The sequence below is a fragment of the Neolamprologus brichardi genome, chromosome 12 (genome assembly GCF_056152115.1).
Source record: "Neolamprologus brichardi isolate AB-2024 chromosome 12, ASM5615211v1, whole genome shotgun sequence".
In the NCBI taxonomy this organism is placed as follows: Eukaryota; Metazoa; Chordata; class Actinopteri; order Cichliformes; family Cichlidae; genus Neolamprologus; species Neolamprologus brichardi.
This window is the reverse complement of record NC_142115.1, coordinates 10,966,491-11,038,579: the sequence shown is the minus strand read 5'-3', so window position 1 is coordinate 11,038,579 and position 72,089 is coordinate 10,966,491. Positions and strand designations below refer to the sequence as shown.

Below are 72,089 nucleotides of genomic sequence, written 5' to 3'. Positions count from 1 at the left end.
AGCTTTTCTAATATGGACCTCATATTCTTGTTAACACTCCATGGCACAAATACTGTTCCCTTTAGGCTCTGTGTATGTGTGTGTGTATCAATATTTCTCCCATTTTAAAGTACTACTCCTCCATAATTGTATTTCTGTTAAATCAAAGTACTTTTACTACATCTTAGTACTTCTGCTCAATCATAGTATTTTTGCCAAATCATGGTTTTTGTGCCAAATCATAACATTTGTGTTATGTTATAGTATTACTACTAAGTGGAGGAATTTCTGTCATGTTACAGTATATGTGCTGATTACAGTATTTCTACTAAATCATATTATTTCTACTATATTATATTTTTCTTTCTAAATATAGCATTTCTGCTATATAATTGTATTTCTGCTATGTTATGATATTTGTGCTAAACCAGAGTATTTGTGCTGAAACATAGTATTTCTGCCAAATGATAGTATTTCTGCTTAATTATAGTATTTGTGCTTTTTATAGTATTTCTGCTTTTTATACGATTTGTGCTTAATATAGTATTTGTGCTTAATATAGTATTTCTGCTAAATTATAGTATTTCTGCTTTTTATAGTATTTCTGCTAAATTATAGTATTTCTGCTTTTTATAGTATTTCTGCTTTTTATAGTATTTCTGCCTTTTATAGGATTTGTGCTTAATATAGTATTTGTGCTTAATATAGTATTTCTGCTTTTTATAGTATTTCTGCTTTTTATAGTATTTGTGCTAAAACATAGTATTAATTTAAAATTACAATACTCATAGTTCATCATAGTGTCTCTGGTAAAACACAGTATTTCTGCTATGTTGTACTATTTTTCTAAATCATAGTGTTTCTGTAATGTTTAAGTATTTTCGGCTAAATATATTCTTTCTGTTATCTTATACTATTTCTCCTAAATTCTTGTATTTTTGAGAAGTTATCATGTTTCTGGTAAGTTACAGTATTTCTGCCAAGTTCTGCTTTGCTATTGTATTTCTGCCAAGTATTATGTTTCCTCTAAGATATTGCAGTTCTGCCAAGTTATTACATTTTAGCAAAGTTCCTTTTACAATTTCTGCAACTTTTCAGCTTTTTCAGCTAGTTTTTGCAGACAGCTTCAGCTTTAAAGCATCCACACTGCATTTTCGCAGGAAATGCAAATTTTTCTAGTTGTGTGGATGCTTTAAGGCATCCACACTATTGTTTTCCTGTTTCTCTTTATTCTTTATTATTATTATTATTATTCTTGGGACTTCCGTACATTTTTCGCCGTTGAACTACTTCCACAATTTTTGTGCTATTTTCACCATTCAAATTTTAAACTATTCTGCTACTTTTGCTCTTTTATGCTATATCTTTTGGTATTTTTTGCTATTATACTTTTTAAAATATTAAGCTTTTTTCCTTTAATTTGTCCCATTGAAATGAATGGGAAACTTCCGCAATTCTGCTAAAATTTGCTTGTTTTTGAAACTTAACTACTTCCTCATATTTTCACTTAGAACAACCATTCAAACTTTAAAATGTTCTCCAATTATTGGGCTATTCAGGTATAAATCAGCTTTTTCAAATCTTTTACCGTTTTATTTTTATCCCTCTTAAAGTTTTGAGTTGCAAAATTGTGATTTTTCAGAAAATACATGCGTTGTTATGGTTGCTATGCACTTGGTTCTAAGTGAGACACTGAAGGTTTCGCAGTCTTCTCTTCATGTCCGAACAACTTCTTGCTACTTGCTCAATTTTCACTCAACTTCCACAAATTATACATCAAAACGTAGGTATTTTTGCTGGCTTTCAGAAAATGTCACTATCATTGTTGTGGTATTGATAGAATTTTGGCAAATCTCCTCAGACCAACACAAAGTCTAAAAACTCTCCATAGAAAGTCAATGGAGAATTTGTTCAAAATCACCGCTGGATTTCTCTAATGAGAGGCATTTTCGAATCGTCATATCTCCCCAACGAAGCAAAGTTAAAACATGAGGCTTGTCCCAGTATATCTTCAGACACTCCTGACGCTCACAATTCAAGAATTATTTTCTCACCTATTACCGTTCTGAGATGAGTTAGACTTGTTTGAGGGTAGGAAATTCGTCCTTCGCTCAGATTTCTTCAGATTTCAAACTATGGAAATGAACCACTTTTTTCTCTCGTCATATCTTTTTTTTGGATTTCCACAGAGACCTGAAAATTTCCATGACTGTTCACCAAAGCCTGCTGTCTCTTACGGTGAAAGAATGATATCGATACTCCAAATAGATTTAGAGTTAGAAAGCGTTGTTTGAGCGCAGGTCAAGGCAGTTTTCGCTTGCCTCTACTCAGTTATGGTGCATTACAAGTCAAATATCTTTAATAATTCATATTTTAATGATAAATTGTCAACACTTCAAGATTCCCCCATCTCTTCTGAACAAAACGGTGTAAGAATGACCGTTCTAGCCCCTACGGTTAGGAAATTATGGCCATTTGTTTGGAGGGTAGTCCTCACTATGAGAAATAGACTGCAAAAATCCTGTTTCTCTGCTGTGTGTGTAAAAACGGCTGCACCTGTTTTGGCGGGAAAATGTACACAGCATCTCTGATTGGTGGATTCAAATTCAGCAGCTCCCAGGCTGCTTGACTGACCTGCAAAGTTGCTTCTCTCTCCCTCTGTGTGTGTGTGTGTGTGTGTATTTCTGCTTTTTATAGGATTTGTGCTTAATATAGTATTTAATATAGTATTTTTTGCTTAATTATAGTATTTCTGCTTTTTATAGTACTTCTGCTTTTTATAGTATTTGTGCTTAATATAGTATTTCTGCTTTTCATAGTATTTCTGCTAAATTATAGTATTTCTGCTCTTTATATTATTTCTGCAAAATTACAGTATTTCTGCTAAATTATAGTACTTCTGCTTTTTATACTATTTCTGCTTTTTATAGTATTTCTGCTAAATTATAGTATATCTGCTTAATATAGTATTTCTGCTTTTTATACTATTTCTGTTTAATATAGTATTTGTGCTTAATATAGCATTTCTGCTAAATTATAGTATTTCTGCTTTTTATAGTATTTCTGCTACATTATAGTATTTCTGTTTTTTATAGTATTTGTGCTTCATATAGTATTTCTACTAAATCATAGTATTTCTGCTAAATTATAGTATTTCTGCTTTTTATAGAATTTCTGCTTAATATAGTATTTGTGCTTAATATAGTATTTCTGCTTTTTATAGTATTTCTGCTTAATATAGTATTTCTGCTAAATTGTAGTATTTCTGATTTTTATAGTATTTCTGCTTAATATAGTATTTCTGCTAAATTATAGTGTTTCTGCTACTTCATAGTATTTCTGCTTTTTATAGGATTTGTGCTTAATATAGTATTTCTGCTTTTTATAGTATTTCTGCTTAATACAGTATTTCTGCTTAATATAGTATTTCTGCTTAATATAGTATTTCTGCTAAATTATAGTATTTCTGCTACATTATAGTATTTCTGCTAAATCATATTATTTCTATTATATTATATTTTTCTTTCTAAATATAGCATTTCTGCTATATAATTTTATCTCTGCTATGTTCTAATATTTGTGCTAAACCAGAGTATTTGTGCTAAAACACAGTATTTCTGCCAAATGATAGTATTTCTGCCAAATGATAGTATTTGTGCTAAAACATAGTATTAATTTAAAATTACAATATTCATAGTTCATCACAGTGTCTCTGGTAAATCACAGTATTTCTGCTATGTTGTACTATTTTTCTAAATCATAGTCTTTCTGTAATGTTTAAGTATTTTTGACTAAATATATTCTTTCTGTTTTCTTATACTATTTCTCCTAAATTCTTGTATATTTGAGAAGTTATCATGTTTCTGGTAAGTTACAATATTTCTGACACGTTCTGCTATGCTATTGTATTTCTGCCAAGTATTATGTTTCCTCTAAGATACTGCAGTTCTGTTAAGTTATTACTTTTTAGCAAAGTTCCTTTGCTTCTGCAAAGTTTTTACAATTTCTGCAACTTTTCAGCTTTTTCAGCTAGTTTTTGCAGACAGCTTCAGCTTTAAAGCATCCACACTGCATTTTCGCAGGAAATGCAAATTTTTCTAGTTGTGTGGATGCTTTAAGGCATCCACACTATTGTTTTCCTGTTTCTCTTTATTCTTTATTATTATTATTATTATTATTCTTGGGACTTCCGTACACTTTTCGCCGTTGAACTACTTCCACAATTTTTGTGCTATTTTCACCGTTCAAATTTTAAACTATTCTGCTATTTTTGCTCTTTTAGGCTATATCTTTTGGTATTTTTTGCTATTATACTTTTTAAAATATTAAGCTTTTTTCCTTTAATTTGTCCCATTGAAATGAATGGGAAACTTCCGCAATTCTGCTAAAACTTGCTTGTTTTTGAAACTTAACTACTTCCTCATATTTTCACGTAGAACAACCATTCAAAATTTAAAATGTTCTCAAATTATTGGGCTATTCAGGTATAAATCAGCTTTTTCAAATCTTTTACCGTTTTATTTTTATCCCTCTTAAAGTTTTGAGTTGCAAAATTGTGATTTTTCACAAAATACATGCGTTGTTATGGTTGCTATGCACTTGGTTCTAAGTGAGGCACTGTAAGTTTTGCAGTCTTCTCTTCATGTCCGAACAACTTCTTGCTACTTGCTCAATTTTCACTCAACTTCCACAAATTATACATCAAAACGTAGGTATTTTTGCTGGCTTTCAGAAAATGTCACTATCATTGTTGTGGGATTTATAGAATTTTGGCAAATCTCCTCAGACCAACACAAAGTCTGAAAACTCTCCATAGAAAGTCAATGGAGAGTTTGTTCAAAATCACCGCTTGATTTCTGTAATGAGAGGCATATTCGAATCGTCATATCTCCTTAACGAAGCGACGTTAAGACATGAGGCTTGTCCCGATATATCTTCAGACACTCCTGACGCTCACAAATCAAGGATTTTTTTCTCACCTATTACCATTTGGCCATGAATTACGTTTGTTTGAGGGTAGGAAATCCGTCCTTCTCTCAGATTTCTTCAGATTTCAAACTCTGGAAATGAACCACTTTTTTCTCTCGTCATATCTTTTTGATGGATTTGTATAGAGACCTGGAAATTTCCATGACTGTTCACCAAAGCCTGCTGTCTCTTACGGTGAAAGAATTTCATCGATACTCCATATAGATTTAGAGTTACAAAGCGTTGTTTGAGGGCAAGTCAAGGCAGTTTTTGGTTCGCCTCTACTCAGTTATGGTGCATTACAAGTCAAATATCTTTAATAATTCATATTTTAATGATAAATTGTCAACACTGGAAGATTCCCCCATCTCTTGTGAACAAAACGGTGTAAGAATGACCGTTCTAGCCCCTACGGTTAGGAAATTATGGCCATTTGTTTGGAGGGTAGTCCTCACTATGAGAAATAGACTGCAAAAATCCTGTCTCTCTGCTGTGTGTGTAAAAACGGCTGCACCTGTTTTGGCGGGAAAATGTACACAGCCTCTCTGATTGGTGGATTCAAATTTAGCAGCTCCCAGGCTGCTTGACTGACCTACAAAGTTGCTTCTCTCTCCCTCTGTGTGTGTGTGTGTGTGTGTGTGTGTGTGTGTGTGTATTTCTGCTTTTCATAGTATTTCTGATTTGTATAGTATTTGTGCTTAATATAGTATTTCTGCTAAATCATAGTATTTCTGCTTTTTATGTTATTTCTGCTAAATTATAGTATTTCTGCTAAATTATAGTATTTCTGCAAAATTATAGTATTTCTGCTTTTTATAGGATTTGTGCTTAATATAGTATTTCTGCTAAATTATAGTATTTCTGCTTTTTATAGTATTTCTGCTTTTTATAGTATTTCTGCTAAATTATAGTATTTCTGCTTTTTATAGTATTTCTGCTTTTTATAGTTTTTCTGCTTAATATAGTATTTCTGATAAATCATAGTATTTCTGCTTTTTATAGGATTTGTGCTTAATATAGTATTTCTGCTAAATTATAGTATTTCTGCTTTTTATAGTATTTCTGCTTTTTATAGTATTTCTGCTTTTTATAGTACTTGTGCTTAATATAGTATTTCTGCTAAATTATAGTATTTCTGCTTTTTACAGTATTTCTGATTTTTATAGTTTTTCTGCTTAATATAGTATTTCTGATAAATCATAGTATTTCTGATTTTTATAGTATTTCTGCTAAATAATAGTATTTCTGCTTAATATAGTATTTCTGCTTAATTATAGTATTTTTGCTTTTTATACTATTTCTGCTAAATTATAGTATTTCTGCTAAATTATAGTATTTCTGCTTTTTATAGTATTTGTGCTAAATTACAGTATTTGTGCTTAATATAGTATTTCTGCTAAATTATAGTATTTCTGCTTTTTATAGTATTTCTGCTTTTTATAGTATTTCTGCTTAATATAGTATTTCTGCTAACTCATAGAATTTCTGCTTTTTATACTATTTCTGCTAAATTATAGTATTTCCACTTTTTATAGTATTTCTGCTAAATTATAGTATTTCTGCTTAATATAGTATTTGTGCTAAAACATAGTATTTCTACTAAATGTAGTATTTATGCTTAATCATACTATTTCTATATATTACTGCCAGGTCCCCAGGCAGCCAATCCTCTGTGAGGACTGACTCATTCAAATTTACAAATCAGGGCCTTCATGGCTTCCCAGCCAGCCAATCATATCTGAGGTCTTCCGTTTCTTCTCTCGTCATATCTCAGCGACGGTTGTACAAAGAGCAATGAAAATCGCAGTCAAAGTACACCAAAGTCCGCTGATTCACCCAGTACAAGAATTATGCTTCTAGTCCACCTAATTTTTGAGTTACACGACGTTTTGTAACTCCAAAAAACTGCGTTTTTCGCCTCTCACCGCGATCTAATTCTGACTGCTCATCACCCTGTTTTCCAGGCGCCCTTTCTCTTTCCCAGTGGCGCAGTTGGTAGTGACATGGGTCTTCAAGCCAAAGATCGTTGGTTTGATTCCACCTTGGTCAACATGTTTTTTTCCCTACAAATTAATACACTATCACAGACCAGTAATTCATATTCACCATTTATTACAATTCTGCAAACTTTTATCATTTTACCAGCTTTTCTAATATTGACCTCAGATTCTTGTTAACACTCCATGGCACAAATACTGTTCCCTTTAGGCTCTGTGTATGTGTGTGTGTGTATCAATATTTCTCCCATTTTAAAGTATTACTCCACCATAATTGTATTTCTGTTAAATCAAAGTACTTTTACTACATCTTAGTACTTCTGCTCAATCATAGTATTTCTGCTAAATCATAGTATTTTTGGCAAATCATGGTTCTTGTGCCAAATCATAACATTTGTGTTATGTTATAGTATTACTACTAAGTGGAGGAATTTCTGTCATGTTACAGTATATGTGCTGATTACAGTATTTCTGTTAAATCATATTATTTCTACTATATTATATTTTTCTTTCTAAATATAGCATTTCTGCTATATAATTGTATTTCTGCTATGTTATAATATTTGTGCTAAACCAGAGTATTTGTGCTAAAACATAGTATTTCTGCCAAATGATAGTATTTCTGCCAAATGATAGTATTTGTGCTAAAACATAGTATTAATTTAAAATTACAATATTCATAGTTCATCACCGTGTCTCTGGTAATTCACAGTATTTCTGCTATTTTGTACTATTTTTCTAAATCATAGTGTTTCCGTAATGTTTAAGTATTTTTGGCTAAATATATTCTTTCTGTTATCTTATACTATTTCTCCTAAATTCTTGTATTTTTGAGAAGTTATCATGTTTCTGGTAAGTTACAATATTTCTGCCAAGTTCTGCTTTGCTATTGTATTTCTGCCAAGTATTATGTTTCCTCTTAAATATTGCAGTTCTGCTAAGTTATTGCATTTTAGCAAAGTTCTTTTGCTTCTGCAAAGTTTTTACAATTTCTACTACTTTTCAGCTTTTTCAGCTAGTTTTTGCAGACAGCTTCAGCTTTAAAGCATCCACACTGCATTTTCGCAGGAAATGCAAATTTTTCTAGTTATTGTGTGGATGCTTTAAGGCATCCACACTATTGTTTTCCTGTTTCTCTTTATTCTTTATTATTATTCTTCAAGTTGCTCCCGTTTTTCGCCGTTTAACTACTTCCACAATTTTTGTGCTATTTTCACCATTCAAATTTTAAACTATTCTGCTATTTCTGCTAATTTCTGCTATATCTTTTGGTATTTTTCACTATTATACTTTTTAAAATATTAAGCTTTTTTCCTTTAATTTGTCCCATTGAAATGAATGGGAAACTTCCGCAATTCTGCTAAAACTTGCTCGTTTTTGAAACTTAACTACTTCCTCATACTTTCACATAGAAACTCCATTTAAACTTTAAAATGTTCACAAATTATTGGGCTATTCATGTATGATTCAGCTTTTTAATATCTGTTACCGTTTTCATCTTATCCCTCTTTAAGTTTTGAGTTTCATCTTTGTGATTTTTCACAAAATACATGGGTTGTTATGGTTGCTATGCAGTTGGTTCTAAGTGAGGCACTGTAAGTTTCGCAGTCTTCTCTTCATGTCCGAACAACTTCTTGCTACTTGCTCAATTTTCACTCAACCTCCACAAATTATACATCAAAACGTAGGTATTTTTGCTGGCTTTCAGAAAATGTCACTATCATTGTTGTGGGATTTATAGAATTTTGGCAAATCTCCTCAGACCAACACAAAGTCGGAAAACTCTCCATAGAAAGTCAATGGAGAGTTTGTTCAAAATCACCGCTTGATTTCTGTAATGAGAGGCATATTCGAATCGTCATATCTCCTTAACGAAGCAAAGTTAAGACATGAGGCTTGTCCCGATATATCTTCAGACACTCCTGATGCTCACAATTCAAGAATTTTTTTCTCACCTATTACCATTTGGCCATGAATTACGTTTGTTTGAGGGTAGGAAATTCGTCCTTTGCTCAGATTTCTTCAGATTTCAAACTCTGGAAATGAGCCACTTTTTTCTCTCGTCATATCTTTTTGATAGATTTCCACAAAGACCTGAAAATTTCTATGGTTGTTCACCAAAGCCTGCTGTCTCTTACGGTGAAAGAATGATATCAATACTCCAAATAGATTTAGAGTTAGAAAGCGTTGTTTGAGGGCAGGTCAAGGCAGTTTTTGCTTCGCCTCTACTCAGTTATGGTGCATTACAAGTCAAATATCTTTAATAATTCACATTTTAATGATAAATTGTGAACACTTTAAGATTCCCCCATCTCTTCTGAACAAAACGGTGTAAGAATGACCGTTCTAGCCCCTACGGTTAGGAAATTATGGTCATTTGTTTGAGTTTAGTCCTCACTATGAGAAATAGACTGCAAAAATCCTGTCTCTCTGCTGCCTGTGTAAAAACGGCTGCACCTGTTTTGGCGGGAAAAAGTACACAGCCTCTCTGATTTGTGGATTCAAATTTAGCACCTCCCAGGCTGCTTGACTGACCTAAAAACTTGCTTCTCTCTCTTTCTGTGTTGTGTTATAGTATTTCTAAATTATAGTATTTCTGCTTTTTATAGTATTTGTGCTTAATATAGTATTTCTGCTTTTTATAAGATTTGTGCTTAATATAGTATTTCTGCTTTTTATAGTATTTCTGCTTAATATAGTATTTCTGCTTAATATAGTATTTCTGCTAAATTATAGTATTTCTGCTTTTTAAGGTATTTCTGCTTTTTATAGTATTTCTGCTTAATATAGTATTTCTGCTAAATTATAGTGTTTCTGCTACTTTATAGTATTTGTGCTTTTTATAGTATTTGTGCTTAATATAGTATTTCTGCTTTTTATAGTATTTCTGCTTAATACAGTATTTCTGCTTAATATAGTATTTCTGCTTAATATAGTATTTCTGCTAAATTATAATATTTCTGCTACATTATAGTATTTCTGCTTTTTATAGTATTTGTGCTAAAACATAGTATTTCTACTAAATGTAGTATTTATGCTTAATCATACTATTTCTATATATTACTGCCAGGTCCCCAGGCAGCCAATCCTTTGTGACGACTGAGACATTCAAATTTACAAATCAGAGCCTGTTTTCCAGGCGTTCACTCTCTTTCCCAGTGGCGCAGTTGGTAATGACACGGTTCTGGAACCCAAAGGTCGTGGGTTCAATCCTACCTTGGTCGACATGTTTTTTTCCCTACAAATTAATACACTATCACAGACCAGTAATTCCTATTCATCATTTATTACAATTCTGCAAACTTTTATCATTTTACCAGCTTTTCTAATATGGACCTCAGATTCTTGTTAACACTCCATGGCACAAATACTGTTCCCTTTAGGCTCTGTGTATGTGTGTGTGTATCAATATTTCTCCCATTTTAAAGTATTACTCTTCCATAATTGTATTTCTGTTAAATCAAAGTACTTTTACTACATCTTAGTACTTCTGCTCAATCATAGTATTTCTGCTAAATCATAGTATTTTTTTCCAAATCATGGTTTTTGTGCCAAATCATAACATTTGTGTTATGTTATAGTATTACTACTAAGTGGAGGAATTTCTGTCATGTTACAGTATATGTGCTGATTACAGTATTTCTGCTAAATCATAGTATTTCTACTATATTATATTTTTCTTTCTAAATATAGCATTTCTGCTATATAATTGTATTTCTGCTATGTTATAATATTTGTGCTAAACCAGAGTATTTGTGCTGAAACATAGTATTTCTGCCAAATGATAGTATTTCTGTCAAATTATAGTATTTGTTCTAAAACATAGTATTAATTTAAAATTGCAATAGTCATAGTTCATCACAGTGTCTCTGGTAAATCACAGTATTTCTGCTATGTTGTACTATTTTTCTAAATCATAGTGTTTCTGTAATGTTTAAGTATTTTAGGCTAAATATATTCTTTCTGTTATCTTATACTATTTCTCCTAAATTCTTGTATATTTGAGAAGTTATCATGTTTCTGGTAAGTTACAATATTTCTGCCAAGTTCTGCTATGCTATTGTATTTCTGCCAAGTATTATGTTTCCTCTAAGATATTGCAGTTCTGCTAAGTTATTACTTTTTAGCAAAGTTCCTTTGCTTCTGCAAAGTTTTTACAATTTCTGCAACTTTTCACCTTTTTCAGCTAGTTTTAGCAGACAGCTTCAGCTTTAAAGCAACTCAGAATTCATATGATTACAACCAATATGTATTAGAATAAAAGAAACAAATGTGCAATGAACATGTCAGGAGTCGCTGTTAAAAAGTCTCATGGCAGTGGGGTTAAGGGACCTCCTGAACCTGTTTGGTCCTGCAGTGGAGTGAGATGAGCCTCTGCAGCCACTGTCCTGTGAGGATGCTTAGGCGATCACCAACACCAGCTCCTTAGTGTTGGTGTTCAGAAGAAGACTGTTCTTATTACTGCAGTCAGTTAAATAAATCTATCATAATACAGTACATTTTAACATAATGACCTTATGTTTATTTATGTCTTTTAACCATTATTTCAAATTCAAAGAATCCTGTTTGAAACATTTATTAAACTTATAGAATTAAATTTCTGCTAGTTGTTTTTTGTTGCAAAAAAATCTAGTATAATAATATTTAAATTTACATATATTTTTCATGTTTTCAATGCCAATTTTGTGTAATTGCGGAGTTTCCCACTACCTGTGAATGCCTCTTTTTTTACGTCTCTGGCTGACTCCTGAATCTCCGCCCACTCTCTGGTCGATCCCTGCCGGTAAGCTGCTTCTCTGTCTCTCTTCTCTGAAGTGAAATGTCTATAAGCTGTTTGAGTGATTTAGCCAGTTGTTGTTAGTGACTTATAAAGCCAGTCGAAGTATAAGTCATGTTAAAGTAACACAATGACTGCTTTTTTAGTGAAACGTTGTAATTTTAGTATTTAAAAGGAGTGTTTGGTATGCTAGCCCTAACAACCTAAGCGCTAACGCCTAGCCTTGCTGCTATAGGCCCAGTGTGAAATTAATATGGTTCATTTGATTGTTTGATACAGTTATTGTGTTGTATTTGGTTCATTCGGTGTGTTAGTGTTTCTGAGTCTCTTAGGGAAGCTGAAGTTAGTTCTCCTCTTCACAAATCAGTCAGTTAAAACGGCCTCATTCTTTAGGTTGTGAGGTAATGAGCCGCCATTTTAGAACCACTGATTAGCTGTTGAAGCAGCAGGGTCGGCAACTTCAAAGGAGCCATTTTACCGCCATTAGCTGTGTCCCAAAACGTCGGCTGCATCCTTCGGAGGACTCAGCCTTCGCGGTCTACGTGGGCCGGGTCCTTCAAAGACTGAGAAGGCCGGAAGTGCGAGGCTGTGAAATGGGACGTCTAGCCTTCAGATTTGCGTCACCGCTGTCTCGCTGGAGTTTAATATCTCGGCCGTCTGCTCCTTGCTATTTAAAATATGACAGGACACTGGCGTAAATTCTCGACCGTTTAACGTTTATTCAGCTGTGTGAAAATCCAGGAGGAACTCACCCGATGGATTAATAAAGTTTTATTTAATATAATAATCTAATAACTTTGATCTCAGCCAAACCGATTTACTCCGTTTTGGGACACAGCTTGCCGGGAGAAAAAGAGTCACGTGCCTGTACCGTGTGTGTTTGTGTTGTGGGTTAATTAACAGAAGGGAGAGAGAGAGAGTGAGGATAAAACACATAATATAAGAATAATAACATCTCTTAACAAGAAGTTTTTTTAAATTAATTAATTTTAGTTTTTTAGTTAATTTTTAAGAACTGTTTAACAAACACTTGTTTGTGCAGGTTGTTTTTTAAATATATCCTACACCTGCAGCTCTGTTTAACTTCTCACTTTGTGAAAAATGAATGAAATATAAAAAAGTCCACCTTCAAATAAATAAAATGCAGCAGTGCACCATTAATATTATAAATATGATATGTAAATATTTAAAACAACAGCATATTAAAATATTAAATGATACTAAATGATACTGTGTGCAGGTGATAATATTTTTAGGAAGCATAATTTGAATGCAGACCAACTCAAATGTTGAAGCCTACAAATATATCATCCAAGCTTTCATTTATGATTGTTCATGCTCTGAAATTGTGATGTCAGAATTTAAATAAAGTGTGCAGTGCTAGGTGTAGCAAATCATTGCTTATTAAATCTATTGTGTTATCTAATAGCACCAAACTAATAGAGCTATCACATAACTGAGAAACTTGTGTGGCTTATTACAAATGGATGAAACCACATTTTACCTTAATGAAGACAGTAATCTTTAATAAGGTGTAGAAAAAAGAGGTGAGTTGTTTGTTGCTGTGGTAAACAAAGAAGTGTACTGAATCTTTTGGACTACACAGAGTGATGCAGTATTGACTGTGATGCTGATTTGAGTTGTCTCATTCTGTGTTTTTGTGCTTTGTCTTTTGTTACAGAGTGAAAGAGATCTTTGGTTTTGCCTTTGCTGGTAAGTAAACAGTGATTGTAACTGAAGCAGTATGAACCTGGCATTGCGTAGCACATTTGACGACTTGCACACGGTAGTGACTTTTGTGATATGTTTCCATTTACTGATTGGCAAAAACACAGGATTTGTGACCTGTAGTAGCAAAGCCCCCACACAGAACCTCTGACTGTCCCTGAAGTTTAATAGCCCATTTATGTATGATTTAAATTTTTTATGGCTTATTGAATCCAAACATAGTTAAATGTCAGATGTCTTTATGCAGTTGTTCATTTTCTCCTTATGTTTGTGGATTTAAGTAGCAGACAAAACAATGAAAGTGTTTTAGGGGAGTCAGTATAAGTGGTTGCTCAAACACTTAAGAGCTGCACAGGTATTGATCTATATTGTCTCTCAAATTCTGCTGATGTATTACATTAAAGTCAGAACATTGTAGAAGTATTTTTGCCTGACTCGGTATAAGTAATAGCTTTAACAGTTAAGCAATAATAAAAACGAAGAGAACCAGAGGTGTGAGTGGACATTGTTAGGTACATTACAGCCATTGTGTCGAATTAGTTTATTACTTATTTAGTGAATATAATGTGTTTTAAAATTAAATAGAAATGTTGCCAAAAATGGACATTGCAACATACATAAATATTCCTAGCAACTGGTACAATGAAAGGACTTTTTAGTGTAATATTTTAAGACATTTAATTTTAATCACAAAACATTCTGCACCTCTTTTATTGTAACATGTCAGTATTTACATGTATTTTAGGATTTGCATATTCATATCAGACTAACAAAACATGATGAGGTTTTCTGTTGCTTCTGATTTCAAGAATTACTTTATATTTAATGTTTTTAACCTGAAAGGACATTAAACGTTTTGGTTTTTCACACTTTATTAGCTCTGACCTGTTGTAGAAAATGTTGGAGCCACAAGGCTTCTGTGTAGGAAATATTTGGTGTATCCTGCACTTGTGCCAACAAATATTGGTGCCTGTTCTTTGCATTTCTGTAGTAATAATGCTTTTATTACACATGCTATAGCCATGTGAGACCCTGCAGTTCAATTATCTCCTCTTTAGACTACAGTAAACTTAAAAAAGCTTAAAGTAATTGAGGATTTTACTAGTTAATTTGTGTCACAGTAAATTGGATTGTGTGTGAAGAGGCTCAACAGTCTGACTCATCAAACAGTGATCTGATGAATTGTTTCCTTTCTCTAGACTGCTGATCTGATCGTCTCAAGTCTGGTAAGTAAAGGGTTTTCTGAGGTGCAGTGCTGGGAAATGTTTCTCATTATAGGAGATTCAGTGTAATGCAGTGAGTCAGCACAGCTATTGGTGATCATCAAAAGTCATCAAATCCTAGAAAAATCTGTGTAAACATTTCCAGACCTACAGAGGGCGGTAGGTTATTGTAGCAGCGCATATTATTTCACATTAGAGCAGCTCATGAACAGCAGTTTAGGTACAATTAAGTCTTCAAGTAGGGCCTTGTGGATTTCAAAAGCTTCTTTCCCTTCATTAAATTAAGTCACTTTCTGAAAACTGCTCTTTGAATTAGTCTTTTAATTAAAGATTTTGTTGATGACTGGAAAAAATCAAAAGCACAGATACAGCACTCATATCTGTATTTTATGATTAAATGATCTACAAAGAAATTATCATCATACTACATTTTTAATTAGGCCTTTAAATCCTCCATTATAAGTACGTCCTAGATTTAGTGGAGTGCTTATGGCTGTGTATTAAACATGCCCTACATGTGACTGAAATATGTAGAAACTGCTTTGTAGGAACCATCCATCTCCAAATTTCTCATTTTGCCAAAAGTCATACTGAATAAAGTATTGTTTACTTTTATGTTAATGGATCTCAAATCCCTGTTTCTGTGTGCCCAGATATTATGATGTACTGTTGTCCCAGGTAAGTACACACAGAAACAGTGATTTGAGAAATTTGGGGATTAAGGAACCTGTGATGTGGCATAAATTTTAAGTAGGTGGCCTGAAAGTGTCTGCTCTAACCTCAGTGTGTTGGTTTTGTTGGACCATATAATATTTACAGTAAGTTATTGTAGCAGCACATCTTGGTGTAAGTTTATAGATTCTGTTTGTTTTTATTGTGTTAATAGAATTTTAATTCAGGCCACCTCAAATGTTAAAACCTACAAACATACAAGCTATCATTTGTGATTGTTACCTACTTTTAAATTGTGACATCACCATTTGATAAAGTGTGCAGTGCTAGGTGTTGCAAATCATTGGTCTACTCTCTTAAGTAATCGAACCTAAATTTTGGAGCATTACATGAATCAGAAACTTGTGTGGCTTATTGCAAATGAATAAAACTACATATTACCTTTATGAAGATGATAATCTTTAAAGAAAAACAGAGGAGAGTTGTTGTTTGTATTCCAGCTGTGGTAAACAAAGAAGTTTCCAGAATGTTTTTGACTACAGAGAGTGATGCAGTATTGACTCTAATGCTGATTGGAGTTGTCTGATCCTGTATTTTTGTTCTTTGTCTTTTGTTACACAGAGTGAACAGATCTTTGGTTTTGCCTTTGCTGGTAAGTAGACAGTAATGGTAATGTTTAGTAATTCACTTGTGTCATCTTGCCATTCACTCATGGGCAAAAACAAATAGTCAGGATTTAGAATCTGTAGCAGCAAAGCCCCCACACAGGACCACTGACTGCCCCTGAAAATGTCAATGAAGTTTAATAGCCCATTTTTCTCTGCTTTTAATTTTTGATGGCTTATCAAGTCCAAACATAGTTAAATGTCAGAGATATCTTTATGCAGTTGTTTGATTTCTCCTTATGTTTGTGGATTTAAGTATCAAACAAAACTATGAAAGTGCTTTAGGTAAGTATAGGTGGTACCTTAAACACTTAAGAGCACCACAGCTATCGATTTTTATTGTCTCTTTCATTCCACTTATGAATTAGCATGAAGTCGAAACACTAGAAGTATTTTGCCTGAGTGACTGTAAGTGATAGCTTAAACGCTTAAGCAATAATAAAATGCAAGAGAAGTACAGTTGTGAGTAGGTATATTAAAGCCAATGTTTTAAAATTAAATATAAATGTTGCCAAAAAGGGATATACTGCAAAACATAAATATTGTTAGCAACAAGTACAATGGAATGACTTTTTAGCGTAATATTTTAAGAAATTTTCATTAGAAAAATGGTGTGCCACTGTTGTTGTTGTGGTTTTCTGTTGCTTCTGATTTAAATAATTAATTTGTATTCAACATTTTTAATCTGAAATGAGATTAAAAGTTGTCGTTCTTCACATGTTATTAGAACTGACTTGTGATAGAAAATGTTAGAGCCACAAAGCTTCTGTGTACGAAAATATTTGGTATATCCTGCATTTGTGCCAACAAATATTGGTGCCTATTCTTTGCAATTCTGTAGTATGAATGTTTTTATTAAACATGTTAATTAACATGTTAACATGTTATTAAACATGCCATCTGAGACTCTGCAATTAAATTCAGCTCATAAAGCCTTAAATAAATTGAGAATTTTACTAGTTAATTTGTGTCACAGTAAGTTGGATTGTGTGTGAAGAGGCTCAACAGTCTGAATCATCAAACAGTGATCTGATGAATTGTTTCCTTTCTCTAGACTGCTGATCTGATCGTCTCAAGTCTGGTAAGTAAAGGTTTGTCTGAGGTGCAATGCGGGGAAATGTTTCTCATTATAGGAGATTCAGTGTAGTGCAGTGAGTCAGCACAGCTCTTGGCAATCATCAAATCCTAGAAAAGTCTATGTAAACATTTCCAGACTTACAGATCTCTCTTATCATCATGCTACATTTTTAATTAGGCCCTAATATTGGCCATGCTAAGTTTATTGTTTGTTTGTTTATTGTAGATTTAGTGGAGTGTGTATTAAACATGCCCCATATTTGACTGAAAAATGTAGAAACTGCTGTATAGGAGTCATCTGTCTCCAAATTTTTCATTTTGCCAAAAGTCATACTGAGTAAATTATTTGTTACTTTTATGTTAATGGCTCCCCAGACATTATGATATACTGTTGTACCAGGTAAGTACACACAGAAACGGGAATTTGAGACCTTTGGGCATTTAGGAACATGTGAGTTGAGTGCATGTGAAGTGTTTAAAGCAGGTGGTCTGAAACTGTCTGCTCTAACTTCATTGTGTGGGTTTAGCTTGACCATATAATGTTTATAGTAAGTTACTGTAGCACCACATCTTGGTTTACAGACTGTTTGTTTTTATTGTGTTAATAGAATGCAAAAATGTCCTTAGAAATGTTCCACCACCATATGTTAAACATTTTCATTCAGTTGAATCTAATAATGTACTGTACAACTCTTCAGTGTGTAATGATATATATGTTCTGTATTTTTCGGACTGTAAGGCGCACTAAATTCTAAGGCACATTAAGCCAAACAAAACAGATAAGTCAAACTTTTTTCAACTCATTTACAATAACTCTCAACAGCAGCACATCTCAGCACATCTTGGTTTAAGTTTATAGACACTGTTTTTATTGTGTTGATAGAATGTAAAAGTTTCTTTAGAATAGTTCCACCACCATTTTTGAGCATTTTCAATCAGTTCAGTCCAATAATGTACTGTGGAACTCTTCAATATGTAAAGCCCTGTGTGTACTGTATTTTTCGGATTATAAGGCATATGCAGCTAACCAAATATTCAGATAACTCAAACTATTCAACTCATTCACAGTAACTCTCAACATTTTTCAGTGGTAACACATAACAATACACTTTTTATATGTGTACAATACACAATACACTTTTTATATGTATAAAGTACTTACAATAAAAGATTGTACACTTACAATCTTTTTCTGTTCAGTCCTCTTCCACAAATCTATCAAATTCTTCATTGATTGATCGGCTTTAAATCTGCTTCGTACGCATGTCTGTAAACAGATGCCAGGTCCTCATACACACACCATAATATTATGTTTAAGCACAATACGAATTACTCGGCGAGGCTCCTGACTACTGTAGCTGTAATGCTCCAACAATCCATCAAGCGCTGCAGCTTTGTAGCTTTCCAAAGTCATACTAAAACATTTTGACAGAGGTTTGAGAGCCGTGCTGCACATAAAATTGGGTTGAGGTCAGTAAGCACAGCCAGAATTAATACATAAGGTAAACTGTTGATTTTTGAGAAAACTAAAGGATTTTAAGTGTGACTTATAGTCCGAAAAATACTGGAAAGCCATGTTTATTGGAAATATGCCTAATTCCAGTCCCTTTTTGTCTTACAGGTGACCTGCTGCAGAAAACCCTCTCCCTCTATCGTTGACAAGCAATTCAGTCTGTCCTATCACTCTCCCTCTCCCTGCTCCATCTTTGTTGACAAGCCATTCTATCTTCTATCATTCTCCGCCATGAGCTCTATCTAATTTTGACAAGCTTGAACCTGAGTTGACAAATAATCGAAGTTTGACAAGAAATCTAAGGTTGACAAGAAATCGAAGTTTGACAAGAAATCGAAGTTTGACAAGAAACCAAGTTTTTGGAAATTGAAGTTACCACAACTTCGTCGATCTGTTTTCAGAAATCTGAGAGATCTCTGCTCTCACTGCTCCTTCTTTCCTGTCGTTAAACTCTCTCATATCCACTCATTTTGCTGGAAATTACAAGTAAAAAGTTGAATATACAGTACAGTAGAACTCACTGTAGAAACTACTTACAGAGCCCTACATTTGTCATTTTAATTTTGCATTACACTTTGTAATAAACAGGGATAGTTTGGCTTACAAGTGCAATTACTTGGATAAATTATATAAAATATACACCTTTGTTGAGATTTATTTGTAGTAAGATAATCTGGTTATTTTGTAATACATACATTCAGACTGCTGTATTCAGATAAATATTAAATTTGATTCATATACATTTTTCAAGTCTGTTTCATTGGCTATAACATTTGACTACAAGTTTATACTATTGTTATTTAAGGACAAACCCATATTTGTCACTCAGTGTAAGTATTCAGTTACAATTGTCATCTAGAGGCTGACCTGAGAACCCAGACTTCCTGTTTCCTGACTGCTGCAGAACATCCAGCTGAAGAATCGTCATTGCCTGTCATCTGATCACTGCACCATCACAGCTCCTTATATTTGCTTTAAATTTTAAATATCTGAAAGATTTACACAAAGTCTACTTAAAAGCTAAGAGTTTTATTATAGCCTGTTGATTGATTGTTGAGATTTATTCTGCATATTACATTACAGAAGTATAGACCTATTTGTTATCCATTCTGGTTTAAAAAAATATAAGAAGTAATAATATACAGTTTTTGAAAAAGCTACAATAAAACAGACCAAAGTGTTTTCAGAAAACTTTAAATAACTTTTATATTGAGTTTGTATTTAGGTCAGCCTTTTACATCAATTCTGATAAATCTCTGATTTAATAGAAACTTGAGGTGTCATTAGTTTTTCAGTGTTTACAGGTTGAGTTTTGTTTACATTTGTGTATAAATACATATAAGGTCCAGTTTGTACTTCAATAAAATGCCAAGGAAAGGTCAAAGGTCGCAGTCCCAGAAGCTTAGACGTCAGAAGGAGAAAGAACAGGTGAATGTTTCTCAGAGCGGTGAGGAGGTAAATGTGTCTGTTACAAGTATTCCCAGTCCAGAAGTGCAGAGCAGCGTTCAGACAGCCACAGTGTCTTATGCAGATGTGGTAAAGAGAGGTGTTTGCTCATCATCTGTGCCAAATGCTAAAGTACAGCAGGTAATCCAGACTGAACCCCAGGTAACTCTGCAAACGCAGCATGATGGAGAAGCTCCAGGACCGTCTCATGTACTTGTTACAAACAGTGAAAGTCGTGCACGAGTGAGTAGCATCTGTGCATCCCGAAGCCAGGCCTCTGCTAAGTATGGAAAGTACCGGAATCAGCAATGCATGGCTAACAGTTTGGTTTTCCTGTCATTCTTACACGAGGATGAATTCATTACCAGAGCAGATCTTAACCGTGTGTTGGACAAAGGCCATGCCGTGTATTCAGATGCCAGAAAGAGGTTTGTGAACAGCGTGTTTCTAGCCTGTGATGAGCTTCCCACAGTGGTCACCAGCCGCAGACACGAGTATCAAGTGGACATGTCTCAGTTTGCTCGTTATGGCACATTTGATGGTACAGATCATCTTCCGAGCCTTGAACAGGGACTACAGTGTTTGGCTTCAGAGTTTCGCTACGCTTTGCTAGTCATGGGAGGAACAGTCATCGCAGTTTGCAGGCTGACTTCAGGTGAATATGCATACTTTGACCCTCACCCACGTAAGTCTACAGGAATGCCATTGTCACTAAGTGTAAGTGGTGGAACTGCAGTAATGTTAAAATTCACACGTCTTAACGACATGATTGACAGGATCAAATGTTTGTACCGAATGTTTAGCATCGCACCAACCTGCACTTATGAGCTACAGCCCATCGAATTTCACAGTGAAAACGCTGCTTACCAAAGAGATGCTAATCAAACCACCGAATACAGACAATGCGCTACAAGTGCTCCAGCACCAGATTTAAATGAACCTGTTCCTGAATTAAACTCCCAGACATCCACTGAGCAGACACAGAAAACTGTGACTGACACTTTAACCACAGAAGTGACATCATCCAGAGTGGATTATTCAAATGAGACAGCTGCTCCTGAAAGCAACCATCATCCTTCTGATTTTTTACAAAAAGAAACATCTGCATCTTCTGTAAGAGAACCTCAGGTAACATCAGATTCTGTTCCTCAGAAGGATCCAACCGCTGCCTCCTGTTCAACCAAGACAACACAGGAACTTTCACATAAACTGCTGAAATATAGTAAACAGGAAAGGCAAAAAATGAGGAGAAGATCACTGGCCCAACAAAAACTACCAAAAAGAAAGGAAAATCAGAAAAAGAAAGAAAGGCAGATGTCTAATGATCCTGATCACAGACAAAAGAAGAGTGTGTACAAAAGTAATCTATATAAGCTAAATCCTACATATAGAGAGAAACAGAGGGAACATTTGAGAAAGATCTATAAGGAAAGAGATGATTTTAAGGAAAAACAGAAGGAGCAAATGAGAAGGATCTATAGAGAAAGTGCTAAAATTAGAGAGAGAAAAAGAGAACGTGTCATAAGGATGTATAAAGACAATCCTGTATTCAAAGATAAGCAGAAGGAACGAATAACAAGAACATACAGAGAATCTCCCGTGTTCCGAGAGAAGCAGAAGGAACGAATAACAAGAACATACAGAACTTGTGCTGAATTCAGAGAGAAACATAAAGCTTACATGAGGTCATATGTTTCTAACCTATATAAAGAAAGTGTAGAATTTAGACAGAAAAAAAAATGTTACATCACTAAACGTTATGGAGAAGAGAGACAATTTCAGCAGCAACACAAGGACAATATGAGAGAACGAATGAGAGTAAAATATTGGAACAGTTTTTCTTTTAGACAGATGCATAACATTAGATGTGCAATGAAAATAAAAAGAAAATATTGTCAGATGCATCGACCAGCTGAAAGTTTACAGTGTCATCCAGATAACACTTTAATGAATGAGGCCATATCTCGTTTCAGATCAAACATTAAGTCAGCACCATCTCATGTTTGTACTGTTTGTCTAAAAGCTTCTTTTCCTAATCAGGTGAAAATCTGCAAAAGAGAAAATTACTCAAAACACCAAACTGTAGCTCAACAGTGTCTAACTGGTAAATTTGTTCATGTGTGTGATGAAGCATGTAATGATCAGTGCAGCTTTCCTGTTGAGAGAAAAAAGGAGTATATCTGTCACACGTGTCACAGTTCCCTCAAAAGTGGACGCATGCCCAGGCTTGCTGCTGTCAATGGTTTAGAACTGCAGGATATTCCAGCTGAACTGTGTGATCTCAACATTCTGGAGAGACATCTGATTGCCAAATGCATACCTTTTGCTAAGATTATTCCACTTCCAAAGGGCAGACAAAGACTCATACGTGGTAATGTGGTGTGTGTACCATCTGAAGTCCAACAAACAGTTGACTGTTTACCGAGGCTCAGAAGCCAATCACAGGTAATGAGGATCAAGCTGAAAAGACGACTGTGCTACAAAGGCCATCAGCTGTTCCAGACTGTCACCTGGTCTAAACTCATTGAAGCTCTGCGTAAACTCAAACAGATTCACCCACAGTACACAGATGTTGTTATCAGAGATGATGCATTGCTTTGTGATCCAACGTTACCTGATGATGACAGCAGTGATGAAGCCAGCATGGCAAGCGATGATTATGATGAAGCAGATCTAATGGAAATTGACAACTATGAAAAAGATGCCCTTTTGTCCGAAAGTGAGTCTGAAAGTGACCAAGATATTAATATGCAATCCTGTGATGAACAACCAGAGGAACAAAATCCAGAGGAACCAGAAAGTGATTTGAACAATGGAGGTTTTGCTCTAGAAAGTTGTCTGCAGCCTGTAGACATTTCAGAAGAGATTCTCTGTTTCAGTGATAACACATATTGTGTGGCTCCTGCAGAAAGAAACAATCCTGTTAGCTTCTTCAGAACTCCTCATTTGGAAGCCATGGCATTTCCTGTGCAGTTTCCTACTGGTCAGAGTACACTGGATGAAAAGAGACTTCTTAAACTCACACCAAGTGCTTACTTCAAGTCAAGGCTTTTCAACATTGATGCAAGATTTGCCAAAGATACAAATTACCTGTTTTTCTCACAGTTTGTCACTGAAATACACTTGGCTAATTCCAGCATGACAATACAGCTAAGGAAAGGTAAAACTATGACCAAAGATGGACGCAAAATCACATCAGGAATGTTACAAAGTAAGACAGAAGTAGAGAAGCTGGTAAGAAATAAAGATGCAATCAGATTTATGCAGCCACTAAGAGGAACTCCAGCTTACTGGCAGAAAACTACCAAAGATTTATTCAGTATGCTTCGTCAAATAGGAACACCTCAGTTCTTTGTCACTTTCTCTGCTGCTGAGATGAGATGGCCTGAAGTGATTCAAGCAATAAAGAGACAGCAAGGTGAAGAGGTTGATTTTGAAGCCCTGGACTGGTCAGAAAAGTGTGAAATTCTAAGATCAAATCCAGTAACCACCATGCGAATGTTTGATAAGCGTGTTGAGGCTTTGTTCAGAGATTTGCTTTTTTCTCCTGCACAGCCCCTTGGTGAAATCATTGATTACTTTTACAGAGTTGAGTTCCAGCACAGAGGTAGTCCGCATATACACATGTTGCTGTGGATTCGAGAAAAGGTAGAAGTAGATGTGGATAACGACCAAACTGTCTGTGACTTTGTGGACAGATACATCTCAGCTCAACTCCCTGATCCAGAAAAACAACCTGAACTGCACAAAAAAGTCACTGAACTACAAAAGCACAGCAAAAACCACACAAAAACATGCTTTAAGAGTGTGAACTCTGGTTGTAGATTTGGGTTTCCAAAACCACCATCCACAAGAACAATGATTGTGAGACAGGATGAGGATTCAGACACTGAAGCTGCAAAAGCCAAACTCAGACCTTTGATGAACCTGCTGAAGGAACCTGAAGCTGCTTCTCTCACCATAGAGCAGATTCTGTCACGATGCAACTTGACAATGAATGAGTATGAACAATGCCTCCAAGACATAAACAAGAAAACGGCGCTGATTCTGAAACGTGACCCAAAGGACTGTTGGATCAACAATTACAACCCTCACCTGCTTGAAGCCTGGAACTCTAATTTAGATGTCTCATTCATTTTGAATGCCTATTCATGTGTAGAATACCTCTGTAAATATATAACGAAGAAAGAATCTGGCCTCTCTGAATACCTGAAGACAGTTATTGATAACTCTGGAAACAACACGGTCAATGAATGTGATGAAATGAGAGCTGTGATGCAGGCTTACTCAAAAAAGAGAGAAATCAGTGCACAGGAGTGTGTGACTCGAGTCTGTGGCCTAAAAATGAAAAAATGTTCCCGCAGTGTTGTATTTGTACCAACAGATGATAACCCAGTAAAAATGAGTCGCCCCATGAGCTACCTGGAAACCACAACACATGACAGTTGTAATATTTGGATGACAAGTTTGAGTGATAAATACAAATGCAGACCTGAGACACCAGAATATGAGGAAATGTCACTGGCTGATTTTGCTGCCCTTTGCCGGTTGGTGAGTGGTCCAAATGAAGGAAAAGATGTGCTTCCTCTTCTAAACCAGCTTGGATTTGTACAAAGGCGAAAGAATGATAAACCAGCTATAATCAGATATTACCACTGCTCACAAGAAAAAGATCCTGAGCAATATTGTGGTCGACTGTTGAGGCTTTACCTTCCACACAGATCAGAGCAGGAACTGAAACCACAATGTTTCCAAACCTATCAGTCCTTCTACAACTCAGGTTGTGTACGACTTCCATGTTCAGACCACAGTGAGTCTGTGAAAAGGATTGTGAAAAGAAATAAAGACAAGTATGAGAAGAACTCTGAGGATATTGAGAGTGCACTGGAAGAGTTTGAACAAAATAGGGACGTTGTGATCGATGAATGGTGTAATCTGGCTCCTGAATCTGAAGTTGTGAGGTTGCAATGTGATGAGAATCTTCCTGAGAGACATTCTGATGATGAGAACGAACAGGAGAATGTTCCTGACTACAGTCGTCAGTCTGATGCTGTAACAGAGATCAGAGCCGTCAGAGAACAACCTGCAGTAGATCCAGCTGTGGTACGCGTCATGTATCAGAATCTGAACCAGAAGCAGGCCTGCGTGTTCTATGCTATAAGAGACTGGTGTATTCAGCGAGTTTGTGGTTTGAACCCAGATCCATTTTTCTTCTATATCAACGGTGGTGCAGGAACTGGAAAGTCACATCTGATTAAATGTATTCACTCTGAAGCATCAAAGATCCTGAGCAGACTGCCTGCTAATGGAGAAGAAGCTGACATATCAAATCCAACTGTTTTACTGACTTCATTTACTGGGACAGCAGCTTTTTCTATCAATGGCTCTACATTACATTCTCTACTGAAACTACCCAGGAGTCTGAAACCACCCATTCAAGGACTTGGTAACCAACTGGATGAAGTCAGATCTGAGCTGATGAATGCTGAAATTATTGTTATTGATGAGATTTCAATGGTTTCAAAACCCCTTTTTGCTTATGTAGATGCAAGACTGAAACAAATCAAAGGCACTCAGAGACCTTTTGGTGGAATGTCAGTTTTAGCTGTTGGAGATTTTTACCAGCTGCCACCAGTGCGACAGTCTAAACCTCTCTGTGTTTACGATCCAGAACAGATTGACCTATGGCAGGAACATTTTCAGATGATCACTCTAACCGAGATCATGCGTCAGAAAGATGATGTGGCCTTTGCAGAGATGTTGAACAGGATTAGAGTGAAAGAAAAGACAGATGAGCTTTCTCAGTGCGACAGAGATTTGTTGTCACAGGCTGTGACTGCACCAGAAGAATGTCCAACTGAGGTCTTACACATTTATGCCACCAACAAGAATGTGGAATCCCATAACACAGATACCCTGAAGAAGCTTCATTCAAACATCATAATCATCACTGCAGACGATTTCCAGAAGGATAAACGTACAGGCAGAATGGCACGAAGAGACAAACCATTTACAGGTGGGCGAAATGATTTACCCGACACCCTGAACGTTGCTGAAGGAGCTCGAGTGATGCTGACCAGAAACTTGGACACACTAAACGGTTTGGTCAACGGTGCTTTTGGTATACTGGTAAAGGTGGTGAGATCTGAAAATGATGGACACATAATTAAACTGGGCCTCAGAATGGACAACCGGCAGTCTGTAAGAAGCAACCACAGTGCTAATGCAGCATCTGATGATCTGGTTTACATTGAGAGAGCAGAGGAGAGTCTGAAGTTTAAAGGAGCGGTACGCAGACAGTTTCCTGTAAAGCTAGCATTCGCCTGCACAATTCACAAAACTCAGGGTCTTACAACACAGACAGCTGTAGTTTCAATGAAGAACATTTTTGAACCAGGTATGGCTTATGTTGCTCTCAGCAGGGTGACGTCTCTCAGTGGATTGTATTTACAGGACTTGGATGAGAAAAAGATTTACGCCAATCCCGAGGTAACTGCAGTGCTCCAAACCATGAGACAAGCCAGCGTTGAGGAAATGATGCCTCTTCTTCAGGTCAGAGAAACAGCCAGCAGACCTGACACTCTTACACTGATCCATCACAATACGGAGGGTTTGCCATCTCACATCAGTGACATCAAGAGTCATCATGAAATGTGTTTAGCAGATGTTTTGTGTCTCACTGAATCTCACCTCCAAGGCTCCTTTGTTGCAGATAGTCTTCATTTGGACGGCTACACCATGTTCAAACGCAACAGACATGTGTCCTACACAAACTTTCCTCACATGGCCAGCAGAAGTGGTGGTGGAGTTGTTGTGTATTTGAGGAATCATTTTCAGGTTCAGGTAAAACAGTATCTGCATAATGTCACTGATCTTGAGTTTTTAGTGTTGAAGGTTCAGGCTCCATTCCCTGCGCTCATTGCGGTTGTGTACAGACCCCCTGACTACAGTTTGACACCATTCATGCAAAACCTGGTAAGTCTTTTAGATTCACTTGAAATAATGGACTGTCACCCAATAATTGTGTGTGGAGATTTTAATGAAAACCAGTTGCAGAGTGGAAGAAAACAGATTCTGGAGCAGTTTCAATCTAGAGGGTATTCACAGCTGATCACTTCTGCCACTACAGACAAGAACACCCTGCTTGACCTGATTTTCATTTCTCAGCCACAGAAAAGCCTCCATTCAGGTGTTCTGAGATCATATTACAGTTACCACAACCCTGTGTTTTGTGTCCTGTCCTCGAGCCAATCATGAAGTTGTGTGGTGAGTTTTGAAACAATTACAGATCATGTCTGTTACAGAGTTTACTGATTGTAGAGCATGAAAAAGATTTTTCATTGAAAAATCATATTTCTTCATATTGTCTTCCCAACTCTGTCTGTAAGAAGACCCTTTCTTATTGCAATGTTATTAATCATTTCACCAAATCATGGCTGTACTTCATGCAGAGCCGGGAGATCTGCTTTCTGTTATCATGCACCTCAGATCTGAAATATGCTGCAAAAAGTATTAAACGGACATAATTTATTTTTTATTCTCATGTCTTAAATGACTAAATCTATTAATGCATTTTTTCATGGATGTTAATTGTCATCTCCTTTTTTAATACTTTTTTTACTTTGACGTTTGTATCTCAACAAACAAGATCTTCCCCTCCAAGGGCTTTCAAATATGAAATAGTAAATAAATAAATCCCAGATAAATGCAAGTATTTATTATGGATCACAAGAATAAATACAGACAATTATATTTTCTTGATTATAGTAAATTTTGTAGAATCAAATGTTTTTGGGATGAATAAGGTTTTGCTTATCATGTTTTACAGGTAAAAAAATGTAAAGGTTTTAAACTATCTTTAGGCTACCAGAGATGTCTATGATGATACATTATGTAGAGAAAAACATTTTTACAGCTTACAGAATATGTATAAAAACTGATTTAGAAGTACATGGAAAGTTTCTGCATCCATTTTCTGACTTGGCCTTTATCCGGGTGGGTTTGGGTTTGGGTGGATAAAGGCCAAGTCAGAATTCTCTGAGCAGCTGGAAAAAGCTGCTAATAAACAAAGACATCAGAAAGCGGGGGCTTTAGGTGTAGCCCCCGCTTTCTGACGCACTAATTAGATTTAGTAACTGACACCCCATACCAGCATTACATAGACACTTGGGGGCTGAGATGGGTGGGTGGGGAGGGTGGGTGGTGTTAAAAGCACTTTATGTTTTGTAGATGTATTTTTTTCAGACAGGGCGCACACAGTCCTGTTTCCTTTGTGGGAAAACCTTTAAACTTCACCATCCTCAGCTGAAACAACATCTTAACACCATCTTCATGAACTGCTGAGCCAAACCTGATCCATCAGTGCTGGACTGCACAGATAACTACATGCCACACAGAGACTGCTGTTTTATGAACTGCCATATCAGTGTGTCTTCAATGGAGAAGATGACACACCCATCACCTGACCTCCTGCCTGATCTGGCGACCATCATCATGCTGCCACACTACACACCTCTGAGACCATCAATGATGACTCATACTGAGGAAACTGTATTTCCTGTCAGAGATGCTCAGTGATCCTCAGAGCAGAGAGAGGTATGATTCTTTATCTTTGATAAAAAAATGTCAGTGTTTTTAATTCAATTAATTAATTTAAATCCTGTTTATTGCACAAATAATTTCACACTCAAATGATTATACTTGTTGAAACTTTTTGAGTTTTAATTCACATTATGGATTACAAATCTATGCTTTTTCTACTCTGTCTCTCTGTGCAGGTACTGCTGTCTTCTGAGTTCTTCAGTGTCCCAACTGAGACATTCAAACCTCACTGCAGAACTAATGTCTTTCCTCACCATCATGTGAGTGTGAGATTGCTCTGGATTCTGGTTATGTGGCCTGCAGCACCTATAAGGTATTTCAACATTGTTCATTTTATAACTTATTTGTAGTTTTTAAGCCTTAACACAAATAAAATGTTCCTTTTTCTGTATTTTTTAGAACAAGCTCGTACAGTGTGCCTGCATTCCAGCTTCTTAGACTCTGCGCAAGTGGACAGAGTATCAGTGTTTGGCCACTCTTACAGACACCGACTTCTGTCAACTCACTGCTACTGATCAGGCACCTCACTCCAGGAAGACAGAGGGCTGCAAGCCTGTCATCGTTTCCAGTGTGGCTTTGTATTCTTGGGGTAGCATCAGATTTTTCCCACAAATATTCAAAGGTAACACTTATTTTAAGCTTAGTTATTAAATAAAAAGTCTTCCCTGTTGTTAATTTTATTGTTTTAAAAAAAAAAATTGTTTTCTTTTAGATTTATATGCAGTGATCGGATGTGATGGAGCTTTGTTAACTGTGTGGAAAACATCTGTTTGTGATGATATTTACAATGAGGCTTTAAGGTGACAGTTTCCATGTAATTTCAATCCTTATACTAAGCAAAAACATGTTTGCAATTAACATTTTTTTTCCGTTTATTCTTTTGGATTTATGGTTAACATTCCTCTGTGACAGCAAATATTAAACTGGTCCAAGTAACCAGCATATCATTGGTCAAAGGCAAAAAGGACCACATGTCACGCTAGCAATGAATTTTTGACTGTGTTTGTGTCACCAGATTTAACAAACAATATCAGACATATGAAACTGAACTCCGGATTAATGTGCAGATGTTTTTTGTGTGTTTTTTTTTATTGTTGAATAATTATTTTGTAGGACAAACCCAATCTATTTACCCAAACAATGTAACTTGTTTGGGTAAATAGTGGATTAATATATCTAAGTCTATAAGTATAGCAAGCTGAATTCATACAAACACACAGCTCTAAATCTTGAATTGTAGGATGTACAAAAATGATCATGTGATTATTATGGACATTTAAATAACTATATCTATTGAACCATTACACGTATTCTTTATAGAGATTACACAATCTCAAAATGTGAAAAAAGAAAGTGTTTAAGAGAATAAATAATGTGTGTTTGTATGAATCCTGCCTTAGTATGGGGTGTCAGTAACTACATTAGTATAGAGTAGGTCTAACAGTGGTTTTCACCATCTGCTCTAATATATATAGATAATGGGTCAGGCATATAAAGTCATTTTGAAAAGTTCATAAAGGTCATTTATATGTGTTCCTCTTTATCATTTTATATCAGGTCACACAGCTGACTTGAGTTTTGATCAGGGTAGAACCATAACATTCATGCTAATGGTTCTACTGTTTACAGTTACTTTATGATGGATTTCACCCTGGTCACAGCACTATGTGAAAAGCTGTTAGAGGTAAAGTTAACCCAATTAATACCTCATCATAAGTCACTCTCTAACGCAAAGCAGTGATTATTTTTCAGTGTAATTTATTCCACAACAATGTTCTTTATTTGATTCCTGTTTCTTTAAATATGCACATCGATTGTTCAGCTGTGTGACTCTCCACACCTCAAATATATCACAATGTGGACCTCATTTCGGTACAGATTTATCATCAAATCAGGAAACTGTAAACTAATTGAAAAAATGAAGCTTATGAAAATTTTAATGTGGCATTGGAACATGTTGTTTATCCTTGCCAAATGGTATTTACACAAAACTCCAGCAAATCAGAGGATGTATTTTTGTCCTTCACTTGCTGTTTATATATGTGTATATATTTGCAGTTAATAGCCTATCATGTGTCTGCGCATCTTAGGGCCATAAACATAAACATGGCAAACAAGGATATGTTCACTATTCCGACAGATGCTTCAATTGTTTGTATAGATGTTAGATTCATTTGATTTGCATTTTCTATTAATATTATTCCGTTTGTCCCAAATGGGATTTTTATTTCTGTATGCCATTATTGTAATCATTGGAAACAACCGAGTAAATATTTTGTATCATATGTTTCTAAAAATATTTGAATGTTCTACTTTTCTACTACTGGTTTTCTACTTTCTAAACTTTCTGCCACTCTTTGGCATTTCAATAACATTATTTTTGGGTGTTTTTATCTCTGACCGCAGCATCTTGTGCATCTTGTATTACCTAAATGTTGTTTGTGTGGGTTTTGTTTTTGTTTTGTTTTTGTTTTGTGCCATTTTTAGATTTCACCAGCTGCGTAAACTCTGCAATTTTACCTTGGTTTTGTTCCACATCAGTTTATCTGCTGGGTGATTTTCTTCCTTTTCTAATGTTTCTGGTAATTTTTCACAGTTAAACAAGTAACTTTGAGGTTTCAGTTGTTATCTGTTGACAGTTTTGTCTAATTATTACATTTCTGCAAAATTATAGCAGTTCTGATAAGTTGTAATATTTCTGCCAAGTTTTTAATTTTCTACTAAATTATATTATTTCTGCTAGGTTACACTACTTTTGTTTGTTATGCTATGTTATGTTAAGTTATATTATTCTAAATTATTACATTTCTGCTAAGTTTTTAATTTTCTACTAAATTATATTATTTCTGCTAGGTTACACTACTTTTGTTTGTTATGCTATGTTATGTTAAGTGATGTTATTCTAAATTATTACATTTCTGCTAAGTTGTGGCTTCTGGTAAACTACAACATTTCTGCTGAATTGTTATGTTTATTAGTTATTGCATTTCTGCTAAGTTATTACATTTTTGTTAACTTGATGTTGTCCTGCAAAGTTATTAAAATTTCAAACACTTTTTAAACACTGACTTTGATTTCTTCAGCTTCTTCAGCTATTTTCAACTTTTTTCAGCAGACAGCTTCAGCTATACAGCATCCACACTGCATTTTCGCAGGAAATGCAAATTTTTCTAGTTATTATTATTATTCTTGGGACTTCCGTACATTTTTCGCCGTTGAACTACTTCCACAATTTTTGTGCTATTTTCACCGTTCAAATTTTAAACTATTCTGCTACTTTTGCTCTTTTATGCTATATCTTTTGGTATTTTTTGCTATTATACTTTTTAAAATATTAAGCTTTTTTCCTTTAATTTGTCCCATTGAAATGAATGGGAAACTTCCGCAATTCTGCTAAAATTTGCTTGTTTTTGAAACTTAACTACTTCCTCATATTTTCACTTAGAACAACCATTCAAACTTTAAAATGTTCTCCAATTATTGGGCTATTCAGGTATAAATCAGCTTTTTCAAATCTTTTACCGTTTTATTTTTATCCCTCTTAAAGTTTTGAGTTGCAAAATTGTGATTTTTCAGAAAATACATGCGTTGTTATGGTTGCTATGCACTTGGTTCTAAGTGAGACACTGAAGGTTTCGCAGTCTTCTCTTCATGTCCGAACAACTTCTTGCTACTTGCTCAATTTTCACTCAACTTCCACAAATTATACATCAAAACGTAGGTATTTTTGCTGGCTTTCAGAAAATGTCACTATCATTGTTGTGGGATTTATAGAATTTTGGCAAATCTCCTCAGACCAACACAAAGTCGAAAAACTCTCCATAGAAAGTCAATGGAGAATTTGTTCAAAATCACCGCTGGATTTCTCTAATGAGAGGCATTTTCGAATCGTCATATCTCCCCAACGAAGCAAAGTTAAAACATGAGGCTTGTCCCAGTATATCTTCAGACACTCCTGACGCTCACAATTCAAGAATTATTTTCTCACCTATTACCGTTCTGAGATGAGTTAGACTTGTTTGAGGGTAGGAAATTCGTCCTTCGCTCAGATTTCTTCAGATTTCAAACTATGGAAATGAACCACTTTTTTCTCTCGTCATATCTTTTTTTTGGATTTCCACAGAGACCTGAAAATTTCCATGACTGTTCACCAAAGCCTGCTGTCTCTTACGGTGAAAGAATGATATCGATACTCCAAATAGATTTAGAGTTAGAAAGCGTTGTTTGAGCGCAGGTCAAGGCAGTTTTCGCTTGCCTCTACTCAGTTATGGTGCATTACAAGTCAAATATCTTTAATAATTCATATTTTAATGATAAATTGTCAACACTTGAAGATTCCCCCATCTCTTCTGAACAAAACGGTGTAAGAATGACCGTTCTAGCCCCTACGGTTAGGAAATTATGGCCATTTGTTTGGAGGGTAGTCCTCACTATGAGAAATAGACTGCAAAAATCCTGTTTCTCTGCTGTGTGTGTAAAAACGGCTGCACCTGTTTTGGCGGGAAAATGTACACAGCATCTCTGATTGGTGGATTCAAATTCAGCAGCTCCCAGGCTGCTTGACTGACCTGCAAAGTTGCTTCTCTCTCCCTCTGTGTGTGTGTGTGTGTGTGTATTTCTGCTTTTTATAGGATTTGTGCTTAATATAGTATTTAATATAGTATTTTTTGCTTAATTATAGTATTTCTGCTTTTTATAGTACTTCTGCTTTTTATAGTATTTGTGCTTAATATAGTATTTCTGCTTTTCATAGTATTTCTGCTAAATTATAGTATTTCTGCTCTTTATATTATTTCTGCAAAATTACAGTATTTCTGCTAAATTATAGTACTTCTGCTTTTTATACTATTTCTGCTTTTTATAGTATTTCTGCTAAATTATAGTATATCTGCTTAATATAGTATTTCTGCTTTTTATACTATTTCTGTTTAATATAGTATTTGTGCTTAATATAGCATTTCTGCTAAATTATAGTATTTCTGCTTTTTATAGTATTTCTGCTACATTATAGTATTTCTGTTTTTTATAGTATTTGTGCTTCATATAGTATTTCTACTAAATCATAGTATTTCTGCTAAATTATAGTATTTCTGCTTTTTATAGTATTTCTGCTTTTTATAGGATTTGTGCTTAATATAGTATTTCTGCTAAATTATAGTATTTCTGCTAAATTATAGTGTTTCTGCTACTTCATAGTATTTCTGCTTTTTATAGGATTTGTGCTTAATATAGTATTTCTGCTTTTTATAGTATTTCTGCTTAATACAGTATTTCTGCTTAATATAGTATTTCTGCTTAATATAGTATTTCTGCTAAATTATAGTATTTCTGCTACATTATAGTATTTCTGCTAAATCATATTATTTCTATTATATTATATTTTTCTTTCTAAATATAGCATTTCTGCTATATAATTGTATTTCTGCTATGTTCTAATATTTGTGCTAAACCAGAGTATTTGTGCTAAAACACAGTATTTCTGCCAAATGATAGTATTTCTGCCAAATGATAGTATTTCTGCCAAATGATAGTATTTGTGCTAAAACATAGTATTAATTTAAAATTACAATATTCATAGTTCATCACAGTGTCTCTGGTAAATCACAGTATTTCTGCTATGTTGTACTATTTTTCTAAATCATAGTCTTTCTGTAATGTTTAAGTATTTTTGACTAAATATATTCTTTCTGTTTTCTTATACTATTTCTCCTAAATTCTTGTATATTTGAGAAGTTATCATGTTTCTGGTAAGTTACAATATTTCTGACACGTTCTGCTATGCTATTGTATTTCTGCCAAGTATTATGTTTCCTCTAAGATACTGCAGTTCTGTTAAGTTATTACTTTTTAGCAAAGTTCCTTTGCTTCTGCAAAGTTTTTACAATTTCTGCAACTTTTCAGCTTTTTCAGCTAGTTTTTGCAGACAGCTTCAGCTTTAAAGCATCCACACTGCATTTTCGCAGGAAATGCAAATTTTTCTAGTTATTATTATTATTATTCTTGGGACTTCCGTACGTTTTTCGCCGTTGAACTACTTCCACAATTTTTGTGCTATTTTCACCGTTCAAATTTTAAACTATTCTGCTATTTTTGCTCTTTTATGCTATATCTTTTGGTATTTTTTGCTATTATACTTTTTAAAATATTAAGCTTTTTTCCTTTAATTTGTCCCATTGAAATGAATGGGAAACTTCCGCAATTCTGCTAAAATTTGCTTGTTTTTGAAACTTAACTACTTCCTCATATTTTCACTTAGAACAACCATTCAAACTTTAAAATGTTCTCAAATTATTGGGCTATTCAGGTATAAATCAGCTTTTTCAAATCTTTTACCGTTTTATTTTTATCCCTCTTAAAGTTTTGAGTTGCAAAATTGTGATTTTTCACAAAATACATGCGTTGTTATGGTTGCTATGCACTTGGTTCTAAGTGAGGCACTGTAAGTTTCGCAGTCTTCTCTTCATGTCCGAACAACTTCTTGCTACTTGCTCAATTTTCACTCAACTTCCACAAATTATACATCAAAACGTAGGTATTTTTGCTGGCTTTCAGAAAATGTTACTATCATTGTTGTGGGATTTATAGAATTTTGGCAAATCTCCTCAGACCAACACAAAGTCGGAAAACTCTCCATAGAAAGTCAATGGAGAGTTTGTTCAAAATCACCGCTTGATTTCTGTAATGAGAGGCATATTCGAATCGTCATATCTCCTTAACGAAGCGTTGTTAAGACATGAGGCTTGTCCCAGTATATCTTCAGACACTCCTGACGCTCACAAATCAAGAATTTTTTTCTCACCTATTACCATTTGGGCATGAATTACGTTTGTTTGAGGGTAGGAAATTCGTCCTTCGCTCAGATTTCTTCAGATTTCAAACTCTGGAAATGAACCACTTTTTTCTCTCGTCATATCTTTTTGATAGATTTCCACAGAGACCTGAAAATTTCCATGCCTGTTCACCAAAGCCTGCTGTCTCTTACGGTGAAAGAATGATATCGATACTCCAAATAGATTTAGAGTTAGAAAGTGTTGTTTGAGGGCAAGTCAAGGCAGTTTTCGCTTAGCCTCTACTCAGTTATGGTGCATTACAAGTCAAATATCTTTAATAATTCATATTTTAATGATAAATTGTCAACACTTGAAGATTCCCCCATCTCTTCTGAACAAAACGGTGTAAGAATGACCGTTCTAGCCCCTACGGTTAGGAAACTATGGCCATTTGTTTGAGTTTAGTCCTCACTATGAGAAATAGACTGCAAAAATCCTGTCTCTCTGCTGCATGTGTAAAAACGGCTGCACCTGTTTTGGCGGGAAAAAGTACACAGCCTCTCTGATTGGTGGATTCAAATTTAGCAGCTCCCAGGCTGCTTGAATGGCCTAAAAACTTGCTTCTCTCTCTTTCTGTGTTGTGTTATAGTATTTCTAAATTATAGTATTTCTGCTTTTTGTAGTTTTTCTGCTTTTTATAGGATTTGTGCTTAATATAATATTTCTGCTAAATTATAGTATTTCTGCTTTTTATATTATTTCTGCTAAGTTATAGTATTTCTGCTTTTTATAGTATTTCTGCTTTTTATAGTATTTCTGCTTAATATAGTATTTCTGCTTTTTATAGTATTTGTGCTTAATATAGTATTTCTGCTTTTTATAGTATTTCTGCTTTTTATAGGATTTCTGCTTTTTATAGGATTTCTGCTTAATATAGTATTTCTGCTAAATTATAGTATTTCTGCTTTTTATAGTATTTCTGCTAAATTATAGTATTTCTGCTTTTTATAGGATTTGTGCTTAATATAGTATTTCTGCTTTTTATAGGATTTGTGCTTAATATTGTATTTCTGCTTTTTATAGTATTTCTGCTTTTTATAGTATTTGTGCTTAATATAGTATTTCTGCTAAATTATAGTATTTCTGCTTTTTATAGTATTTGTGCTATAACATAGTATTTCTACTAAATGTAGTATTTATGCTTAATCATACTATTTCTATATATTACTGCCAGGTCCCCAGGCAGCCAATCCTCTGTGAGGACAGACATTCAAATTTACAAATCAGAGCCTAAACGGCTTCTCAGCCAGCCAATCATATCTGAGGGCTCAGGCATTCAAATTTGCATATTGGGGCCTTCACGGCTTGTAAGCCAGCCAATCATATCTGAGGTCTGCCGTTTCTTCTCTCGTCATATCTCAGCAACGGATGTACAAAGAGCAATGAAAATCGCAGTCAAAGTACACCAAAGTCCGCTGATTGACCCAGTAAAAGAATTATGCTTCTAGTCCACCTAGTTTTTGAGTTACACGACGTTTTGTAACTCCAAAAAACGGCGTTTTTTTGCCTTTCACCGCGATCTAGTTCTGACTGCTCATGACCCTGTTTTCCAGTCACCTGCTCTCTGCCCCAGTGGTGCAGTTGGTAGTGACACGGGTCTACAAGCCAAAGGTTGTGGGTTCAATCCTACCTTGGTCAACATGTTTTTTTTCCCTACAAATTAATACACTATCACAGACAAGTAATTCATATTCATCATTTATTACAATTCTGCAAACTTTTATCATTTTACCAGCTTTTCTAATATGGACCTCACATTCTTGTTAACACTCCATGGCACAAATACTGTTCCCTTTAGGCTCTGTGTATGTGTGTGTATCAATATTTCTCCCATTTTAAAGTATTACTCCTCCATAATTGTATTTCTGTTAAATCAAAGTACTTTTACTACATCTTAGTACTTCTGCTCAATCATAGTATTTCTGCTAAATCATAGTATTTTTGCCAAATCATGGTTTTTGTGCCAAATCATAACATTTGTGTTATGTTATAGTATTACTACTAAGTGGAGGAATTTCTGTCATGTTACAGTATATGTGCTGATTACAGTATTTCTGCTAAATCATAGTAGTTCTACTATATTATATTTTTCTTTCTAAATATAGCATTTCTGCTATATAATTGTATTTCTGCTATGTTATAATATTTGTGCTAAACCAGAGTATTTGTGCTGAAACATAGTATTTCTGCCAAATGATAGTATTTCTGTCAAATTATAGTATTTGTGCTAAAACATAGTATTAATTTAAAATTACAATATTCATAGTTAATCACAGTGTCTCTGGTAAATCACAGTATTCCTGCTATGTTGTACTATTTTTGTAAAACATAGTGTTTCTGTAATGTTAAAGTATTTTGGGGTAAATATATTCTTTCTGTTATCTTATACTATTTCTCCTAAATTCTTGTATATTTGAGAAGTTATCATGTTTCTGGTAAGTTACAATATTTCTGCCAAGTTCTGCTATGCTATTGTATTTCTGCCAAGTATTATGTTTCCTCTAAGATATTGCAGTTCTGCTAAGTTATTACTTTTTAGCAAAGTTCCTTTGCTTCTGCAAAGTTTTTACAATTTCTGCAACTTTTCAGCTTTTTCAGCTAGTTTTTGCAGACAGCTTCAGCTTTAAAGCATCCACACTGCATTTTCGCAGGAAATGCAAATTTTTCTAGTTGTGTGGATGCTTTAAGGCATCCACACTATTGTTTTCCTGTTTCTCTTTATTCTTTATTATTATTATTCTTAGGACTTCCGTACGTTTTTCGCCGTTTAACTACTTCCACAATTTTTGTGCTATTTTCACCATTCAAATTTTAAACTATTCTGCTATTTCTGCTAATGTGTGCTATATCTTTTGGTATTTTTCACTATTATACTTTTTAAAATATTAAGCTTTTTTCCTTTAATTTGTCCCATTGAAATGAATGGGAAACTTCTGCAATTCTGCTAAAATTTGCTTGTTTTTGAAACTTAACTACTTCCTCATATTTTCACTTAGAACAACCATTCAAACTTTAAAATGTTCTCAAATTATTGGGCTATTCAGCTATAAATCAGCTTTTTCAAATCTTTTACCGTTTTATTTTTATCCCTCTTAAAGTTTTGAGTTGCAAAATTGTGATTTTTCACAAAATACATGCGTTGTTATGGTTGCTATGCACTTGGCTTTCAGCGTTCCACTGTAGGTTTCGCAGTCTTCTCTTCATGTCCGAACAACTTCTTGCTACTTGCTCAATTTTCACTCAACTTCCACAAATTATACATCAAAACGTAGGTATTTTTGCTGGCTTTCAGAAAATGTCACCATCATTTTTGTGAGATTTATAGAATTTTGGCAAATCTCCTCAGACCAACACAAAGTCGGAAAACTCTCCATAGAAAGTCAATGGAGAGTTTGTTCAAAATCACCGCTTGATTTCTGTAATGAGAGGCATTTTCGAATCGTCATATCTCCTTAACGAAGCAAAGTTAAAACATGAGGCTTGTCCCAGTATATCTTCAGACACTCCTGACGCTCACAATTCAAGAATTTTTTTCTCACCTATTACCATTTGGCCATGAATTACGTTTGTTTGAGGGTAGGAAATTCGTCCTTTGCTCAGATTTCTTCAGCTTTCAAACTCTGGAAATGAGGCAATTTTTTCTCTCGTCATATCTTTTTTTTGGATTTCCACAGAGACCTGAAGATTTCCATGACTGTTCACCAAAGCCTGCTGTCTCTTACGGTGAAAGAATGATATCGATACTCCAAATAGATTTAGAGTTAGAAAGCGTTGTTTGAGGGCAAGTCAAGGCAGTTTTCGCTTCGCCTCTACTCAGTTATGGTGCATTAGAAGTCAAATATCTTTAATAATTCATATTTTAATGATAAATTGTCAACACTTGAAGATTCCCCCATCTCTTCTGAACAAAACGGTGTAAGAATGACCGTTCTAGCCCCTACGGTTAGGAAATTATGGTCATTTGTTTGAGTTTAGTCCTCACTATGAGAAATAGACTGCAAAAATCCTGCCTCTCTGCTACGTGTGTAAAAATGGCTGCACCTGTTTTGGCGGGAAAAAGTAGACAGCCTCTCTGATTGGTGGATTCAAATTTAGCAGCTCCCAGGCTGCTTGACTGACCTACAAACTTGCTTCTCTCTCTTTCTGTGTGTGTGTTTGTGTGTGTGTGTGTGTGTGTGTGTGACAGAGAGAGAGAGAGAGAGAGAGAAAGAGAGAGAGAGAGAGAAAGCCTTTTAATATAGTATTTGTGCTTAATATAGTATTTCTGCTAAATTATAGTATTTCTGCTTTTTATAGTATTTCTGCTTTTTATAGTATTTCTGCTAAATTATAGTATTTGTGCTTAATATAGTATTTGGGCTTAATATAGTATTTCTGCTAAATTATAGTATTTCTGCTTTTTATAGGATTTGTGCTTAATATAGTATTTCTGCTAAATTATAGTATTTCTTCTAAATTATAGTATTTCTGCTTTTTATAGGATTTCTGCTTTTTATAGTATTTCTGCTTTTTATAGTATTTCTGCTTTTAATAGTGTTTGTGCTTTTTATAGTATTTGTGCTTAATATAGTATTTGTGCTTAATATAGTATTTCTGCTAAATTATAGTATTTCTGCTTTTTATAGTATTTGTGCTAAATGATAGTATTTCTGCTTTTTATAGTATTTCTGCTAAATTATAGTATTTCTGCATTTTATAGTATTTCTGCATTTTATAGGATTTGTGCTTAATATAGTATTTCTGCTTAATATAGTATTTCTGCTAAATTATAGTATTTCTGCTTTTTATAGTATTTCTGCATTTTATAGGATTTGTGCTTAATATAGTATTTCTGCTAAATTATAGTATTTCTGCTTAATATAGTATTTCTGCTAAATTATAGTATTTCTGCTTTTTATAGTATTTCTGCATTTTATAGGATTTGTGCTTAATATAGTATTTCTGCTTAATATAGTATTTCTGCTAAATTATAGTATTTCTGCTAAATTATAGTATTTCTGCTTTTTATAGTATTTGTGCTTTTTATAGTATTTCTGCTTAATATAGTATTTGTGCTTAATATAGTATTTCTGCTAAATTATAGTATTTCTGCTTTTTATAGGATTTGTGCTTAATATATGTCAGGGTTCTGGGTCTGAGCAACCCAGGATCCCTGAGCAGTTATGGACTAGTTATATCTTATGTATTTTTGGTGTTACTTCCCCTTTTGCTCTATGCTTGTACATATGTGGAGACGCTTGTTAAATTCCCCTGGTTGGTGGACTCCCTCAATCCAGTTGTCCTGGACTTCCTGCTTTCCACCCTCCACCTCCACTCTCCTCCTCAGGGTGCTCACCGGCCCGGACCGCTGGTGGATTCACAGCCTGAGATGCCGGCCCCGACGTCTACACGGAAACGACGTTCGCGCCGCCGGCTTTCCTCACCGCAGCCTAATCCACGAACTTCTCAAGAGTCGGCTGTGGTGAGTAGTACGGACAATTTTCCATTTCCCTCACCATCTGTGTTTGTGTCTGCAGTGGACGAGCCGACAGCGCAGGTAACATCACCTCGGTCAGAGGTCTCCACACCACTCGCTGCTTCAACATCTGCAGCTGTGGCACCGCCGTCATCTCATCCGCCTGCAGTCACCCTTCTGCCATCTTCTTCACCGGCTGCTACGTCGCCACCCGGACCTGCCCTGCCCGAGCAGGAGCTCGGCGAGCCGGAGGAGCTCGCACTGCCCGAGCAGGAGCTCGGCGAGCCGGAGGAGCTCGCCCTGCCCGAGCAGGAGCTCGGCGAGCCGGAGGAGTTTGGCGAGCAGGAGCTCGGCGAGCAGGTGGAGCCAGCGCCGCTGCCGGAGGAGCTCGGCGAGCCGGTGGAGCCAGCGCCGCTGCTCGGCGAGCAGGAGAAGCCAGCGCCGCTGCTCGGCGAGCAGGAGAAGCCAGCGCCGCTGCTCGGCGAGCAGGTGCAGCCCGCGCCGGAGCTCGGCGAGCGGGAGGAGCCGCAGTCGGGGGAGCTCAGCGAGCAGGAGAGCGACGAGCAGGAGACCCCGCGCTGCCACCGAAGGAGCTCGGAGGTCCGGAGAGACCCGCTCAGCCAGAACTGGAGGTCAGTGTGCCGGAGGGACCTCCACGCCATCCATGTCCAGCGCATCCACGTCAGCGACCAGCGCTTCATAGGCCATGTGCCACTCCTCGCTGTTGCTCACCGGAGCAGCGCCGCCGCCACTGGACCCGGGGCGGGCCGCCTGGGGAGCAGCGCCGCCGCCACTGGATCCGGGGCAGGCCACCGGAACCGCTTTGCCGCTACTGCCGGACCTCTGGCAGGCCGCCGGATGTACGGCGCCGCCACCTCTGGACGCGTGGCAAGCCACCGGAGCTGCAGTTTCGCCGCCACTTTATCAGTGGCAGGCCCTCGGGACTGTTTTGCCGCTGCTGCCGGACACATGGCCGCCCGCCGGAGCTGCAACGCTGCCCCCACAGGACTCGAGGTCGGCCGCCTGAAGCGTCCTACTGCCATCACGGGACCCGAGGTAGGCCGCCTGAGACTGTTTTGTGGCGTTTTTCTTTTTTTTTCGCCGCTGCGGGATGCGTGGTCTGACTTTGGGACTGTGACCTGGGAGGGTTTGTTGTTTGTTGTTTTTGCTTGTTTTGGTTCTGGCCCTCCGTCTTGGACCCCCCGCCAACCGCCCTGGGTTGGTTGTGGTTTTGTTTTTGTTTTGGGGTCGTCGGGTGCCGACCCTTAGAGAGGGGGTACTGTCAGGGTTCTGGGTCTGAGCTTGGTTAGTGTGTGTGTATGCCCGCGATTGTATGTGTCCTGACGGCTGCTTCTATTGTGTCCCCAGGAGAGGGGTGGAGTGCCAGACAGCAGCCAGCACGGGGAGTGCTGAGACACGGGAGCGGAGAGCACAAACACTGGGAGAAGACACGACACGGGAGTCTGGGGAAAGCACGGGAATTTATTGTTGTTATTTCCACACACTGTAAATAAACGCACTGTTTATACACAGAGCACCGCGCCTGGGTCCTCCTTCCCCACACCCCCCACGGTTTGCCATGCCATACCGTGACAATATAGTATTTGTGCTTAATATAGTATTTGTGCTTAATATAGTATTTCTGCTAAATTATAGTATTTCTACTATATTATATTTTTCTTTCTAAATATAGCATTTCTGCTATATAATTGTATTTCTGCTATGTTATAATATTTGTGCTAAACCAGAGTATTTGTGCTGAAACATAGTATTTCTGTCAAATTATAGTATTTCTGCTTTTTATTGTATTTCTGCTTTTTATAGGATTTGTGCTTAATAAAGTATTTGTGCTTAATATAGTATTTGTGCGCAGTAGCGGTTTTTGATACGGGCGACACGGGCTGTTGCCCGGGGCGGCATAACGGGCATCGGCAAAAAAAAATAAAAAATTGCTCGTACTCATGCTACCCCACATCAGCCAGCGCATATTGGGAATGTCATAGGCACCGATCGGTTTTCTATCGCTCATTTGCTGGGAGTAAGGACGCCCTCCGTTTGTGAGGTGCGCCTGCTGCTTGCGGCACAGGGAGGAGAGGGCGGGGCAGCGGGGGATTCTCTGGCTGGCTGGAGCGGCATCTAATAACCAACTCGCAAAATAATAATAATAAAAACAAAACAACAAACACGAAAATACCAGACATTATGATACAGACTTATAATTTGCGCCAATGTTTTTTCGAAATTCTATACGCGAAAAGTGAGCGCGAGAGCCCTCGGTATGCCTGCTCGCTGCTGAAGTCAAAGTAAACTTTATTGTCATCTCCGCCACATACAGTCCAGTATATAGAGAGACGAGATGACCAGTTACAGCAGTGCAAGTAAACAAACAATAAATATAAGAAGAGTAAGAAAATCAATAACATCAATAACAATTGAAAATTTATAATTTACAGTTTGATTATTTAAAGTCTTACACACAACCCATCGAAAGGGGAGGGGGGCCTGCTGCTTCCAAATAGAACACATTTCATTCATAATGTTGTAAATCCAAGCCCATTATGTATTCATGATTTGAATCCTGGGTTGTGTGAAATCCCAGAAATAAACCCTAGACAAAGTGAATCTGTGAACTAAGGTGTAGGTCTATTAGGTTATGTTGTGGCGATCCTCGAGTTGGGGGATTTGTGTTCATACTGGAGTGCAAAATTAAAACCAATGTAAGATGGACAAGAAAAGTTCAAAGCCATCAGGTCCTCAGTTTAGAAAAAATAGAAAAGAAGAGGAGGAGAAACAAGCAAAAGATGCAGGTAAGCAGATGTGTCATTGGATAATGGCAGGTCATCCTGAAACAATCAGGATCAGAATCAGAATACTTTATTAATAATGAATAATAATAATAATAATGGATTGGATTTATATAGCGCTTATCAAGGCACCCAAAGCGCTTTACAATGGCACTATTCATTCACTCTCGCATTAACACACTGGTGGAGGCAAGCTACGGTTGTAGCCACAGCTGCCCTGGGGTTATGTATGGTATGGTTCCGACAACAGTTTTATGTTAATGTATAATCCTTAATATGTTTTATATGTGTGTGTGTGTGTGTGGGGGGGGGTGGGGGGGGGGGGTGGAAGGAGGGCGCCAGAGGGAGTGTTCGCCCGGGGCGCCAAACAGGCTAGGACCGCCACTGTTTGTGCGTTTTATAGTATTTCTGCCTTTTATATTATTTGTGCTTAATATAGTATTTGTGCGTTTTATAGTATTTCTGCTTTTTATAGTATTCTGTCTGGTGAACTCTATCACCAGCTCTTTGGTGTTGGTGTTCAGGAGAAGAGCCTTCTAATAATATTTATTCAACTTATAGAATTAAAGTTCTGCTAGTTTTTTTCTGTAGCAAATAAATATTGTATAAAATATTTAACATTTTTAATGTTTACAATGCCCATTGTGTGTAATACTGTAATTTCCTACTACCCGTGAACGCCTCATCTTTTACCTGACTGGCTGACATCCGCCTCTCTGCACACTTTGTTGAGTCCGCTCTCGGTAAGTGCTGCTGTTCTGCTTCTCCTCTCCTCTCCTAAATGTCTATACTCTGTTTGCGCGATTTAACGAGTTCTTGTTGGTGATTTATAAAGCCAGCCGAGGTATAACTCATATTAAAGTAACACAATGGTTGCTTTTTAGTGGAGAATTGTCATTTTTGTATGTAAAAGCAGTGTTTGATGAGCTAACGCTAACAACCCAATGCTAACCCCTAGCGCTCTTATGAGCCCAGTGTGAAATGAAGATAATTCATTTGACTGTAAACCACGGTTATTGTGTTGTTTTATTAATTACATTTGGTGTGTTCCTGTTTTTCAGTCTGTTAAATAAGGTGCAGTTAGCTCTCTTCACAAATCAGTTGGTTAAAACAGCCTCATTCTTTAGGCTGTAACGTTTTTAACGAACCCTATAGATTCAGTTTCGGCTGTCGGCAAGATCAAAGGAGCCATTTTACCGCCTTTGACCGAACACGGGAGAAAAAGAGTCACCTTTGTCCAGGTCTTGTGGGTTAATTAAGAGAAAGGAGGGAGGGAGAAACTGACGATTAAACATAGGCTATGTCCCCACATACAGGGGTATTTTTGAAAACTGAGATTTTCCGTTTTCGTTTTAAAAAACAATCCCGTCCACACGTAAATGCAGAAATGAAGGAAAACGCTGCTGGCAACATGCCAAAGCAACAGATGGCGATATATTCCTAACCTGTAGAAATGTTGGCCAATCAGAAGTCTAGAAGCCTCGGTGGGAAATGGCAAACAAAGATGGGGCATAAAAGCAGAACCGAGTCATATGTGTGGGGGGACAGTAACTGTGTGTATATGTAAGCATTTAAACACTGCAGCGAGTACAATTAACAGTATTGTAGAAATGCATTTCACCGAAATAATAACGTGGCGCACAGTGTGACGTCAAAAAAAGGCGCTGCTGCGTTTTCTCCGTTTTCCTGTCCACACATAAATGCAAAAATGGAGTTTTCAAAAATATTCTGGCAAGCGTTTTTAGAAATCTCTGTTTTCAGTCACCGAAAACGCCGTTTAAGTGTGGACGAAAGGTGCAAACGCATAGAAAAATCTCCGTTTTCAAAAGTACCCGTGTACATGTGGACATAGCCCAAGAATAATAGGAACACCTAAACAGGAGACTTTAATTTGTAAGAACTGTTTAACAAAGGCTTGTTTGTGCCAACCTAAATCTGCAGCACAGTTTAAATTCTCACTTTGTGGAAAATTAATGAAATAAACATCAGCCCACCTTCACATAAATAAAATATGGCAGTATATTATTATTAGTATGGTACATAGATATTTATTTTAAAACTACAGCATATTTAATGATACTATGTGCAGTTGATAATATTTTAGGAAGTTGAATTTGAATGCAGACCACCTTAAACATTAAAGCCTTAAAAATATATCGTGCAGTTTTTCATGTATGAGTGTTATTGCAATCTTAAATGAGATGTAGACCAAAGAAAACAGAGGAGAGTTGTTGTTTGTATTCCAGCTGTAGTAAACAAAGAAGTTTAGTGAATCTTTTTGACAACAGAGAGTGATGCAGTATTGATGCTAATTTGAGTTTTCTGATCCTGTATTTTTGCTCGTTGTCTTTTGTTACACAGAGTGAAATAGAAGCTTGGTTTTGCCTGTGCTGGTAAGTAAACAGTGATTGTAACTGAAGCAATATGAAATTGGGATTGTGTAACATGTTTAGAAATTTACATACAATAGTTTGGCTTTTTGTGATATCTTGCCATTTGCTCAGTGACAAAAACACATTTAGGATTTATAAGCAGTAAAGCCCCCCCACTAGACCTCTGAGTGTCCCTAAAAATGTCCCTGAAGTTTAATAGGCCATTTATGTCTAATTTTAATTTTAAAGGCTTATCAAAGCATTTCTGTAGTAATTAATGTTTTTATTACACATGTTAAGGCCATTTGAGACTCTGCAATTAAATTTTGCCCTCTTTAGACTAAAATGAGTTCATTTTGTCTGAGGTACAGTGCTGGGAAAAGTCTTTCTTCCTTGCAGATTTATTTTGTTCATGCTTTTTTGTCACATGTTTCAAATCATCTAACAGGGATGATATGAATAAATACAAAAAAGCATTTTTAAAGTGATGATTTCACGTATGAAGCAGAGAAAACCAAACCAGAGCTATCTGTTCTAATGTGAGAACATGCTGGTCTCTAATACCCAGCTGTGGAAGCCCTGATACGAAGAACTACCATCAAGCATTTATAGTATCAAGTATCATTTGTGATTGTTGCATGCTTTGAAACTATGATGTTATCATTTGATCAAGTGTGCAGTGCGAGCAAATCATTGCTTGTGGTATCTGCTGTGTTATGTAATAGCACCAAAGTATTAGAGCTTTACGTTAATGAGGAATTTTTGTGGCTTACTGCAGATGGATAAAACGACACATCACTTTAGTAAAGACAGAAATCTTTAATAAGGTGCAGAAAGAGAAGATGGGGTGTTTATAGTAAAGCTGTTGTAAACAAAGAATTTAACAGATTCTTTTTCACTACAGATTGTGATGCAGTATTGACTCTGATGCTGATTTCAGTTGCCTGATTCTGTATTTTTGTTCTTTTGTTACACAGAGTGAAACAGAACTTCGGTTTTGCCTTTGCTGGTAAGTAAGCAGCAATTGTAACTGCAGTAATATGACATTGTCACTGTGTAACATGTTTAGCAGCTTACCTAACGTAGTTTGGTTTTTGTGACATTACCATTTACTGATGGGAAAAAACAAATGGTCAGAATTTATACCTTGTAGCAGCAAAGGCCCCACACATGACCTCTGACTGTCCCTGAAGTTTAACAGGCCATTTATGTCTGATTTTTATGTTTGAACACAAACAACTGTTTTTATACAGTTGTTATACAGTATATTTATACAGAACACGAACAACTGTTTTTATACAGTTGTTCGTGTTCTCCGTTTGTTTGTGGATTTACGTAGCAGACACAACTATGAACGCATTTTAGGTGAGTTAGTGTAAGTGGTAGCTTAAACACTTAAGAGCACCACAGTTGTTGATTTATATCTTCACTCATATTCTGCTTATGTATTACATTAAAGTCAGACCACTATAGAAGTATTTTTGCCTGAGTGAATAGAAGTGGTAGGTTAAACATTTAAGCAATAATAAAAAAAACTAAGAGAACCAGAGTTGTGAGTAGGCAATGTTGTGTATGTTAAAGCCTGTGTGTAATTTATATACACTAAGTTTAAATTAGTTTCTTAATAATTTGCTTGATACAATGTGTTTGAAAATTATATATAAAAGGGAAATATTGCAAAATACAAAAAGATTCCTGCCAACAGGTACAATGGAAGGACTTTTTATTATAATTTTTAAGAAATTTTAATTGCAAAAATGGTGTGCCACTGTTGTTACTATGACATGTCAAAATTTACATGTATTTTAGGATTTCAATATTCAGATCAGAACTAAAACCTGATGAGGTTTTCCGTTGATTATAATTTTTTTTGTTTGTTTGTTTGTTTTTAAATGGTATTCAACATTTTTCATCTGAAATGAGGTTAACAGTTGTGGTTTTTTTCACACTTTATTAAGCACTGACTTGTGATAGAAAATGATGGAGCTAAAAAGCCATAATCTGTACCAACAAATATTGCTGCCTCTTCTTTGCACTTCTGTAGTATGCATGCCTTTATTACACATGTTATTGCCATGTGAGACTCTGTAACTAAAGTTTGTCCTCTTTAGACTACAGTGAGTTCATAAAGGCTTGAAGAAATTGAGGATTTCACTAGTTATTTCACGTCACAGTAAATTGGATTGTGTGTGAAGAGGTTCAACAGTGTAAGTCATTAAACAGTGATCTGATGTGTTGTTTCCTTTCTCTAGGATACTGATCTGATCGTCTCAAGTCTGGTAAGTAAAGGTTTTGTCTGCGGTACAGTGCTGAGAAAGGTCTTTCTTCCTTGCAGATTTATTTTGTTTATGCTTTTTTCACATGTTTCAAATCATCTAACAAGGATGACCTGGATAAATACAAAAAGCAGTTTTAAAGTGATGATTTCATTTTTGAACCAGAACAACCTGGTCTAATGTAAAAACATGTTGGTCTCTAATACCCAGCTGTGGATGCCCTGATAGCAACAATTACCATCAAGCATTTACAGTAACTGGTAATGACTGGTTTACATCACTGGGGGATTTTGGTCCACTATAATTTCAGAATTGTCTTAATTAGATCCAAACAGGACAGGCAAAAAAAGAAAAGGAAAAAGTCGTAATTAAGGCCCAATATAGGGTTTTCAAGTCATACCAAGTATCTTAATTTCATTAAAGTCCAGACTGATTAGTTTACACCAAGAGTTTTGTTTCATTCATTCAATTGGACTTGCTTGTGTGCTTCAGATCAATTTCCTGCTGCAAATCCTAAGTGTGATTAAACTTAAGCTCAGGACCTGATGAGTTGATGGTCCTGAAGGTCCTGAAGTAGTAAAGGAACTCTGGGACATCACAGTAACAGCACCATGTTTGACTTTAATGCTGGTGTTTTTCTCTCACTATAGATGATTCAGTTTAGTGCAGTTAGTCAGCACAGCTCTTGGTTATCATCGAGATATTATTAGGCAACTTGTTTTTGCCTGTTCAGCTACAACATCTGTGAGGGTTTTTGTTTCTGGGGTCTCCAAATCCTTAGAAATCTCTTAGTAAACCTTTACAGAACTATATCTGTTTCACATTAGAGCAGCTCACGACTAGCAGTTTAGAGACAATTTCTGTATTCACATAGGGCAGGGGTCTCAAACTCCACTCTTCAAGGGCCAGTGTCCTGAAGCTTTTCCACGTGTCCCTGTTACAAAACACCTGAATAACATTTGTAGGTCATTAGTAAGAGTATAGAATTTGACTGTATGCTGAAGTGGCATCCCCTAAGACTACTAAAATTTAAGTAATTTAAGTGTTTGGAAAAATGTACTTCTAAAAGTACTTTCATTACATCATGTTCATTCACTCATGAGCTGCTATAAAATGAATCAAATGGCTGAATTACCACCTCAGCATGTAGTCAAGTTCTGTAGAGGTTTGCTAATGACCTACTAATGTTATTCAGGTGTGTTGCAACAGGGACACAGAAATGTTTCTGGACACCAGGCCTTAAGGACCAGAGTTTGAGACCACTGGTGGTAGGGCATTGTGGATTTCAAAAGCTTCTTCCCTTAAATCACTGCCTGAAAACTGCTTTTTGTAATTTGTCATAATGACTTGCAAAATATAGGTGGGATGAAAACATAAACATAAGAAATTTTATAGTGGCCTGATATTTTTATCAAGGCTGTTTTTTGAAAATAATCCTGGCCTAATTTACAAAAGATGAACTGTGTCTGAAAGTCATGTTTGTTTGTTTCTTTGTTTGTTTAAGAAATGTGGGAATCTCCAGCAAAGATCTTACATGCAACAGCTCAGATACAGCACTCATTTCTGTTCTTTTTATCATGAAATGATCTACAAAGAAATTATCATCATACTAAATTTTGCTAATTAGGCCTTAATATCAGCTATGATAAGTTTATCATAGATTTAGGGGAGTGCTTATTGCTGTGTGTCAAACATGCCCCAAATGTGACTGAAATATGTAGAAACTGCTGCGTAGAAACTAGCTGTCTCCAAATTTCTCATTTTGCCAAAATTCATACAGAGTAAATGGTTTACTTTTATGTTAATGGAACCCCAGATATTATGATATACTGTTGTCCCAAGCAAGTACACACAGACACAGGGATTTGAGAATTTTGGGGATTAAGGCACGTTTTATGTGGGATAAATGTAAGTTGAGTGGATCTGAAGTGTTTAAAGCAGGTGGCCTGAAACTGTCTGCTCTAACCTCAGTGTGTTGGTTTTGTTGGACCATATAATATTTACAGTAAGTGATTGTAGCAGCACATCTTGGTGTAAGTTTATAGACTTAGTTTATTGTTGTTAGTTTATTGTTTATTGTTGTAAAATACAGAACAATACACTCACTTTTTCAGTTCACTCCTCATCCACAAATCCATCAACTCTTCATGGGTTGATCAGTTTGAAATCTGCTTCATAAGCATGTCTCTTAGCACGTGCCAGGTCCTTGTACACACACCATAATGTTATGTTGAAGCACCGTAGAAATTACTCTGCGAGGGTCCTGACTATGGTAGCCATAATGCTCTGACAATACATCAAGCAGCGCAGCTTTGTAGCTTACAGAAGTCTTACTAAAATATTTGACAGAATTTTGAGCGCTGTGTACCACAGAAACCCCGTTCGAGGTCAGTAAGCATAACCAGAATCAATACACTAGGCACATTGTATATTTTTGAGAAAATGACAGGATTTTAGGTGTGCCATATAGTCTGAAGAATATGGTAAATCCAAGCATATTGGAAATACGACTAATTCCAGGCCTTTTGTGTCTTACAGGTGACCTGCTGCAGAAGATCCTCTCTCTCTATCATTATAAGCAATTCTGTCCATCCTATCACTCTCCCGACTCTATCTAATTTGACAGCCATTCTATCTTGTATCCCTCTATCTCTACTGCTCTATCTAATTTGACAGCCATTCTATCTTGTATCCCTCTATCCCTACTGCTCTATCTAATTTGACAGCCATTCCATCTTGTATCCCTCTATCTCTACTGCTCTATCTAATTTGAGAATCCCAGTTTTGAGAATCCAAGTTTTCAGAAATCCAAGTTACCAGTACTTGATCTATCTGTTACAGAATTCTGAGAGATCTCTGCTCTTACTGCTCCTTCTTTCCTGTCATTAAACTCTCACATTCAGTCATTTTGCTACAGTAGTAGAATTACAGTACAGTAGAACTTATAGTAGAAACTACTTACACAGCCCTACATTTGTCATTTTAATTTTGCATTAGACTTTGGAATTAACACTGCTAGTTTGGCTTACTTTGATCAATTATATAAAATATCACCTTTTTAAAAGTTTATTTGTAATAAGACAATCTGGTTATTTTGTAATACATACATTCAGATAAATAATAAATTAGATCCAAATACATTTTTCTAGTCTGTCTCATTGGCTATAACATTTGACTGCAAGTTTATAGTATTATTATTTAAGGACAAACCCATTTTGTCACTCAGTGTAAGTATTCAGTTAGTATTGTCATCGAGAAGCGCCTGAGGACCCAGACTTCCTGTTTCCTGACTGCTGCAGAACATCCAGCTGAAGAATCCTCATCGCCAGTCATCTTATCACCACACCACCAAAGCTCCATATATTTGATTTAAATTTTAGATATCTGAAAGATTTACATAAACTCCCTAAGAGCTAAGACTTTTATTATAGCCTGTTGATTTTTGAGATTTATTCTGCATATCATTTTACAGAAGTTGTATTTATTTACCAGTCTGGTTAAAAATATATAAGAAGTAAAATTATACCGTTTCTAAAAGAGCTACAATAAAACGGACCAAATTGTTTCCAGAGAACATTGAATTTCCTTTATTTTGAGTTTGGAGTACAAATCAGCTTTTTAACATCTGTTTATATATTCATAAAAAACATTTTAAAGTAGTATAATAGTACATTTCTCAGATTTAACAGTAACTTCAGGAGTTATACGTTTTTCTGTGTTTCAAGGTTGAGTTTTGTTTATATTTGTGTATAACCACATATAAGCTCCAGGTTGTACTTCAGCAAAATGCCAAGAAAAGGTCAAAGGTCGCAGTCCCAGAAGCTTAGACGTCAGAAGGAGAAAGAACAGGTGAATGTTTCTCAGAGCAGTGAGCAGGTAAAGGTGTGTGTTTCAACTTTTCCCAGCACAGAAGTGCAGAGCAGTGTTCAGACAGCCACAGTGTCTTATGCAGATGTGGTAAAGAGAGGTGTTCCCTCAGTGTCTGTCCCAGAGCCTGAAGTTATGCAGGTAATCCATATTGAACCCCAGGTAACTGTACAAACACAGCATGATGGTCCAGGACCGTCTCATGTAGAAGTTACAAACACTGAAAGTCATCCACGAGTGAGTAGTATCTGTGCATCCCGAAGCCAGGCCTCTCCTAAGTATGGAAAGTACCGGAATCAGCAATGCATGGCTAACAGTTTGATTTTCCTGTCATTCTTACACGAGGATGAATTCATTACCAGAGCAGATCTTAACCGTGTGTTGGACAAAGGCCATGCAGTGTACTCAGATGCCAGAAAGAGGTTTGTGAACAGCGTGTTTCTAGCCTGTGATGAGCTTCCCTCAGTGGTCACCAGCCGCAGACAAGAGTATCAAGTGGACATGTCTCAGTTTGCTCATTATGGCACATTCGATGGTACAGATCATCTTCCGAGCCTTGAACAGGGACTACAGTGTTTGGTTTCAGACATTCGTTACGCTTTGCTAGTCATGGGAGGAACAGTCATCGCAGTTTGCAGGCTGACTTCTGGTGAATATGCATATTTTGACCCTCACCCACGTAAGTCTACAGGAATGCCATTGTCGCTAAGTGTAAGTGGTGGAACTGCAGTTATGTTGAAATTCACACGTCTTAACGACATGATTGACAGGATCAAACGTTTGTATCGAATGTTTAGCATCGCACCAACCTGCACTTATGAGCTACAGCCCATCGAGTTTCACAGTGAAAACGCTGCTGACAAAAGAGATGCTAATCAAACCACCGAAAACAGACAAACAGCTACAAGTGCTCCAGGACCAGCTTTAAATGAACGTGTTCATGAATTAAAGTCCGAAATATACACTGAGCAGACACGGAAACCTGTGATTAAGAATTTAACCAGTGAAGTAATGTCACCCAGAGCTGATTCTTCAAATGAGACAGCTGCTCCTGGAAAAAACCATCATCCTTCTGATTATTTTGAAAAGGAAACCTCTGCATCTTCTGTGAGAGAAACTCCGGTAACACCAGATTCTGTTCCTCAGAATGATTCAAGCACTGCCTCCTGTTCAACTAAGATAACAGAGGAACTCTCAGATAAACTGCTGAAATATAGTAAACAGCAAAGGCAAAAAATGAGGAGAAGATTATTGACCCAACAAAAAGTACCACAACGAAAGGAAAATCAGAAGACGAAAGAAAGGCAGATGTACAGGTTTGATGAAAGCTTCAAGACAAAGAAAAAAAACTCAACTAGGAAGTCTAATGATCCTGATCACAGACAGAAAAGGAGTCTGTACAAAAATGAACTGTATAAATTAAATGCTACCTATAAGGAGAAACACAGAGAACATTTGAGAAAGATGTATAGAGAAAGTGCTAAAATTAGAGAGAGAAAAAGAGAACGTGTCATAAGGACATATAAAGACAATCCCCTATTCAGAGAAAAGCAGAAGGAACGTATAACAAGAACATATAGAGAGTCTCCCATATTCAGAGATAAGCAGAAGGAACGTATAACAAGAACGTATAGAGAGTCTCCCATATTCAGAGATAAGCAGAAAGAGCGTATAAGAAGAACATACAGAACTTGTGCTGGATTCAGAGAGAAACATAAAGCTTACATGAGGACATATGTATATAACCTATATAAAGAAAGCGAAGAATTTAAACAGAAAAAACTATCTTACATGACCAAGCGTTATGGAGAAGAGAAACAATTTCAGCAACAACACAAGGACAATATGAGAGAACGAATGAGAGTAAAATATTGGAACGTTTTTTCTTTCAGACAGATGCATAATGTCAGATGTGCAATGAACATAAAACGAAAATATCGCCAGATGCATCGACCAGCTGAAAGTTTACAGTGTCATCCAGATAACACTTTAATGAATGAGGCCATATCTCGTTTCAGATCAAATATTAAGTCAGCACCATCTTATGTTTGTACTGTTTGTCTAAAAGCTTCTTTTCCTAATCAGGTGAAAATCTGCAAAAGAGAAAATTACTCAAAACACCAAACTGTAGCTCAGCAGTGTCTAACTGGTAAATTTGTTCATGTGTGTGATGAAGCATGTAATGATCGCTGCAGCTTTCCTGTTGAGAGAAAAAAGGAGTATATCTGTCACACGTGTCACAGTTCCCTCAAAAGTGGATGCATGCCAAGACTTGCTGCTGTCAATGGTTTAGAACTGCAGGATATTCCAGCTGAACTGTGTGATCTCAACATTCTGGAGAGACATCTGATTGCCAAATGCATACCATTTGCTAAGATTATTCCACTTCCAAAGGGCAGACAAAGACTCATACGTGGTAATGTGGTGTGTGTACCATCTGAGGTCCAACAAACAGTTGAATGTTTACCCAGACTCAGAAGCCAATCACAGATAATGAGGGTGAAATTGAAAAGACGACTGTGCTACAAAGGCCATCAGCTGTTCCAGACTGTCACCTGGTCTAAACTCATTCAAGCCTTGTGTAAACTCAAACAGATTCACCCACAGTACACAGATATTGTTATCAGAGATGATGCATTGCTTTGTGATCCAACATTACCTGATGATGACAGCAGTGATGAAGCCAGCATGGGAAGTGATGATTATGATGAAGCTGATTTAATGGAAATCGACAAGTATGAAAAAGATGCCCTTTTGTGTGAAACCGAGTCTGAAAGTGACCAAGATATTAATATGCAATCCTGTGATGAACAACCAGAGGAAATCAATCCAGATGAACCAGAAAGTGATTTAAACAATGGAGGTTTTGCTCTAGAAAGTTGTCTGCAGCCTGTAGACATTTCGGAAGAGATTCTCTGTTTCAGTGATAACACATATTGTGTGGCTCCTGCAGAAAGAAACAATCCTGTTAGCTTCTTCAGAACTCCTCATTTGGAAGCCATGGCATTTCCTGTGCAGTTTCCTACTGGTCAGAGTACACTGGATGAAAAGAGACGTCTCAAGCTCACACCGAGTGCTTACTTCAAGTCAAGGCTTTTCAACATTGATGCAAGATTTGCTAAAGATACAAATTACCTGTTTTTCTCACAGTTTGTCACTGAAATACACTTGGCTAATTCCAGCATGACAATACAGCTAAGGAAAGGTAAAACTATGACCAAAGATGGACGCAAAATCACATCAGGAATGTTACAAAGTAAGACAGAAGTAGAGAAGCTGGTAAGAAATAAAGATGCAATCAGATTTATGCAGCCACTCAGAGGAACTCCAGCTTACTGGCAGAAAACTACCAGAGATTTATTCAGTATGGTTCGTCAAATAGGAACACCTCAGTTCTTTGTCACTTTCTCTGCTGCTGAGATGAGATGGCCTGAAGTGATTCAAGCAATAAAGAGACAGCAAGGTGAAGAGGTTGATTTTGAAGCCCTGGACTGGTCAGAAAAGTGTGAAATCCTAAGATCAAATCCAGTAACCACCATGCGAATGTTTGATAAGCGTGTTGAGGCTTTGTTCAGAGATTTGCTTTTTTCTCCTGCACAGCCCCTTGGTGAAATCATTGATTACTTTTACAGAGTTGAGTTCCAGCACAGAGGTAGTCCACATATACACATGTTGCTGTGGATTCGAGAAAAGGTAGAAGTAGATGTGGATGATGACCAAACTGTCTGTGACTTTGTGGACAGATACATCTCAGCTCAACTCCCTGATCCAGAGAAACAACCTGAACTGCACAAAAAAGTCAGTGAACTACAAAAGCACAGCAAAAACCACACAAAAACATGCTTTAAGAGTGTGAACTCTGGTTGTAGATTTGGGTTTCCAAAACCACCAGCCACAAGAACAATGATTGTGAGACAGGATGAGGATTCAGACACTGAAGCTGCAAAAGCCAAACTCAGACCTTTGATGAACCTGCTGAAGGAACCTGAAGCTGCTTCCCTCACCATAGAGCAGATTCTGTCACGATGCAACTTGACAATGAATGAGTATGAACAATGCCTCCAAGACATAAACAAGAAAACAGCTCTTATTCTGAAACGTGACCCAAAGGACTGTTGGATCAACAATTACAACCCTAACCTGCTTGAAGCCTGGAACTCTAATTTAGATGTCTCATTAATTTTGAATGCCTATTCATGTATAGAATACCTCTGTAAATATATAACGAAGAAAGAATCTGGCCTCTCTGAATACCTGAAGACAGTTCTTGATAACTCTGCAAAGAACACAGTCAATGAATGTGATGAAATGAGAGCTGTGATGCAGGCTTACTCAAAAAAGAGAGAAATCAGCGCACAGGAGTGTGTGACTCGAGTCTGTGGCCTAAAAATGAAAAAATGTTCCCGCAGTGTTGTATTTGTACCAACAGATGATAACCCAGTAAAAATGAGTCGCCCGATGAGCTACCTGGAAAGCACAACACACGACAGTTGTAATATTTGGATGACAAGTTTGAGTGATAAATACAAATGCAGACCTGAGACACCAGAATATGAGGAAATGTCACTGGCTGATTTTGCTGCCCTGTGCAGGTTGGTGAGTGGTCCAAATGAAGGAAAAGATGTGCTTCCTCTTCTAAACCAGCTTGGATTTGTACAAAGGCGAAAGAATGATAAACCAGCTATAATCAGGTATTACCACTGTTCACAGGAAAAAGATCCTGAGCAATATTATGGTCGACTGTTGAGACTTTACCTTCCACACAGATCAGAGCAGGAACTGAAACCACAAGGGTTCCAAACCTATCAGTCCTTCTACAACTCAGGTTGTGTACGACTTCCATGTTCAGACCACAGTGAGTCTGTGAAAAGGATAGTAAAGAGAAATAAAGACAAGTATGAGAAGAACTCTGAGGATATTGAGAGTGCACTGGAAGAGTTTGAACAAAATAGGGACGTTGTGATCGATGAATGGTGTAATCTTGCTCCTGAATCTGAAGTTGTGAGGCTGCAATGTGATGAGAATCTTCCTGAGAGACATGATGATGATGAGAACGAACAGGAGAACGTTCCCGACTACAGTCGTCAGTCTGATGCTGTAACAGAGATCAGAGCCATCAGAGAACAACCTGCAGTAGATCCAGCTGTGGTACGTGTAATGTATCAGAATCTGAACCAGAAGCAGGCCTGCGTGTTCTATGCCATAAGAGACTGGTGTATTCAGCGAGTTTGTGGTTTGAACCCAGATCCATTTTTCTTCTATATCAACGGTGGTGCAGGAACTGGAAAGTCACATCTGATTAAATGTATTCACTCTGAAGCATCAAAGATCCTGAGCAGACTGCCTGCTAATGCAGAAGAAGCTGACATATCAAATCCAACTGTTTTACTGGCGTCATTTACCGGTACAGCAGCTTTTTCTATCAATGGCTCTACATTACATTCTCTACTGAAACTACCCAGGAGTCTGAAACCACCCATTCAAGGACTTGGTAACCAACTGGATGAAGTCAGATCTGAGCTGATGAATGCTGAAATTATTGTTATTGATGAGATTTCAATGGTTTCAAAACCCCTTTTTGCTTATGTGGATGCAAGACTGAAACAAATCAAAGGCACTCAGAGACCTTTTGGTGGAATGTCAGTTTTAGCTGTTGGAGATTTTTACCAGCTGCCACCAGTGCGACAGTCTAAACCTCTCTGTGTTTATGATCCAGAACAGATTGACCTATGGCAGGAACATTTTCAGATGATCACTCTAACCGAGATCATGCGTCAGAAAGATGATGTTGCCTTTGCAGAGATGTTGAACAGGATTAGAGTGAAAGAAAAGACAGACCAGCTTTCTCAGTGCGACAGAGATTTGTTGTCACAGGCTGTGACTGCACCAGAAGAATGTCCAACTGAGGTCTTACACATTTATGCCACCAACAAGAATGTGGAATCCCATAACACAGATACCCTGAAGAAGCTTCATTCAAACATCATAATCATCACTGCAGACGATTTCCAGAAGGATAAACGTACAGGCAGAATGGCACGAAGAGACAAACCATTTACAGGTGGGCGAAATAATTTACCCGACACTCTGAACGTCGCTGAAGGAGCTCGAGTCATGCTGACCAGAAACTTGGACACACTAAACGGTTTAGTCAATGGTGCTTTTGGTATACTGGTAAAGGTGGTGAGATCTGAAAATGATGGACAAATAATTAAACTGGGCCTCAGAATGGACAACCGGCAGCCTGTAAGAAGCAACCGCAGTGCTAATGCAGCATCTGATGATCTGGTTTACATTGAGAGAGCAGAGGAGAGTCTGAAGTTTAAAGGAGCGGTACGCAGACAGTTTCCTGTAAAGCTAGCATTCGCCTGCACAATTCACAAAACTCAGGGTCTTACAACACAGACAGCTGTAGTTTCAATGAAGAACATTTTTGAACCAGGTATGGCTTATGTTGCTCTCAGCAGGGTGACGTCTCTCAGTGGATTGTATTTACAGGACTTGGATGAGAACAAGATTTACGCCAATCCCGAGGTAACTGCAGCGCTCCAAACCATGAGACAAGCCAGTGTTGAGGAAATGATGCCTCTTCTTCAGGTCAGAGAAACAGCCAGCAGACCTGACACTCTTACACTGATCCATCACAATACGGAGGGTTTGCCATCTCACATCAGTGACATAAAGAGTCATCATGAAATGTGTTTAGCAGATGTTTTGTGTCTCACTGAGTCTCACCTCCAAGGCTCCTTTGTTGCAGATAGTCTTCATTTGGACGGCTACACCATGTTCAAACGCAACAGACATGTGTCCTACACAAACTTTCCTCACATGGCCAGCAGAAGTGGTGGTGGAGTTGTTGTGTATTTGAGGAATCATTTTCAGGTTCAGGTAAAACAGTATCTGCATAATGTCACTGATCTTGAGTTTTTAGTGTTGAAGGTTCAGGCTCCATTCCCTGCGCTCATTGCTGTTGTGTACAGACCTCCAGACTACAGTTTGACACCATTCATGCAAAACCTGGTAAGTCTTTTAGATTCACTTGAAATAATGGACTGTCACCCAATAATTGTGTGTGGAGATTTTAATGAGAACCAGTTACAGAGTGGAAGAAAACAGATTCTGGAGCAGTTTCAGTCGAGAGGGTATTCACAGCTGATCACTTCTGCCACTACAGACAAGAACACCCTGCTTGACCTCATTTTCATTTCTCAGCCACAGCAGCGTCTCAATTCAGGTGTCCTGAGATCATATTACAGTTACCACAACCCTGTGTTTTGTGTCCTGTCCTTGAGCCAATCATGAAGTCGTCTGGTGAGTTTTGAAACAATTACAGATCATGTTTGTTACAGAGTTTACTGATTGTAGAGCCTGAAAAAGATTTTTCATTGAAAAAAGTGTCTTCCCTACTCTGTCTGTCAGAAGACCCTTTCTTATTGCAATGTTATTAATCATTTCACCAAATCATTGGCTGAACTTCATGCAGAGCAGGGAACATCTGCTATCATGCACCTCTGATCTGAAATGTGCTGCAACATTTATTAAACCAACATCATTTTTTTTATTCTCATGTTTTAAATGACTAAATCTTTTTATAAATGCAGGTATTTATTATGAGTCAGATGAATAAATACAGACAATTATATTTTCTTGATTATAGTAGATTTTGTAGAATCAAAAGTTTTTGTGATGAATGAGGTTTTGCTTATCATGTTTTACAGGTAAAAAAATGTAAAGGTTTTAAACTATCTTTAGGCTACCAGAGATGTCTATGATGATACATTATGTAGAGAAAAACATTTGTACAGCTTACAGCATGTGTATAAAAACTGATTTAGAAGTACATGGATAGTTTTCTGAATGTTCCCGACTACAGTTTAACACCACCCACCCAGCTCAGCCCCCAAGTGTCTATGTAATGCTGGTATGGTGTGTGAGTTTGACTTGGCCTTTATCCGGGTGGGTTTGGGTTTGGGTGGATAAAGGCCAAGTCAGAATTCTCTGAGCAGCTGGAAAAAGCTGCAAATAAACAAAGACATCAGAAAGTGTGGGCTTTAGGTGTAGCCCACGCTTTCTGATGCACTAATTAGACTTAGTAACCGAAACCCCATAACAGCATTACATAGAAACTTGGGGGCTGAGCTGGGTGGGTGGTGTTATAAGCACTTGTTTTGTAGATGTATTTTTTCAGACAGGGCACAGTCTCCTTTGTGGCAAAACCTTCAAACTTCACCATCCTCAGCTGAAACAACAAAATCTTAACACCATCTTCATGAACTGCTGAGCCAAACCTGATCCATCAGTGCTGGACTGCACAGATAACTACATGCCACACAGAGTCTGCTGTTTTATGAACTGCCATACCAGTGTGTCTTCAATGGAGAAGATGACACACCCATCACCTGACCTCCTGCCTGATCTGGAGACCATCATCATGCTGCCACACTACACACCTCTGAGACCATCAATTATGACTGATACTGAGGAAACTGTATTTCCTGTCAGAGATGCTCAGTGATCCTCAGAGCAGAGAGAGGTATGATTCTTTATCTTTGATAAAAAAAATGTCAGTGCTTTTAATTCAATTAATTTATTTAAATCCTGTTTATTGCATAAATAATTCCACACTCAAATGATTATACTTGTTGACACTTTTTGAGTTTTAATTCACATTATGGATTACAAATCTATGCTTTTTCTACTCTGTCTCTCTGTGCAGGTATTGCTGTCTTCTGAGTTCTTCAGTGTCCCAACTGAGACATTCAAACCTCATTGCAGAGCTCATGTCTTTCCTCACCATCATGTGAGTGTGAGATTGCTCTGGATTCTGGTTATGTGGCCTGCAGCACCTATAAGGTATTTCAATATTGTTCATTGTATAACTTATTTGTAGTTTTTAGGCCTTAACACAAATAAAATGTTCCTTTTTCTGTATTTTTTAGAACAAGCTCGTCCAGTGTGCCTGCATTCCAGCTTCTTAGACTCTACAAAAGTGGACAGAGTATAAGTGTTTGGCCACTCTTAGACACCGACTTCTGTCAACTCACTTCTACTGATCAGGCACCTCACTCCAGGAAGACAGAGGGCTGCAAGCCTGTCATCATTTCCAGTGTGGCTTTGTATTCTTGGGGTAGCATCAGATTTTTCCCACAAATATTCAAAGGTAACACTTGTTTTAAGCTTAGTTATTAAATCAAAAGTCTTCCCTTGTGTTATGTCTGTGAAGGTTCTCATGGTGTCCTTTGATGTAGTCTCTCTCTTCACTTGCATACCCACTACAGAGGCAGTGGAGACTGTCAGAAAATGACTACAAGAAGACAGCTCCTTGGAAGACAGGACCAACTTCACACCTGATCAGGTCTGCACACTGTTAGACCTCTGCCTCACCACTACATATTTCAAATACAATGAGGGTTTCTACAGACAAAAACATGGCTGCGCCATGGGCTCCCCCGTGTCACCTATTGTAGCCAACCTTTACATGGAGGAAGTGGAAAGGAAGGCTCTCGGCTCTTTTAAAGGAAGAGTACCCAGCCACTGGTACAGATATGTAGACGACACCTGAGTCAAAATCAAAACACAAGAAGTGGAATCCTTCACTGCGCACATTAACGCCATGGATAAAAACATCAAGTTCACCAGGGAAAACACAAAGGACGACTGTTTGCCTTTCCTGGACTGCGCTGTGCACATTGAAGAGAATGGCAACCTCAACATCGAAGTTTACCGGAAGCCCACACACACGGACCAGTACCTCCTCTTTGACTCCCATCACCCTCTGGAACACAAACTTGGAGTAATTAGGACCCTACCCCCCCGGGCAGAACATGTTCCCTCTAAGCCTGAAGGGAAAAAGAAGGAACACACACATGTAAAGGAAGCACTTAAAACATGTGGCTATCCTAATTGGGCGTTTATAAAGTCAGCAAAGATGCACAGAAAAGAACATCAGACACCAGCGAGGGAGGATAAGAAAGACAGACGCAACAACATTGTCATCCCCTATGTAGCCGGTGTATCAGAGAAACTCAGAAGAGTTCTCTCCAAATACGACATCCCAGTGTACTTCAGACCCAGTAACACACTCAGACAGAAACTGGTTCACCCGAAAGACAAAACTCCTAAACACAAACTTAACAATGTGGTGTACGCTGTACAGTGCAGCGAGGAATGCCCAGACCTCTACATTGGAGAGACCAAACAGCCACTTCACAAGCGCATGGCACAACATAGAAGAGCCACCTCCACAGGACAAGACTCAGCTGTCCATCTGCATCTAAAGGTCAAAGGTCACTCTTTCGAGGATGCCAGTGTTCACATTTTGGACAGAGAGGACAGATGGTTTGAAAGAGGAGTGAAAGAAGCCATTTACGTCCACTGTGAGCGACCATCTTTGAACAGAGGCGGTGGTTTACGACACCAACTGTCTACCATCTATAATCCAGTTTTGAGATCCCTTCCCAGACACCTTAACGCCCACTCACATCCTGGGCCATGTGACCTCAGGAAATCACATGATAGGGTGGGGCCAGGTTTCACAATAAGGTCACCCGAAACCCTGGCTGATTGGGACCCATACCCACTTTCACACCTTGGCTCATGTGATTAGGTAGAGGATCATCAGGGGGTCCTTTGTCCCTTTTTGGAGGGAAACTCTCACTGGGTTTAAATCTGGGACTCTCCACCATTGACCCTTAGAACTGAAGAAGCTTCTCGGATGAAGGTGAAACATCTTCAAGCAACTCAAAGAAGTCCAGACGCTTTTCTTTCCAAGCTCATTAGACTTCCCTTGTGTTAATTACATTTTATTTGTTGTTGTTTTCTTTTAGATTTATATGCAGTGATTGGATGTGGTGGAGCTTTGTTAACTGTGTGGAAAACATCTGTTTGTGATGATATTTACAATGAGGCTTTAAGGTGACAGTTTCCATGTTATTTATTTATGGTTAACATTCCTCTGTGACAGCAAATACTAAACTGGTCCAAGTAACCAGCATATCATTGGTCAAAGGCAAAAAGGACCACATGTCACACTAGCAATGAATTTTTGACTGTGTTTGTGTTAGTATAGAGTAGGTCTAACAGTGGTTTTCCACATCTGCTCTAATATATATAGATAATGGGTCAGAAATATAAAGTCATTTTGAAAAGTTCATAAAGGTCACATATGTTCCTCTTTATCATTTTATATCAGGTCACACTGCTGACTTGAGTTTTGATCAGAGTAGAACCATAACATTCATGCTAATGGTTCTACTGTTTACAATTACTTTATGATGGATTTCACCCTGGTCACAGCACTATGTGAAAAGCTGTTAGAGGTAAAGTTAAGCCAATTAATACCTCATCATAAGTCACTCTCTAACGCAGGGTAGTGATTATTTTTCACTGTAATTTATTCCACAACAATGTTCTTTATTTGATTCTTTAAATATGCATATCGATTGTTCAGCTGTGTGACTCTCCACACCTGAAATATATCACAATGTGGGCTTCATTTCGACAGTATTTTGTAGATTGGTACCATATTTATCATCAAATCATCTTGTGCATTTATTACCTAAATGTTGTTTGTGGGTTTTTTTGTTTGTTTGTTTGTTTGTTTGTTTTGCAATTTTTACATTTCACCAGCTGTGTAAACTCTGCAATTTTACCTTGGTTTTGTTCCACATCATTTTATCTACTGCCTGGTATTCCTGTCTTCCTTCTCTCACCCCAACCGGTCGCAGCAGATGGCCGCCCCTCCCTGAGCCTGGTTCTGTTGGAGGTTTCTTCCTGTTAAAAGGGAGTTTTTCCTTCCCACTGTCGCCAAAGTGCTTGCTCATAGGGGGTCATATGATTGTTGGGTTTTTCTCTGTATCTATGAAGTGCCTTAAGGCGACTTTTGTTGTGATTTGGCACTATATAAATAAAATTGAATTGAATTGAATTGAATTGGTTTTCTTCCTTTTCTAATGTTTCTGGTAATTTTTCACAGTTAAACAAGTAACTTTTAGGTTACTTCAGCGTTTTCAGCTGTTATCTGTTGACAGTTTTGCCTAATACATTTCTGCAAAATTATAGCAGTTCTGGTAAGTTGTAATATTTCTGCCAAGTTATTAATTTTCTACTATATTATATAATTTCTGCAAAGTTATGTTATTCTAAATTAATACATTTCTGCTAAGTTGTAGCTTCTGGTAAACTACAATATTTCTGCTGAATTGTTATGTTTCTTCTAAGTTATTGCATTTCTGCTAAGTTATTACATTTTTGTTAACTTGATGTTGTTCTGCAAAGTTATAAAAATTTCAACAACTTTTTAAACACTGACTTTGATTTCTTCAGCTTCTTCAGCTATTTTCAACTATTTTCAGCAGACAGCTTCAGCTTTACAGCATCCACACTGCATTTTCGCAGGAAATGCAAATTTTTCTAGTTATTATTATTATTCTTGGGACTTCCGTACGTTTTTCGCCGTTGAACTACTTCCACAATTTTTGTGCTATTTTCACCGTTCAAATTTTAAACTATTCTGCTATTTTTGCTCTTTTGTGCTATATCTTTTGGTATTTTTTGCTATTATACTTTTTAAAATATTAAGCTTTTTTCCTTTAATTTGTCCCATTGAAATGAATGGGAACCTTCCGCAATTCTGCTAAAACTTGCTTGTTTTTGAAACTTAACTACTTCCTCATATTTTCACTTAGAACAACCATTCAAACTTTAAAATGTTGTCAAATTATTAGGCTATTCAGCTATAAATCAGCTTTTTCAAATCTTTTACCGTTTTACTTTTATCCCACTTAAAGTTTTGAGTTTCATCTTTGTGATTTTCCACAAAATACATGGGTTGTTATGGTTGCTATGCAGTTGGTTCTAAGTGAGGCACTGTAAGTTTCGCAGTCTTCTCTTCATGTCCGAACAACTTCTTGCTACTTGCTCAATTTTCACTCAACTTCCACAAATTATACATCAAAACGTAGGTATTTTTGCTGGCTTTCAGAAAATGTCATTATCATTGTTGTGGACTTTATAGAATTTTGGCAAATCTCCTCAGACCAACACAAAGTCGGAAAACTCTCCATAGAAAGTCAATGGAGAGTTTGTTCAAAATCACCGCTTGATTTCTGTAATGAGAGGCATATTCGAATCGTCATATCTCCTTAACGAAGCGACGTTAAGACATGAGGCTTGTCCCGATATATCTTCAGACACTCCTGACGCTCACAAATCAAGAATTTTTTTCTTACCTATTACCATTTGGCCATGAATTACGTTTGTTTGAGGGTAGGAAATCCGTCCTTCGCTCAGATTTCTTCAGCTTTCAAACTCTTGAAATGAACCACTTTTTTCTCTCGTCATATCTTTTTGATAGATTTCCACAGAGACCTGAAAATTTCCATGCCTGTTCACCAAAGCCTGCTGTCTCTTACGGTGAAAGAATGATATCAATACTCCAAATAGATTTAGAGTTAGAAAGCGTTGTTTGAGGGCAAGTCAAGGCAGTTTTCGCTTCGCCTCTATTCAGTTATGGTGCATTACAAGTCAAATATCTTTAATAATTCATATTTTAATGATAAATTGTCAACACTTGAAGATTCCCCCATCTCTGCTGAACAAAACGGTGTAAGAATGGCCGTTCTAGCCCCTACGGTTAGGAAATTATGGTCATTTGTTTGAGTTTAGTCCTCACTATGAGAAATAGACTGCAAAATTCCTGCCTCTCTGCTGTGTGTGTGTAAAAACGGCTGCACCTGTTTTGGCGGGAAAAAGCACACAGCCTCTCTGATTGGTAGATTCAAATTTAGCAGCTCCCAGGCTGCTTGACTGACCTACAAAGTTGCTTCTCTCTCCCTCTGTGTGTGTGTTTGTGTGTGTATTTCTGCTTTTTATAGTATTTCTGCTAAATTATAGTATTTCTGCTTTTTATAGTATTTCTGCTTTTTATAGTATTTCTACTTTTTATAGGATTTCTGCTTAATATAGTATTTCTGCTCAATTATAGTATTTCTGCTCAATTATAGTATTTCTGCTTTTTATAGTATTTCTGCTTAATATAGTATTTCTACTAAATTATAGTATTTCTGCTAAATTATAGTATTTCTGCTTTTTATAGTATTTCTGCTTAATATAGTATTTCTGCTAAATTATAGTATTTCTGCTTTTTATAGTATTTCTGCTTAATATAGTATTTCTGCTAAATTATAGTATTTCTGCTTTTTATAGGATTTCTGCTTAATATAATAAGTCTGTTTAATATAGGATTTCTGCTAAATTATACTATTTCTGCTTTTTATAGGATTTGTGCTTAATATAGGATTTCTGCTCAATTATAGTATTTCTGCTAATTATAGTATTTCTGCTTTTTATAGTATTTCTGCTTAATATAGTATTTCTGCTAAATTATAGTATTTCTGCTTTTTATAGGATTTGTGCTTAATATAGGATTTCTGCTTAATATAATAAGTCTGCTTAATATAGGATTTCTGCTAAATTATACTATTTCTGCTTTTTATAGGATTTGTGCTTAAAATAGGATTTCTGCTTAATATAGTATGTCTGCTTAATATAGGATTTCTGCTGAATTATAGTATTTCTGCTCAATTATAGTATTTCTGCTTTTTATAGTATTTCTGCTTAATATAGTATTTCTGCTAAATTATAGTATTTCTGCTTTTTATAGTATTTCTGCTTAATATAGTATTTCAGCTAAATTATAGTATTTCTGCTTTTTATAGGATTTGTGCTTAATTTAGGATTTCTGCTTAATATAATAAGTCTGCTTAATATAGGATTTCTTCTAAAATATACTATTTCTGCTTTTTATAGGTTTTGTGCTTATTATAGTATTTGTGCTTAATATAGTATCTCTGCTTAATTATAGTATTTCTGCTAAATTATTGTATTTCTGCTTTTTATAGTATTTCTGCTTAATATAGTATTTCTGCTAAATTATAGTATTTCTGCTTTTTATAGTACTTCTGCTAAATTATAGTATTTCTGCTTAATATAGTATTTCTGCTTTTTATAGTATTTCTGCTTAATATAGTATTTCTGCTAAATTATAGTATTTCTGCTTTTTATACTATTCGTGCTAAAACATAGTATTTCTACTAAATGTAGTATTTATGCTTAATCATACTATTTCTATATATTACTGCCACGTCCCCAAGCAGCCAATCCTCTGTGACGACTGAGACATTCAAATTTACAAATCAGGGCCTGCACGGCTTCCCAGCCAGCCAATCATATCTGAGGTGTTCCGTTTCTTCTCTCATCATATCTCCGCGACGGTTGTACAAAGAGCAATGGAAATCGCAGTCAAGGTACACCAAAGTCCGCTGATTCACCCAGTACAATAATTATACTTCTAGTCCACCTAGTTTTTGAGTTACGCAACATTTTGTAACTCCAAAAAACGCCGTTTTTCGCCTCTCACCGCGATCTAATTCTGACTGCTCATGACCCTGTTTTCCAGGCACCTGTTCTCTTTCCCAGTGGCGCAGTTGGTAATGACAGGGGTCTGCAACCAAAAGGTCGTGGGTTCGATTCCACCTTGATCAACATGTTTTTCTCCCTACAAATTAATACACTATCACAGACCAGTAATTCATATTGTTTATTTATTAGAATTCTGCAAACTTTTATCATTTTACCAGCTTTTCTAATATGGACCTCATATTCTTGTTAACACTCCATGGCACAAATACTGTTCCCTTTAGGCTCTGTGTATGTGTGTGTGTATCAATATTTCTCCCATTTTAAAGTACTACTCCTCCATAATTGTATTTCTGTTAAATCAAAGTACTTTTACTACATCTTAGTACTTCTGCTCAATCATAGTATTTTTGCCAAATCATGGTTTTTGTGCCAAATCATAACATTTGTGTTATGTTATAGTATTACTACTAAGTGGAGGAATTTCTGTCATGTTACAGTATATGTGCTGATTACAGTATTTCTACTAAATCATATTATTTCTACTATATTATATTTTTCTTTCTAAATATAGCATTTCTGCTATATAATTGTATTTCTGCTATGTTATGATATTTGTGCTAAACCAGAGTATTTGTGCTGAAACATAGTATTTCTGCCAAATGATAGTATTTCTGCTTAATTATAGTATTTGTGCTTTTTATAGTATTTCTGCTTTTTATACGATTTGTGCTTAATATAGTATTTGTGCTTAATATAGTATTTCTGCTAAATTATAGTATTTCTGCTTTTTATAGTATTTCTGCTAAATTATAGTATTTCTGCTTTTTATAGTATTTCTGCTTTTTATAGTATTTCTGCCTTTTATAGGATTTGTGCTTAATATAGTATTTGTGCTTAATATAGTATTTCTGCTTTTTATAGTATTTCTGCTTTTTATAGTATTTGTGCTAAAACATAGTATTAATTTAAAATTACAATACTCATAGTTTATCATAGTGTCTCTGGTAAAACACAGTATTTCTGCTATGTTGTACTATTTTTCTAAATCATAGTGTTTCTGTAATGTTTAAGTATTTTCGGCTAAATATATTCTTTCTGTTATCTTATACTATTTCTCCTAAATTCTTGTATTTTTGAGAAGTTATCATGTTTCTGGTAAGTTACAGTATTTCTGCCAAGTTCTGCTTTGCTATTGTATTTCTGCCAAGTATTATGTTTCCTCTAAGATATTGCAGTTCTGCCAAGTTATTACATTTTAGCAAAGTTCCTTTTACAATTTCTGCAACTTTTCAGCTTTTTCAGCTAGTTTTTGTAGACAGCTTCAGCTTTAAAGCATCCACACTGCATTTTCGCAGGAAATGCAAATTTTTCTAGTTATTGTGTGGATGCTTTAAGGCATCCACACTATTGTTTTCCTGTTTCTCTTTATTCTTTATTATTGTGTGGATGCTTTAAGGCATCCACACTATTGTTTTCCTGTTTCTCTTTATTCTTTATTATTATTATTATTATTCTTGGGACTTCCGTACGCTTTTCGCCGTTGAACTACTTCCACAATTTTTGTGCTATTTTCACCGTTCAAATTTTAAACTATTCTGCTATTTTTGCTCTTTTATGCTATATCTTTTGGTATTTTTTGCTATTATACTTTTTAAAATATTAAGCTTTTTTCCTTTAATTTGTCCCATTGAAATGAATGGGAAACTTCCGCAATTCTGCTAAAATTTGCTTGTTTTTGAAACTTAACTACTTCCTCATATTTTCACTTAGAACAACCATTCAAACTTTAAAATGTTCTCAAATTATTGGGCTATTCAGGTATAAATCAGCTTTTTCAAATCTTTTACCGTTTTATTTTTATCCCTCTTAAAGTTTTGAGTTGCAAAATTGTGATTTTTCACAAAATACATGCGTTGTTATGGTTGCTATGCACTTGGTTCTAAGTGAGACACTGTAGGTTTCGCAGTCTTCTCTTCATGTCCGAACAACTTCTTGCTACTTGCTCAATTTTCACTCAACTTCCACAAATTATACATCAAAACGTAGGTATTTTTGCTGGCTTTCAGAAAATGTCACTATCATTGTTGTGGGATTTATAGAATTTTGGCAAATCTCCTCAGACCAACACAAAGTCTAAAAACTCTCCATAGAAAGTCAATGGAGAATTTGTTCAAAATCACCGCTGGATTTCTCTAATGAGAGGCATTTTCGAATCGTCATATCTCCCCAACGAAGCAAAGTTAAAACATGAGGCTTGTCCCAGTATATCTTCAGACACTCCTGACGCTCACAATTCAAGAATTATTTTCTCACCTATTACCGTTCTGAGATGAGTTAGACTTGTTTGAGGGTAGGAAATTCGTCCTTCGCTCAGATTTCTTCAGATTTCAAACTCTGGAAATGAACCACTTTTTTCTCTCGTCATATCTTTTTTTTGGATTTCCACAGAGACCTGAAAATTTCCATGGTTGTTCGCCAAAGCCTGCTGTCTCTTACGGTGAAAGAATGATATCGATACTCCAAATAGATTTAGAGTTAGAAAGCGTTGTTTGATGGCAAGTCAAGGCAGTTTTCGCTTGCCTCTACTCAGTTATGGTGCATTACAAGTCAAATATCTTTAATAATTCATATTTTAATGATAAATTGTCAACACTTGAAGATTCCCCCATCTCTTCTGAACAAAACGGTGTAAGAATGACCGTTCTAGCCCCTACGGTTAGGAAATTATGGCCATTTGTTTGGAGGGTAGTCCTCACTATGAGAAATAGACTGCAAAAATCCTGTTTCTCTGCTGTGTGTGTAAAAACGGCTGCACCTGTTTTGGCGGGAAAATGTACACAGCATCTCTGATTGGTGGATTCAAATTCAGCAGCTCCCAGGCTGCTTGACTGACCTGCAAAGTTGCTTCTCTCTCCCTCTGTGTGTGTGTGTGTGTGTGTGTGTATTTCTGCTTTTAATAGGATTTGTGCTTAATATAGTATTTCTGCTTTTCATAGTACTTCTGCTTTTTATAGTATTTGTGCTTAATATAGTATTTCTGCTTTTCATAGTATTTCTGCTAAATTATAATATTTCTGCTCTTTATATTATTTCTGCAAAATTACAGTATTTCTGCTAAATTATAGTATATCTGCTTAATATAATATTTCTGCTTTTTATACTATTTCTGTTTAATATAGTATCTCTGCTAAATTATAGTATTTCTGCTTTTTATAGTATTACTGCTTTTTGTACTATTTCTGCTTAATATAGTATTTCTGCTGAATTATAGTATTTCTGCTTTTTATAGTATTTGTGCTAAAACATAGTATTTCTACTAAATGTAGTATTTATGCTTAATCATACTATTTCTATATATTACTGCCAGGTCCCCAGGCAGCCAATCCTCTGTGAGGCCTGAGACATTCAAATTTACAAATCAGAGCCTGCGCGGCTTCTCAGCCAGCCAATCATATCTGAGGTCTGCTGCTTCTTCTCTCGTCATATCTCAGCGACGGATGTACAAAGAGCAATGAAAATCGCAGTCAAAGTACACCAAAGTCAACCTTGGTCAACATGTTTTTTTCCCTACAAATTAATACAGTATCACAGACCAGTAATTCATATTCATCATTTATTACAATTCTACAAACTTTTATCATTTTACCAGCTTTTCTAATATGGACCTCACATTCTTGTTAACACTCCATGGCACAAATACTGTTCCCTTTAGGCTCTGTGTATGTGTGTGTATATCAATATTTCTCCCATTTTAAAGTATTACTCCTCCATAATTGTATTTCTGTTAAATCAAAGTACTTTTACTACATCTTAGTACTTCTGTTCAATCATATTATTTCTGCTACTTTTCGGTACTTGTGCTAAATACAGTATTTCTGCTTAATATAGTATTTCTGCTAAATTATAGTATTTCTGCTTTTTATAGTATTTCTGCTTTTTATAGTATTTCTGCTTTTTATAGTATTTGTGCTTAATATAGTATTTCTGCTTTTTATAGTATTTCTGCTTTTTATAAGATTTGTGCTTAATATAGTATTTGTGCTAAATTATAGTATTTCTGCTAAATCATAGTATTTCTGCTAAATTATAGTATTTCTGCTAAATTATAGTATTTCTACTTTTTATAGTATTTGTGCTAAAAAATAGTATTTCTACTAAATGTAGTATTTATGCTTAATCATACTATTTCTATATATTACTGCCAGGTCCCCAGGCAGCCAATCCTCTGTGACGACTGAGACATTCAAATTTACAAATCAGAGCCTGCACGGCTTCCCAGCCAGCCAATCATATCTGAGGGCTCAGGCATTCAAATTTGCATATTGGGGCCTTCACGGCTTGTAGGCCAGCCAATCATATCTGAGGTCTGCCGTTTCTTCTCTCGTCATATCTCGGCGACGGATGTACAAAGAGCAATGA

General features: G+C 36.5%; 1 protein-coding gene and 4 long non-coding RNA genes across 5 annotated transcripts; all 5 read left to right on the top strand.

The window, feature by feature from the left end:
• Positions 1 to 16,008: 16,008 nt before the first annotated feature.
• Positions 16,009 to 19,341, top strand: LOC148100173 (uncharacterized). The gene is made up of 2 exons (XR_015719841.1): positions 16,009 to 17,090; positions 18,708 to 19,341. It is a non-coding gene; the product is annotated as an uncharacterized LOC148100173 (long non-coding RNA).
• Positions 19,342 to 28,530: 9,189 nt separating this feature from the next.
• On the top strand, positions 28,531 to 29,262 carry LOC148100172 (uncharacterized). The gene is made up of 3 exons (XR_015719842.1): positions 28,531 to 28,640; positions 28,823 to 28,959; positions 29,046 to 29,262. It is a non-coding gene; the product is annotated as an uncharacterized LOC148100172 (long non-coding RNA).
• An 11,501-nt stretch (positions 29,263 to 40,763) lies between these two features.
• On the top strand, positions 40,764 to 42,344 carry LOC148100171 (uncharacterized). Its single transcript, XM_087848818.1, has 2 exons — positions 40,764 to 41,987; positions 42,300 to 42,344. Exons 1-2 carry the CDS (start codon positions 40,845 to 40,847, stop codon positions 42,342 to 42,344), a joined length of 1,188 nt encoding a protein of 395 aa, XP_087704944.1. The 5' UTR covers positions 40,764 to 40,844.
• Positions 42,345 to 44,434: 2,090 nt separating this feature from the next.
• LOC148100170 (uncharacterized) lies at positions 44,435 to 51,977 on the top strand. The gene is made up of 5 exons (XR_015719809.1): positions 44,435 to 44,478; positions 46,097 to 46,128; positions 47,085 to 47,116; positions 48,360 to 48,386; positions 50,922 to 51,977. It is a non-coding gene; the product is annotated as an uncharacterized LOC148100170 (long non-coding RNA).
• Positions 51,978 to 60,440: 8,463 nt separating this feature from the next.
• Positions 60,441 to 61,264, top strand: LOC148100169 (uncharacterized). The gene is made up of 3 exons (XR_015719840.1): positions 60,441 to 60,783; positions 60,967 to 61,103; positions 61,190 to 61,264. It is a non-coding gene; the product is annotated as an uncharacterized LOC148100169 (long non-coding RNA).
• The last annotated feature ends 10,825 nt before the right edge of the window (positions 61,265 to 72,089 follow it).

What these genes read in the sequence shown, in the direction of transcription:
- LOC148100171 (XM_087848818.1), top strand. Translation starts at nt 40,845, where the DNA reads ATGCCGGCCCCGACGTCTACACGGAAACGACGTTCGCGCCGCCGGCTT. An exon ending in CTGCCATCACGGGACCCGAG is followed by an intron (nt 41,988 to 42,299) that starts GTAGGCCGCCTG and finishes TTGTGTCCCCAG; the next exon opens with GAGAGGGGTGGAGTGCCAGA.